The sequence below is a fragment of the Astatotilapia calliptera genome, chromosome 20 (genome assembly GCF_964374335.1).
Source record: "Astatotilapia calliptera chromosome 20, fAstCal68.1, whole genome shotgun sequence".
NCBI classification, from domain to species: Eukaryota; Metazoa; Chordata; class Actinopteri; order Cichliformes; family Cichlidae; genus Astatotilapia; species Astatotilapia calliptera.
In genome coordinates, this window is record NC_137441.1 from 7,141,624 (window position 1) to 7,202,571 (window position 60,948).

Consider the following 60,948-nt stretch of genomic DNA (forward strand, 5'->3'; position numbering starts at 1 on the left):
TAGCGATGGTTACGCCCTTGTATAGAGGATGTATGAGGATAGATAAGAGGATAGATGGCTGATCAGTCTGCTTCACTGACTAATCTACACAAGGCATTTTGTAGAGGGTATAGCGGCCGTGGAGGACTAAAAAAGTGGCTGGTGAATGTAAGCAAGTAAACTTTAGAAACTAGTATATTAGTATTTTTCACATTGGTAAGGATAATGCATTTACAGCCGAAGACTCAGTCGTGTTTCCAACTATAAACACTGTGGGAGGGTAAGATTTCCCTGTTTCAATCAATCAATTATCTCCTAAACTAAATAGAAAGGAGCACTGTATTTCTCAGCACATGACTGACACAGTGAGAGTGACAGGTGAATTATTTAGACTGAGATGTAATAACTGATAGCTCCCCTGCCTCCTTCCTCCTTTACATTGCTGTGAGCCTGTGGACAAATGGAAAGGAAAGTTCAATGAAAGCTTGCTGATGAATTGCCGTGTTCATATCAATGCAAAGGTTGAGCCAGTATATTGGAATTGAGACCACAGGGGGGAAGTGAGTGGGATTTAATTTTAAATGTATTTATTTCACGCTTATAACAGTTTTAAGGATGACATCGTTGCAACGGAGCCACACAGTTTGACTCTGTAAATGTAAACCGAAAGAATAAAGGAATTATTTAAATTACTCCCTTAGGTGAGCAGATATTTAATCCTCAAGTCAACATAAGTGTTTGACTTGCACAAACTTTCATGACATTGATATAACATGTAGCCTCATGAGAGCCACTTTAAAGAAAAACAATACTGAACACTCGGTAATTCGATTCTTTCCTCGAGGCTCTTTGTTTACTGCAGCTTCATTCTACCTCTGAAGAACACATTTCTCGGTTAGGCTGTTGGGATGTTTGATGCCACAGCCACAAAGGTTGGGCTTGTACTCATTACTGGTGTGTCACTATCTTAAACCCTGAAGAAAATGTAATATTGTTGGACAGAGAAGGAGAGGGCTGCATGCATCAAATGATGTTCCCCCCGAAGGCTGCTGTAGAGCTGATGAGCTGGGCAGACATCGCATTAATTGCTTTGCATTAGGAAAGGCATTAAATTCAAATCAAAAAAAGAGGAGGAGGCAGTCAACTGTTGTTTATGATGTTTTTATGACTACACAGAGATCTGAGCTGCCATTTAAAGCATAAGTCACTTAAAGGACAGTCGATTCTTACCTCAATAGCCAACAATCTGTTCTCCAGATAATCCATCAGCCCCTGGTAGTAATACTGGGCACCAGTGAAAGTCCAGGCAGTGGAAATGAGGAGGGCAAACAGCAGCTTCATTGTAAGCCGATCAATGGAACAGCTGAGTTTCTTTCTTTCTCCAAGTTTTAGAGGATTCTTTGGGTTGATGTTTGCCTCTGCAGAGTTGTCCTTAGTGTCAAACAACCCATCAACGCTCATATGTGGCGTGCAGTAGAAGAATAAGTTTCAGCTGCACATGCAAAAAGGTGAGAGGCATAGAAAGAGTAAGAGGCCACTCGGAGAGTTTCCGATTATTTGACCGCTCTCACTTTGCTGGAATGTTTTCACAAACTCTCAGGGAGGAGCCTTGTGCCTCTTACCCCTCTCTATCCCAAAAAAAGTGAATGTGCTGCACTCACTTTGTACTTGTTGTACACACTCCCGGAGACATGTAAGGAATACAGAACAAACAGAACTCGATACAAGTGCCGCTCTACTCCGATTACTTTTTTACTCAAAGAAACTTTATCATACTTTGTAAGTTTAGCACTCAGTAAACAGCTTTTAGCTTCTTTTTCAGTTTCTGACACCTTTAAGGTTTCTGTCTCCTGCAACTACTTGACATGCAGCTGAATAATGGAATCAGCCAATCCAATCCCCTGTTGGGTGATATTAACTTTCTGTTGCTGCTAAGATGATCTTCTTAGCATTTTGAAGAAGCAACTGTGAGCTGTGTTGAGAGAGACAAAGATGCCAATGCTACAGCTCAGAAATGGCACAAAGCTAGATTTAAGCTCAAGCTGTGACTCTAACACACATTACTGGAGATGACTGTACCTGGAGAGACTCGGTATCAGGAAACTGTGTGGCAACAAAAGGTAAATAAACTCAGGAAGTAAATAGGACTAATGAAATATAACCAACAAATCATACAGGGTACATGTAGTGAAATGCTCTATGTCCGAGCTGCGGACAGGCTGCAGACGTAGCCATGCCATTCCTGGGCTTGGTTTTAGCACTGGATACCGGGTGGGAATCACTTGCAACTTGCAACTCCCGCTCCAAAGGTGTGTAGTCTTACCACTACACTATCCAGCTGCTCCAGCTGCATATCCAACCAACATGTGCAAGAAGGTAAAAGCAGAGTGTTTGTTTCTTTGCAAACAAACTCTACCACATTATTTTTGTCCACTGGTAAAACTGTAATGCAATGGATTACTTTAGTGGTAGTAATCATCAGTCATCATCACTTATACGACATGATACTCATGCACAGCATTCCTCCCACCAATCATAAACTTGCCCATAAAATGAAAACTTTGACAGACATTCAAACATTCAATTCATACATTTTGTTGAAAAGGGGAAAGTTTAAAAAAAGAATCTTTCACATTACAGTGATTAAAATGTCAATATTCTAAAATAATAACAGTAATTTTGGTAACAATGGCTGCATTTGTCTTGGATGTCTAGATCACCTGTAGCTACACTGACTGCAAGTGAAATTTTGCCTTGAGAATAATAAAGCCTCCTTCAGAGTGAAGAGCACAGAGACTTGGAAACTAAAACAGATTTTAAAAAGAGGAAAAAGACAGAAAAATTAATCATATTTTTTATGCTGATGAAAAAAACAAAAACTAATTCCAGCTACCCACAAGGAGCACAGACATGGCACACTAGTGACCAAGAATAAGGGGAAGACAGGACTATTTATACACAAAGGGTAGATTAGGCAAGACAGCTGGGGAGGAAATGAGAACAATCAAGACAGTCGCAGGGATGGGAACTGATTAACCCAAGTAAAACAGAAAATAAGACCAGCAGACGAAATACAAAGACAAGAAAACTCAAACTGAACACAATACAAATTGACACTGGGGAGACTGGAATGATAAACTCAAGACAGAAATGAAAATGAAATAATATTACCAAACTGAAAGGAAGTACAAGAAGGATTAGTGCCAATATATGAAGTCAGAACTAGAAAACATGAGTATCAGTAATAACTAGTCAGAAATCAGTACTATTAGCAGGCCACAACACACCCAACTGATCTGATAATGGCTGTGTACCATTTAGGCATGTTTTGCACTAAACAGCAGAAATCATAAATTGGTATTTATCCATTTTCTGTTGCTTATCTAAGTCCAGGTATCAGAGGCAGCAGTCACTTCCTCCTCCTGCTGGGATACTGAGGTGTTCCCAAGCCTAGACATGTAATATCTGCAGCACATCCTTCCATCTATAACATATCCAAAACCTGACATTTTGGAGGCGTCAAATGCCCAAAGCGCCTCATTTGGTTTCTATTGTTGTACACTTAGCCCCTCCTGCATGATTAAGCTCTCCAACATTCAGCCTCTTCAAATGTTTGAGAGAAAATTAAAAAAGATATTTTATACCAGTCTGAAAACAAAAGACTTTTCTCACTCAGCCAGATTTAGCCCAGAAACATTGCCCATGGACATCTGTTGATTGTGATGCTGCATATGTGCTGTTACATTATGAAATACGCTGCACGTATATTTCTCCATCATTAATCATAATTACAGCATGTGCGAAAACATGACCACATCACCATATTTTAATTGAAGCCTTTTCAGTACATAGCAGACTTTTGGACTGTCATAGCAGGAACAGATTTGGTAGCGATGGCTCATTTCCAACAAACATCCCAGTAAGCCATGACAGTGAACCAGCATGAACAATACCACGACCCTGTAATTACCTCAACTACACAGCACAGTTGTTTTTCGGTGCAATCGGTTACACCTGTGCTTCCCCTGCTATGAAACATCTGCTGTGAAAAAAGCCAAAAAAATACAGCTTGGCTAACACCTGCACACCTGGATAATCATGTGATTATCCAGTCAGATTAGAATGCGGCGGTACTACAATGGATAAAATCTCGCACACACAGGTCAGGTGCTCCGGTTAATGCTCACATCAAACATCAGAACGGGAAAAAATGTGAGCTCGGTGACTGTGGCGTAATTGGCGGTGCCAGACAGGCTGGTTTAAACACTGCTGATCTGCTGGGATTTTCACAACAGTCTCTAGAGTTAAATGAGTGTTTGGAGCCAACAGAGAGACTATGGTAACTCGGTAACCACTCTGTGCAGCCCTGGTGAGCAGAAAAGCAACTCAGAGTGAAACAACACATTGAGGCAGATGGACTACAACAGCAGAAGGCTGTGTCAGCCAAGAACAGAAATCCAAGCCTGCAGTGGGCACAGGATCAGTAAAACTGGAGATTTGAAGACAGGAAAAAACGTCGGATGAATCTCAATTTATTTCACTGAGGCTGCAGATGATCAGAATTTGGCATGAGCAGCATGAGTCCACTGACCAGCCTGGCTTTGTTTCAACAGTCCAGGCTGAATATTGTTGGGAATGTTGTTTTGGCACATTTTGGTCCTCTTATTACTGACGGTCACAGTGTGAATGCCAGTGTTTTTTTTAGTATTGTTGCTGACTGTGTGGCCGGCTTACCATCTTCAAGCAAGGATAATGCACCAAGCCATAAAGCAAAAGTCAAACTGGTTTCATGAACATGGCTCACAACTCACCAGATCTGAAGTCAGTGGGACATCTTGGGGATGCGGTTGGAGTGGAGAGTCACAGCATGAGTTTGCAGCTGACAAATCTGCAGACATTATGTGATGCAATCATGTCAACATGGAGCAGAGTCTGACTCAGAAATGGAATGCTGTTTCTAAAAGAAGTGCGATATAAGTAGTTTATCTAAGAAACACAAAATGCTGCTCTGGTATGACCTATAGCGACAGGCTTAGTAACAAAATAAGTGGAATATGCAAAAGAACAGAACCACACAAAAGCATAAAAAGAGGAAAAAGCAGAGGACATTAAAACAGACTGTGCCGGCAGATGGAAAGTTAAGTTACAAAGAAAAAAAAGAAAGGGAAAAAGAAAAAAGTTTGTATTGGTGCATTTGCTCCATTAAGCAAGATTTAGACATTTATGGCTTCACTGGTCCCCTGGGATGATCTAACTTATTGGTTTGAGAGTGGAGCTCTGTTCCCAGCCTGACAGCTGTGATTAGTCAATAACGCTGCATTGCACCTTTGAACGAGATTGCATTTCTCTGATGTGGGCAAACAGATTATTTTCACTGCAGGAGCATCCACGCATGACTCTAACATACAACCTTTGACCCCAAAGCTGAGTTTAGAAATGTACGAATGCAGAGGTGGGGTCACATAAGGGGTTATGAGATCCCACAGTATATGAAAAAGACACATTTAAAACATCTTTTTGCAGTCCATCTATGTCTCGTTTTAGCTGTGTTGCATCTCTCTGCTCTTTGTAGTGTTAGGTGTTAGCTATGCTATCTAAATGGTTGCTTTACGATGTTCCCAGGTTGTCAGAGATGTGGGGAATCTGAATTTTCTTACTATGCATGGAATAACTCACAGAAAGACCCAAACATGCCTATATTTATTGTTAAATTTAAAAACTGTCATAGTTAACTGTCTGGAAGAATCTGGCAGATGGTTGGAGCAAGCCAGGGAATACAAAAATCAGAGGACACAGTGGAAATAGTGAGATAACACAGATCTTAGGCAGGCAACACCACAGTATATGAAACTAAGACATCCAGAAATCCAATCCAAAGAGAACCTAAAATGTAGGTCTCAAACAGACTTCTGGAAGATATAATAAAATACACCAAGCAAAATATAAATAAACAAGAAACAAAAACGCTGGGTTCATGACCAGGGAACCACAGTGACCTGTCAGTGTTTCATCTTAGAAGTCATTAATGTTTTATGTTAAGGCTATTTTTATATTATATATTATGATGTAGAGTCTGTATTTTATACTGTTTATGCCTTTATTAGATGCTTTGAGTTATATGGCTTCAAAGAGATTTGGTTTCAATGTTACTTCCTGATTAAATAAAGTTAGCAAATAAATGTTCTGCTTTATCTTAAGCCTGTCTCATTCCCCTCTCCAAGTTTAAATCAATTGTTATAATTGTATAAGCCTTAAAATAGATATATAATCCTGGCTAAAGGTACCTAAGCCTTGCTACTTGTTGACCTTATATAAAATTTGCAAGTCAGCCTACTTAATGGTTTGAATGACATTTTTATTTATTCTTTATATGCCCTCAGTCCAGCAGGGTTACATCTGACCTTAAACACCATATCTTCATCACAATGACACATCCATTTATAATTTAAGTCTAAATTATAAATGAAAATGGAGCTGCAGTCAGATCTTCTTGTGGTTAATGACACACTGTATCCTTTTTGTTTTTCGTACCAGCTTTTCTCTCTGGTTTTAAACTGATTTTATTTACAGAGCGCTGTTCCAGTCTTCCAGGCTACTCTGCCTGTCTCACATCGCTGCATTGGCTGCAGCAAATGTGCTGTTTTAAACCTGTTTTATGTGTTTTAACCTTTTCATATTGTTAGTATTACAGTCTTCTCTTCATTTGAAAGAGATTTTTTTTCTGCTGTCAGCAGACGTGTCCATGTTTGTGACTGGCAACAAACTGCAAAAATCTTATCTTTTTGAGTTTATAACCCCTTTCATGTGAGTGCTTAGCCTGATTACTGATGTTATGGTAAATTAAGCCAGATAAGCAAAAGATATACTGGGTATGCTGAACTTACTTTGTAATGCTGCCCAATGGTGACTAATGAGGACCATAATGTACAAAATAAACATGTCGTATTCAGTAAGACTTGAAAATCACGGCTGAGTCCATAAACCCATCAGGAAGGAGGATACTGAGTGCATGGATCAAGGGAGCACAAGGACATGTTCCCATAGTCTTCTACAACAGCCCTACTTTTGGTAAAAGATGGATGCATCTGAAAGGTAAAGAGGCTTAAAACTGCAGGAGGGCAAGAGACTGGAAATCTAAGAGAAAACAGCCCCCGGCTCCCTCGTTCTGTGACCTCAATAAACCCTATTCTGATTTTTTAATCACTAATCTATCATCCAATCACTAGTTTCAAGTCTCATTGAGTAGAATATGAAGTTCATTATGTAAACATGGTCATTATTAGAGTCAAAGGGAAGGATTATTTAGCATATGATCATCAGCTAACGACTTGTCAATCACAAGTAATTAGCCAATGAGTGTGCAGTGTCCTTGGTTTGTCAGTCAGACCCACTCTTAGACATCACGTCTGCTTTCAAAACATCAAGATGATGATAGCGATAACGCTCACACTAGGGTTTCATAATGGAACTACTCTGAACAGTGGGTACATCCATTGTTTTATAATGACTATGTTTGCAACCACAGCAGTCACCGCTTCCACACTGGCTTCATTTTTGAGATCCATCTTTTATATCCAGTTGAAGATGATCCTTTAGAGTTGGCCAGTACCACCGCTGCCCCCACCCCTCTGACTTTGCCCCTGGTTAACTCCTGCCACAGCAGATCAAGCTATGATTCATGAGTCTTGCGCACACTTCATAAAATAAACCACGAAGTTGCTGCAGCTTGTTGCCGCATCATCATCATCATCATCAAACTTTGATTAATGTGTTGGTGTGTCAAGTGCTGCAGCAGCCTGACGACGGTGGTCTAATCATACTCTGTTTCCCCCTCATTGTCTGTTGTCCGCGATCATCTCGGCAAGTCCTGAACTGAACCACAACCTCTTGTCTATTTTTATGCTGGCAGACAGCAGACCAGACTGGGAGTGTCGTCATGGTAACAAAGTGCCGAATGGCTGCTTTTAGAAACGAAATGGGCAACCTGGAGTTTGATCTAATCTGGAATACACTGCCTGTCTGGAGCTGGCAGGCGAGGGCACAAACAGGCCAGCGGCTGTAAAATTGTGTGTGTGTGTGTGTGTGTGTGTGTGTGTGTGTGTGTGTGTGTGTGTGTGTGTGTGTGTGTGTGTGTGTGTGTGTGTCTTTCTATGCCCCAGAGGTTTTGTTTAATCACACTTTTTGATTGATGTAATTACAGTTTTAGCCCCTTTTTTTCCCATTTTGCTAAATCAATTTGAGCGTGCTTCTTGTGCTGCCTGCCACTCAGTGTGGACTTATAATCTATTATTAATTACTGCCTTAATTGCGCCATTGAGGCCTGCGATGTGATCAAAGGGCAAAACATCATTCAGGATTCATTATGTTCTACTAAGCACTGGCATATTGCACTCTCATAACCTTTTAGCTCAAGGCTGTCCTATGATGAAAGCTTTTAACTGTTGCTCAAATGTTTGTTTAGGATGGCTCTTTCTGATTCAGTTTATTTAAAAAGAAAGTGGAGAGAAATTTCCTGTGGCAAGTGTATTTTTTTCTTTTTCAAAGAAACCCTTCTGTTGTGCACGGATCATTTACAACGTTGCCCACAAGATGGCGCCATGTGGCTTTATGTGAAAAAGCTAGTCATGGAAGAAGAATTCAGATAAGCCTCTGCTAGCTCCCTAAAAAGTTAAAACTTATCATCACTAAAATACACTTGTAAGGAGAGTGTTTGTGCATTTATTAATACCAGCAGGTGGTTGAAGTTGGGAGGTTTCAAGCTACTAATAAAAACTGCAATACTCAGTGCTGGCATCCTCCAAAGGGGGACAACATAAAATGTGAGGGGCTGCAAGATGATTAATGGAAGGGGAAAAAATATGCAAATTTTTTTTAAAGCAACTCTACTTAGGTCTTGCATTGTTTATTTTATTGCAGTTATTTAAAGAAAAACATCTGAGGAGTTCAGAAAGTTCATAGTTAACCTGTGAGAATCTGATGCTTCCTTAGAATGTGTCATGTGTCAATGTGTTTAAAAGCCTTATTTCCTTTTTTTGTGTGTAGTGTAGCTTCTAAACTTAAAGTAGCTTTAAAATACAGCTGTCAAATTGAAAGTACTGCAGTACTTTGGCTCTTAAAATGCAATGGAGTAGAAGTGCGTGTAAAACAGGAAAAAGTGTAATAGTGAAACAATAAAGTCAATAAACTTTAAACTGTGCACAAATTCTCTCACCCCAACCAGTTGCAGGAGATGGCCCCGCCCCTCCCTGAGCCTGGGGCTGCTGGAAGTTTCTTCCTGTTAAAGGGGATTTTTTCCTTCCCACTGTCGCCAAAGTGTTTGCTCATAGTTGTGTTTTCTCTGTATGTATTATTGTAGGATCTACCTTACAATATAAAGTGCCATGAGATGACTGTTGTTGTAATTTGGTCCTGTATAAATAAAACTGAATTGAATTGAAGTTCAGTACTTGAGTAAATGTGCTTATACTTGTACCTCCTGAGATTTAGGCTTGAGCCTCGAATGGTATGAACAGTTAGTGAGTAAGTGCTCTGTAAAACAATTTAATGGGCACAAAGTGTTTTTCACAGCTATGTTGGTACTTCTCATTAGTAGGGATAACAGAACACAATAATGGGGAATGGTACGATATCAGCAATTTGGGTAGGTGTGAAATTCAGTAAGGTGCTGAAAAACCTCAGAGCTTTGTGATATGATGGGTTTTCCTGGCCTAAATGTAGGCTGTGGATACAAACAAACCACCACCACCTGGTTTGTGTCAGCCTGAACCGTTGACACAGCTCAGGATGGATCCATGTTTTCATGTTGTTTGTTCGAAATTCTGACCCTCCCGTCAGAATGTTGCAGGAAAAATAGAATCGTGGCGGGTTGGGGGAGGAAGTAGATGCCACCCAGCTGTCATATCGCTGTGTGATTGGTTGATTAGATATTTGCGAACAAACATTGAGCAGTTGATAATAAAGTGACTGGTGAGTGTATAAAATAATAAGTCTGATATCAAACTCTGATTTAATATAATTTAACTTGTTTCATTAGTTAAAGATCACTAGAAGTAAAAAATGTGTAAAAATCTTCATAAATGAAGAGGAATGGCACTGTTTTTTTGTACAGTACATTTTAATGGACATCAGCATTAAAATTGTAAGATGTAAACATATGACATTTTAGAAAAAAACTGCTAACTTGTGCCCACAGTCACTCAGTAGGTCTAATTAAATAATAACAACAAAATACCAATGATGAATGTGTTTTAGTGATTTTAATGAAAAAGTAGTGCATCACTTTCTGTATGTGGCCTGATTATTTTTTATTATTAAACAACTGGAGACAAGCATTAGTTATTAAAGCGATAAAGTTCAGTGTTCAGTATGGTTTTGATCTAAAGTCCCCAAAACTAAAATGATTGAAAAGCAATTTTAAATGTTTAATCTACTTGTCTGCAACCGGAAGGCACATTTATATCAAAGCAGGGATTTGTTTTTTGGAGTTCATGATTTGTATAAACACCACCTTCACTGCACCATTCACAGAGGTCTTGTGAACTCCAAATAATTGGGTTTAAATAAATGTTACCATAAAATTGAGTAGACTGCAAAACCTAAGAGTGGTAACTTTGCTTATAAACATGAATAAGTGCATACCTGGATGCATGTTTTTGTGCGTCTGCCTCGGTGTTTATGACAGAGTGCCGATGATCTTGTGTAATCTCACGTCTCTCCGTGTGCTCGCCTTCACACCGGGAATCAGGAGCCGGCCATAAAAACCTGTTTCCTCTGCAACAAAACAAAAAAGGCAAACACCCCCCTAAAGGCAGCGTTCTTTATTGCCCCTTCGTATTGATTGAGAGGGTCAGAGAAACACGGCAGTCCGGTGCCAGGTCGTATAACAGCACAGACCAAATGGGTGAGGCAACGTAAAGCCTTTAGTCCCTTGTAAATAGCTTTAATACACCGGAGGCGCCAAATCACTTGACCTGCGTTAGCCCTGCCGTTTGGGGGCTTTCTGGCTGACTGAGCAGTGTGGAGCCAGCCCTTCTCCTCCCATTCTCTGGCTGTCACTCCAGGTAATAGTCAAGGTCTTATTAGTGGCACACTCCCCCTGTCTGGCTTCAAACCTTCATCTGCTGCATTTCAGCTGCTAAGGCCACATTTCTCTGTAGCCTAAGATTTTCTATAACTGAGTTTCTCACTTTATTGGAAGAGGGAGTGATGTTACTTTCTTGGACACTGAAAGGAGATACTGAGAAATCTGTGGAGATTGCCTAGGTTCAGCTGGGGGGGGGGGCAATGTAAATCATTCTAAGACTTTCAGATTCTTAATTGGTAACCACAGTTTTGTAATCCATGCCCACAGGTTTGTAACTAGTGAGCACAAACTTGCAAAAATGTATTTCCTCAAAGAACAAGTTATGGAGCATTTGAAGAGCCAGGTTCAGTGATCCCCAAGAGAAGCAAGTCCAAGTGTGTCGTGGGGTTTTGTGACAACCTAAAGCATTCTCATTACACAATGTAATTTTGTCAGATGCTGCCTGTGTCTCCCTGTAACTCATAAGGTGCCCGTGCCTGGCCCAGAAAACCGTAGCGAGATAACGAGAGGCTATATGCACACGGGCCAACTGAACACAGGTGAAAGTGATTAAACACAGGTTAAAGTAATGATGGAGGGGAAAAGGAGAGTAAACAAAGGAAAAAATACTGGAGACGTACAGTGTACGCTGCTCTTTTCCAAATAAGTGAAATAATAAGTCACTGAAGAAAAGGAACAGAGAAAACCAGGGGAAAAACTTAGAAGGCTTTGTATTTTATGTTTACTGCTTAAAAGATTACATATTTATTGGGCTTTTTACACCAAAACCAAGCTTTCATCCTGAAGCTGCCAGGGAAGTCCTTGATGTTTGCAAACCCGCTGGCACGGATTGCTCAGATTGTGAACCTGAGAGCTCGGTTCAAAGAGAGTACAGATTTGCACATGGCTTTTCTTTTCTCAGCTGAAGCAGTGATCCAGAGATTTCAAAAAGTAAATCAGTGAAGATGATTTTCTGTATAAGTCGAGACATTCTTCCCTAGTGCGCAACATATAAAACAATTTGCTCAATTAACCAGACCAAGATCGGTATCAAATATGCAATTATTTCAAATCATTTTGCAGTGAATTAAATTCAGCTGAGTTTAAGACAACAGTCACCTTGAGGCGCTTCATTTTAATAGGAAAAGACCACAATGTTGGAGGAAAAACAATCAGATAATTCCCTGTGAAGAGCACTTGGCAATGGTGGGAAGGAAGAACTCCAATTGAACTATGATCAGGGAGAGCAACCAAAACTTTGATTGTTAATTAAATTTTAATTAGAAACATGAAACAAGTCAGACTTAAGAATAAGAAGTGCGAGAACCAGAGTGTAAAGTTTAATATAGATTCAATTTAAGGTTCACTGTAAAACAAACAATCAAATAAAAGTTACTCCATAGAGTTTTAAATCACTCCATGATTTTCTTTCTCCAATCAGCTGATTGTAGCGAGTAGCAAATGCACATTTGATGGTTCGATGATACGCCCATCAGATAACCGAAGAATCTTTGTAACTTCAATAAGGAACAACATAACAGTCACTACTGAATTCACTCACTACTCTGATTGTTGAATATGGTGCAGTAATGAGTCACAGAAAAATGTATGTAGGTGTATTTTCAATAACATTACACCCGATAATGGTTAGGTTTAAAAAAAATAACATGGCTTCAGTTAAAATACAGTGGTTGCCAGGGTAACATGCCCTACTTTGTCTGAAACGGGGATGTCAAACTCATTCAGCATCGTGGGCCACTTGAGAAATTACAAAGTTAGTATAAAAGAGTTGCACATTTATTCTCTGATATATCTCAATATGAGGGGGGGGGAGTGTAATTTCAACAGTGCGTCTCAGTTTTTCGACATGACAAAGAAATGCTGCTGTAGTGAATAAAAATTTTCCGTCACCACAAATCTATGCTAATTGACAGAAATGTCCTTTTTGCAAAAAAAACAGACGTTTCTATAGTAGGTGGTGAAAAAGCTGTAACTTTCTGTCATTTAATTACTTATCTTTTAATGAATTACTTTGCTGTAGCATGAACAGATGTGGGGAAGGTCTTTATCAGTAGGAAAGGCTGTAACAGTGTAAAAATACAGTTAAAAGTTCAACATTTTTGACCTCGTTCACATTTTCCAAAGACATTAAGTGGGCCAGATTGGTGTCTTTGCCAGGCCAATACTCGCCCTCGGGCCTTATGTTTGACACTACTGGTGTAAAATATCATTCTTGCTAAAATACATTTTATTAATCCTTTATTTATCCAGGTGAAAAAATCTCATTGAGATTAAAAATCTCATTTCCAAGAGAGACCTGGCATCATAGCAACAAAAGTCACATACCACATAGGTATATAACATTTAAAACAAATACAATATCCCATACAAACATGTGTAAAATATACAATAACAGATCAAATTAAGAGTACATTAAAAACAATCACACTGAGTAAAAGAGCTGTTCTCTCGTTCCATTAAGACAGACTTAAACTCTCCCAAGCCCACATTAACTTGCATTAAGTCTCTGACATTTCTTGTTCATGAACACAAGCACAGAGATTCCTTTTTTATCATCATTTCAAACTTTTCTGAGACTGAGTTGCAACTTCATCGTGTGTATAAATCAATTTTTGTAATTTAAGTATCTTCTGAACTTTTTAGAATTCTGCATTGTTTCCACGAGAAGTTACTAAAAATTGAGTATTAAGGTATTAAAGTCTTTAATACTCTTAAATATATGGACAATATGTGGACTTTGGGACACATTTCTTAAGCTTTGAGTTCAGGTGTTTTCAGATCCTCTGCCTTTACAAATACCTGTGAGAGAATGGGTAATTCTGAGGAGCTCACTGAATTTGAACGTGACACTGTAGGACACCACCACTCTGTCATTTTCATTCCTATTTATATATTCCACAATCAACTGTAAGTCATGTTACTGCAAAGGTGGAAGCGACTCAGCCACAATGTAAAACCACATAAAGTTACAGACACTGAGTCCCCGAGTGCTGAGGGGCACAGTGCATAAAAGTCACCAATGCTCTGCTGACTTAGTAACTGTAGAGCTCCAAAACTCCTCTGGCATTAACATCAGCACAAAAACTGTGCAAGGAGCTTCATGGCATGGTTTCCAAGGCTGACAAGCTCCTGTAGGTGTAATGTTGTAAGTCACCAACTACTTTTGTCCATAAATTGTATTAAAAAGGTTTATAAAGTCAGCTGAAAACACATTAATGACAGTCTTTTCTTTTTTTATTTATACTTTATGGTGGCATTTTCTTGAATTTCTGGAGTCAGGTAAATTCTGAAGTCTATCTTGATATCTATCATTGGTACCCCAGTTTGTTTTCAGTTTAACTCACACCACCACCATCTAAGACTAAATGTGATTTACATGTCAGTTGCAATACATCTAACATAGGTTAACCTCTGTGCCAACGCAGAGTTTTTCTGTACCTGTGTATGCTTGTGCCTACCATCTGCTCTTTGTCTTTTGCTATGAAAACAAATATTTTCCACAAAAATTCTGTCTGTAAAAGGCTGAAGCAGTGCCAGATCTCAGTGTTTGTGTTGTTGGCTTCATAATCTTGGAAAATTTACAACATATAGAGCGATTACAAACTAACTTTGGGAAGGTCCCATGAGCATCGGTGAGTCATGCAACTATCAGGAATTGTGAAACAGTTTGAGGTGTGTGAAGTATGCAAAGCCAGATTTCGGTGAGGTATGCATTATGTACACATGTCAAACACAATCAGTACACAGGTGTGTCTAGTTTTAATTTGTTTTATACAGGGTCTTCTTTACAGTTTTTTCCCCTCAGCATGATCTCTACAGTTGACTGTACGCTATAATGAAAACTGTCTCTCAACTTGAACGTTCATTTCTTGCCACCCTGACAGCCTTCGTGCACTTGCTTGGTTTGCTGCACAGACAAATACTCGAGGGGCTGCAGACAGCTGCTCCGAGGGGGAAAAAACTCTTCACAAAGCTGCATTTATCCATGGTGGGAGCTGCATGGGAGCTTGACCGCTGGAAATAAAGACACAGTATGTGAGCAAGTATCCAAGGAAATGCCGTCACAGGCAGTTGTCCCTGGACAGGAGCACACAGCTGTTAGCCATACTGCTCCTCACTCTGCTCTGCTCTGTGCAGCAGCATTATATTGGCTGAGCAACCGTGAACAGTATGAGCTTACCATCAGTGCCAAGCAAAAAGGCTCCAGCAGTGTGTTCTAAACTATATGTGCGAAAACAAGTTTGTTTTGCTGTAACAAATACCACAAGACTTGAAAGTTTTATCAGATCCTTGGTACAAAATGCTCTAATCCATGTTACTCCAGCAGAAATGTATCAGAGAGTAACCTTGAAGAGTTTGCTCATGCTGATGACGAATGTTTACAGTAATATGAGCTTTCTAGCAAGTTTCAACTCACTGCGTAAGCGTCTAGCCCATTAATTTACTGTAGTGGTATCGTTTTTTAGTAAAAATCTGTAAAGCAGCTGCCAAGCAGCAACCTCCAGGGCTTAAAAAATTAAGCTTGCTTCTTGAATTCCCACTTAAACAGCATAGCAAATTATATCGGTAACCTCTCCTCATGTTCAGCATCTTCAGCCCCTTAACCTGCACGCTTTAGTAGAGGCAGCAAGGCCAAGGTTAGCCTTCACCTGCAGGAGGATTTTACCTGAGAGCTCTCACCAACTTCTCTGTTGCCATGGCTCCACAAAGGCTTTGTTCAGTCATTTGGGCCCCGAGACGCTTTCAACTTCTATAGGAAATAAGGCTGTTTGCCATCCTCTGGCTAGATCTTGATTCTTGGTTTCCTTTAATTTATGTCCTCTCAGAGCACAAGATGTGGTTGTTTCTATCTCTTCTGGGAAGACAAGCTTCTTTCTGAGATCTGCTTGCATCTCCTACTCTCTTGGTGCAAAATAGAAGGTAGTTTTTTGATACTTCTTCTTGCCTTTGAACCCCTGTCTCTTTTCTTGTTGGAACTGAGTGATCGGCTCGATGCATATTAGTGTTGACCCTCTGAAAATCTGTCCATTTGACGATTACTGTGAGGATTTTACTTTGCCTCTCAAAGCCAGTTAAAATGTGGTTAACAATGCACAGGACTGCTCCACAGTGCATCCTCTTTTTTAAGGTTCCAATGTTTCCTCATAGTAAGCTGATCAAAAAGTTTACTTTTGAAAAGACTTCATAAAATTATGCCATAAATAAGTTGATCTTTTAATTGCCAGTTTGGACAGGATGTGTTAAATGTTGATATACTAAGCAGGTAAGTACAGTATTAAGACAGATCTGGAAACCTGTGAAGTTTTCCTTTAACACATGCAAGTAGGGACAAAGAGTTTCCCCGCCGTCAGCACTACTTGAGAGTTTTATTCATTGCAATCAGCCCGTCACAAATCGTGTGCCACGTAGAAAACAGATTATATTGCCTACCAACCCCGTCAACCCAAGCTTGTCTACATGACATGTTTCGGCATTGTTCCTGATGCCGTTTGCGCCTCTGGAGCTGAGTGAGGAAACATAGCAGGAGGTGGGCTCGTGCATACCATTATCTCACAAAGCTCTCATTATGGGAGTATTCCCATATCTTCTATACCAGCAAAACATGTCACCTCATGCTGTGTGCCTCATTCTGAACACCGCAGCGCTCAAACCCAACACCTTTTTGGCACGGGGCTCTGCTCTAACCATGACTCATTTGAGTGAAATGCCTCAAACGTTACTGATGCCAAATTATGAAGTGAACAGAAATGTATGCATGGTGCCAGGCCTCCTCTTCCTGTAAGTCAGGGAGGGGGAGCCACTTGCAACCCACCTGCAAGCCCCCTTGTTATCAAAACATTGTGTCATGTTTTGCTACCATACATCATTAGGACATATATTTAATTTACTGTAAACACCAGAGCAATAAAAATGAGGTAAGAGTCTGCGGACAAAAACATGAAATTACAGCGACTGTAATTGCCCAGGTTAATTACATAGGCTCTGTGCCCAATGCTTCAACACTAATTAGAGCATAAACACCAAATCCAAGCTTTCATCTTGCAGAAAATCTCCACATTATCTGTTTTTTCGTTTTCTTAAAAGCATGTAAACGGGGCATGCTTCTTTTATAAGGTAATTGCATGTTTAGTGGCTCCATGCCATAAAATTTATCTCTGGTTTCTCTACAGTTACCACGTGTTAGCTGTGGCATCCATTAAATCTTGTTAACTTTAAAAGCTACAATCACACTGATAAGCAGCTACAATTAGCTAAAAGTATGCTGCTGCGAGATGGAAACAATTTCCTAGACTACAGTAAAATTAAATCAAATGTAGAAGGAAGCACATTAGCTATTTTGTATATCGAGCCCTCATCTTGAGAGCACCGTATCCGACAAAAGCAGAGTCACAGACGGAGCATCGCGGCAGACTGGAGCGGGACTCAGGAGAGCTGGACTTGTCAGCAGCTGTTTCATTCTGTTGCACAGTGAGGAAAAGCTCTGTCATGGCCTACCTAATGGTAATTGTTTGGAGCGGTGAGAGCACAGCGTCTTGTCTGCATGCTGGTATCTCAGGAGTTTGCTGCAGAGGAGACAGCGCTTATAGCAGGGGAGTAAAAAGGGGGGGGGGGGGGGGGTGGAGGGTTCTGCTGTGGTAGTTGCTTTTATAGCTCTTTAAAAAAAATGTTTGTATCCATGTCAGTTATATGTAAAAGAAAGTAAAGACAGTGTAAAACTTACTAGCCAGAAGAATATAATTTTTCTTTGCTAAAGGAAAGCTTTGTTCCAGATATTAAGGGAACAAAACAGGCTATTCTTAAATAATAACAATGTAGCTTAAAAGTGATTAGGAGAAAATTCTTGCCTCTTTTTATCAAACATGATCAGTTGGTGATATGGAGGGACCACATAATAATAATAATAACAGTAAAAGGACTTCATTTGTATAGACTATGAATAGACACACATTACATATTACATTCGGAGACTGTTTAACATGTGAGTGTTTCTTCCTGGTCTGAAAAATGAAGCAACACAGAGATCTGCATTCTTTCTAATGGTCAGCAGGGGGTGACTCCTCTGTTGCAAAGAGAAGTCTGTGGGGGAAATGGAGTTCTAAACATTTTCCTGGGCTCATTTCCTGTTTTGTGGTCATTTTGAGTAAAACCTGAAATTCCTTTTGCAAAATATCGTCATTAATTTGCAAAAAGAAGGATTTTTAGGATATGCTAACTCGTTAATGACTTCAATCACATGCTAGTACTTGCTTATCACATCCAGTTTCAAAACCTTACGTCATGGTTGTGCTTTGTGTCAGGCTTGGTTAAGACCCAAACGCCGGACTCCGAGACAGAATTATTAACTAAAGGCGGCAGTTTTATTGCTGGAAAATACATGCTAATACTAGGTACATGAACACTGAAAAGGAAACAAACAAAAGATGAACTTGAACTAAGAATCTTGCGCCAAACTACGAATGACTAGACGAGCCATAACATGACGTGGCTATAGAACACGGCGCTTACGCAGCAAATGCGCAGGACACAACAACAACCAAGACAAGACACAGGACTTAAGTACACAGAGGGATAACGAGGGAATGAGACACAGGAGGAGAGCACAGCTCGAAGTAATCAAACACGACGAGATCAAGGGGAAGCAAAACTGAAAACATTAATACAGGACACCGACTGTCAACATAAAGCATGACGTATGCACAGCGACACGGGCTTGACACTGAAACAAGACTGACTGGATATTAGACGTGGAACACAGGAAAGACAGTGACTGCAACTAGAAGCTAGAACAACAAATATAGCATCCAGAGAACTAAAACCATAAATAACAATAATCGAGAAATATAAATTAAAGACAAAATGGCGTGACACCTTAGGAGCCAAAGGTTAATGTCCATTTTTTGTACTGTCTCTGATAACACATTACTTGAACTTTTGTATTTCTATCCATCCATTTGCTTCCGCTTATCTTTTTCAGGGTTGCGGGGGGAGCTGGAGTGTTTCCAATAAACCTAACCCCACTAACTGCATGTCTTTGAACTGTGGGAGGAAGCTGGAGTACTCACACAAACATGGGGAGAACATATAATCTCCACACAGAAAGAGCCCAGCCTGATGGTGGAATTGAACTCAGGACCGTCTTGCTATGAGCCAACAGTACTAACCACCATGCCACCTTTTGCATTCAGATTAGATTAGATTAAATTAGATGAAACTTTATTAATCCCTGGGGTGGGTTTCCAGTAGCACAGCACCGACAGAAGTTGCATGTTACAGGTACAATAAAGGGGAATGAGAGTAAGGATATAAGCATAAATATACCATATATACACATATATGGTATATTTATGGTATATGATATATACATACATTTATCACCCTTAATTTAAAAATATAATTTGCAGAATAATCACATTTTCATTATATTTGGCAAATTTTGTCTAAACATACTGTATGAAAACATTAGTGTGAAGAATGGTTCAAAGGCGCAGTGGAGCTGTGCCTTTACAGTTTAATAATTAAATGATTTTCATTCTGTCTGCGGAGAAAAACAGAGTTCGGATCCCTTTTGTTATTTTTAGTTTTGCTGTGTGTCTTTGGTTGAGACAAGCTGGGATTTAATATTTATAAAGCTACCAAAAACATAGTTTTTCTAAAATACTATTTAGGATTCTAGTCTTACCTTCTCATAATTATTACGCTCTCAATCATTTTAACATCAACTTTCAATTAGTCCCTCAGTTAAATGCCAGGTTACAGTGTAAACAAGCGTCACATTGGTCTTAACTTTTTCAAAGATTGTGTTAAGAATTACAAATCATTAACATGTTGTTCTGTAATTATGTCCTTTATTAATGTAATAGAAATGTGTTTGACATGCAGACTGATATATTTCTTATTTCTGCTCATATGTTCCAGACAACCAAGTGTAATTTCTCACGAACACTTTCCAAACCCAAATTAGTCAGCAGATGATCAGTCATATGTGGATAATTACTGAGCGCTGTTGTGCCACTGTTTTGCAATGAGTGTAGATGGACAGATGACGAGTCTGCAGACTTCTTGCTGAGTCCTAAGAGTACTTTTTCTGTACAAACTTAAAAAAAACGTTCCTGTTCTTCAGGTGCTTCAGGTACATTTGCACCACCAGGGAGCTGTGCTTCATTTGTGGGAGTCTTGAAATGTTGTTTTTACGTGTGGTCTTGTACATGTACATTTTTATTCTTATTTGTTTATTTAATATTTTTTTTTATTAACAGCTACCTCAATTTCCTCAAGAAGCTCTGCCTTAATGCAGGCTGTCTGGAAATAAGAATTTAATCCTAACGATTTACCGAGTTCACTCGATGTACCATCTTCTGATACAAATTGGTATTACACAGAAGTACATTCCTCCCATAATTCAGCTTCAGCTGATAAGCTCCTTTTGTCTACTTAGCAGATCGATCCAGATACTCGATTTGGCAGATTTTTACAGTAGATGCCCTTCCCGATGCCACCCTCCCATAGATTTATATCTTCTCCCAGGCTTTAAGTGAGGATCTCTTGCACGCTAGATGAGCATGTTAACCACTATACTATGAAGCCAGTATGAAAATCAATAGGGATTATTTAAATTGATTTATTATTCCTTTGAATGACTGTTATCAACTGTTCTCCATCCTATGCTGGATTTAAGGTGACAGACGAGCAGTGGGCAGCCTGGAGAGAATAAATGAGCTGAGCAATATCTTTAACAGATCCTGAGTCTCAAACAGGAGAAAATACAAGTGTTATGGAAAACATCTTCCCTAGTTCCCATTCCAGAAAAAGTCTGTAACAACTATCAACCAATTTCTCTTACGTAACATATGATGAAGGTACAGGAGAGACTCATCTCGGCCCACCTGGACCAAATCTGAGTGAATAATGCAATCATCTAAAATGCTGCAGGGAGCAAACTGCAATCTAGATAGGGATGCCTGCATATTGAGTATCACTTTGTTTAATTACTCAAATGCACTTAACACCACCCAGCCACTGCTACTAAAAAAGAAGCTATTGGAAATACCACCAAACTCTTCGACCATCCCGTGGATTATTGCTGACCTGGCATGCACAGTCTCGCAGACTGAGCAGAGATCTGTCTGATTAGGTGATGTGCAGAATAGGAACTCGATGAGGGATCATGCTATCTCCACTCCTGTTTACCTCGTCCCCCCCCAGACTTTCAGCACAACTCTGGGTCATTCCACAAATACTCTGAAGATTCGTCAATTGTCAGACGTGTCAGTGATGGGCAAGAGGAAGACAACAGTGCAGTGAATGGTTTTGTGGGGGAAGAGTACAACTATAAGGGCGTCGACATCATCAATGTGTGCGCTTAAGAAAAAGAAGCTACTCTATTATTCAGGTGCATAGGCCTACCCTGTTAGGTAAGCTTCTTTAGTGGCTACATGGAGCTGCCTTCAAAAGTGAGTTGATCCCCAAAGACTCTGGTGTCAAAATGACAAGTTAGCAGAATTGAAAATAATTTTCAAGCATTTGATTGACTTAGATTTCATCACCTCTGTGATTCATCGGATTACCCACACAGGTAGCTGCAACCAACAGTTCCCTGCTGTGACTCACCTTTACTAAATTCAAGTACATAGAGAGCATAAAAAGAGAACATTCTTTGTAGTGGCCAACAGCGGGCGACTCTTCTGGTTGCAAAAACGCATACTTTAGCACAGAGGTTCCCAAAGTGTGGGGCCATTGCAGGGGGGGGGGATGGAAAGAGAAAAAGAAGAAAGTTTGGACACTGCTAGCATAATGGACAGGTTTTTGTCAGGGCTCCCACACAAACGCAAAGCAGGAGATGAAGCATCGCCAAATATGTTTCCAAACCAATTTCCTTCCAAGCCAAAGACTAGAAAATATGGTAAAGCATATCTTCCCTTTGGCTTCACCTGCACAAGTGCCGAGGTAGGTCTCCTCTGCAGAATTGGTTTTCCCTGTTGGGAGCACATGCTGGGCTCTCCAAATCACGGACAAACAGTATCCCACACTCTTGATTTTTAGTTCACAAACACTTCTTATAATGACTAACTACTCCTGACATTGGAGATGTTACCTTATTATACAGTAAAGTTACAGTGGGATACAAATAATATCAGGCTGATCCTGCCACAATTTGTTCCCCCGGTTCAAATCATGGACAAACAGTATCCCTCAGTTGTTTATGTTTTTGAACACATTTTGCACAGAGAGGCATTTTTGGAAAAATGTATTAGCAATGTTGAATATTATTACACAGGAAAAAACAGCTACACATAAAATAAACACACCGTGACGCCTCTGCCTTTCTAAATAGAGGGACAGTAACTGCGTGTGTATATGTAAGCGTGTAAAACCTGAAGATAGTCAGATTAACAGTATTTTGTCTCTATCTGCCATTCTGCAATTCATCTCATGTAAACAATAACGTGGCGCACAGCGTGACGTGAAAAAAGGCACATACCTTTGACATTGCGTGAAGAACTCTGTATTTCTCGTCCACACGTAAACGCAAAAATGGATTTTTTTAAAAAATCCCCGTTTTCAGTGATTTACGCCGTTTACATGTGGACGAAAGGCCCAAACACATAGAAACAGCTGCATTTTCAAAAATAGACTTTTATAAAAGACTTTTACTACTAACTATAATGTATTTTATTTGTTTTATATTTATTGTTTACTTTTATTTGTTTAATAAATAAGCCCTCGGGTCCCTCACTAAAACTGTTCTGGGAACTTAATCAATGAGCACTTCTATGTCATATTAAATAAAACAAAGTCAGAGTTATAAAGTTATTATTAGAGTTAGAAAGAAGGATTATACAGAAAAATCATATCTGGTGTTAAAAACCCAAGAAAGGCTCAGCTTGAGACTTCACAGAGACACTGATACATCCATACTTTCCAGACTTTTCACTCGTGTTTTTATCTGACAGCAATGTGACCTGCCAAATATGGTCACTTCTGACTCCAAGAAGCCAAAATGGTGATGGCCAGAATGAGGTTTTGAGGTCTCAAATGCAGAGTTCAGCAACCAGTGAGGTTGTCTGTCAAGGTGGCTTATTTATTTGAACCAATCCAATATCGTTGTGGTTTTTTGCCATGGTGATGGTGTTGCAGTTTTCTCTTTTTTAAGTGCAACTTAAGGTTCAGTTTAACAAAATTCATATATTACCTAAGACAAAAAGAGTCATAAGGAAAAAAGTGGGAGCAAGGGAGAGGAAGTGTCAGGAACAGAGAGGGATGGCGTCTCAGACAGACTGTCTGGCTGCAGTGGGATCTCCAGCACTCAGCGTCATATGATTCTCAGGTCAGAGGTTATCCCCACTGATGAATATCGGGCCGAGCCTCGTCTTCCTCACAAAAGAAAGGGAGTTGTTTTCGCTCTCTGGGTCTGGAAAGTTTATTTCAGGAATCTATCCTGCCAACACGAGACTGTAAACCTGTCTCGAGGCAAAAGAGTTATGTCCACAAATATTACTACTACTTTCTTTCTAGGAAAGGGGGGGGGGGGATTTTATTAGCCTGCCAAAACATCTCAAAATGCTCTTTTTTCATTCAAATACATATTTGGGTTTAATCACATAGCAGTGAGAGGAGGAAAGTAATGTAAAAGTGTGCGTATTTACTTGTGAAACATATATCCCTGTGATTTTGACAGGATTTGGAAGATTATAGTTTTCAGTCTGTGAACTGTGTGAAAATACGCTGGTGTTTTGTGTTTATCCTTTCATACCGAGCGTCTCATCCCACAAGCCATCTCATTATATCCCACTGCCTTAAGATGGTAATACACCAGATTCTTGCGCGACGTAGGCGCACAACAGTCGCAGCAAGTGAGAGAATATATCAGATTTTTCCCTTGAAAGGAGTTATTTTTGTCCTCAGTGTTATTCTGGGTATCTTCCTCTTTAAAGAGCTTCCCACACATGTGTAAACTCTATAATGAATAATCACAGGGCATTTCAAATAACACTATCAGCAGGATTTCTACTAAAAGCCTGTGGGAGATTATAACTGCCCAGGAGGGACAAGTGTGATATATGAGATCACACATGTGAACAAATGGACGGCAGACGCCTGGGTATTTATAAGGATCAGCCTCCGTTGAGATATTCACAGTCGTTTGACAGTCTTTATTTGAGTAATGAAAAATCACACTGGCTCTCCTGCAGAGGCAGAAATGCTGATCTGACACCGATTCAAGTGTTTTGGAGGGTCAAGCTGGCAGAGGGAATGAGGAGGAGGCAGAGGAGGAGGAGGGTTGTAGTGAAAAAGAAGAAGCCTCTTCCTTCAAGCATAAAGTGGAGGAAAATCACTGTGGTGGATGTTAACAAGCCAGGGTGGGGCCAGGTTTTAAGTTTACACTTCATTAATATGCTGTCAGCAAGAGTAATGAACGCTAAAGGGAGGAAGATGTGGAAGGGTTGTAAAGGGATTACATGTTCACATGCTGTATCCTGTCAATAGCGGGAATTAAATCAGTGGAAAAAATTAAAAGTGTTTCAGGGTTTCCCACGATCAGTGACCCAGACAGTCACTCCACCTTTTTTAATCCCGACTCAAATATCTTGACAACCACTGGATGGATTTACATGAAACTCGTCCATATTTTAAAGTTTATGTAACTTTAAAATAAATGTGTTCTGAGATTGTTTCACGGCAGAAAAATGTGTTCACCATCCAGCTAAATTTGAGTGATGAAAAAATTCCTCTGTATATAAAATGAGTTGAAAAGGGCACTGATTGAATGGCCCCTTACATCAGCTCAAGTGAACTGCACTGAGAAAGAACGGGGACTGTTCTACCGAGCAACAGAGATTTAGTAGTGTTGGACAAAGGTTTAAGCAACAAATATACTGAAAAAACCTAAATTGTTCATGCAAAATCACTGTAATACTGCATCGTTGTCATACGTTCATTAATGTGTGTATCACTTTAATGTAACAGGTGGAGATGATTGTAAGTACTTATATAAAGCTGGGTAGTTTTATCTAAATTAGTTTTAATACATCTTCACAATAAATGGTAAATAATTTAAAATAAATAGAGTACATACAGTTCTGCATCTGGAATATTGTAGACTAGAAGGAGTAAGCATTAGAGCATGGAAGTAGTATGTTTTTCAGTAGTTCACTCAAGTAAATGTCAGTTAGATTGCACCACTGGACTCGAGTCTATTCTGAACCTTTTCAAATGATAAAGCAGATGCAAGGCTTGGTAAGTATATGTTATGGAGCTGTGACTGCTAATCACATTAAACCACATGTGAATCTGAGCTTATTTTTAAAAAAGTTACTAAAACTTAGCTTGCCATTGCAGAGGTTGTAGTTTATGCTAATCTTCATCAATGTTGCTCAATCAGTCAACTCATCATTCTTTAAACACGGAGACTGAGCTGCTCATCCTATTCTGGAATCTTGGGAAAATCAGTAGGATGAAGCTAAATCGGGGAGGCCCATGACCCCTGTACATGATGTGGATGTTAATATTCCCAGGGTCCCAACTGGACTTTGATTTTGTTTTAGATCATCATTTCTAAGTCGGCGATAATTATTTTCTTTTGTTTTCCAGACAAATTCTTCAGTTTGGCCAAACAATCAGCACTGCAAATATGACACACCCGTCCTATAAAGAAGGGGGACTAAAAAGAGGATAGACTGTTGTTTCTGCCTCCGCTGCTCAGCCACCCCTCACGAGCTAGATAACTGTAGACTGTAAAAACAATGGTGTAACTCGAGATCCAGCAGCAGAACCGCTGAAGCCAATGCACTCTAGTATTTATATGGTTGTTTTGTTAGGGGAGGGGGAGGGAAACAACCACTCTTTATCACGGATTCAAAAATCCTGACCATGAAACTGATGGACACATGTTTTTTTGCACAATCTTGTAACATGTACAGTATAATTTATTTTTTTGTCCTTATAAAACAAAACCAAACACAGGCATAACCCCCCACCTGCAGACCATCTGCTTCATCATTCAGCTTCAGAGCTGTCCTGTCCTGTGTCCTCTCTTATCACTGCAAAACCAAATCTTTTCCACACCGTCAACCTCAGACTCACCACACCCTAAAACACGAGTCTCTGGTCCATAATCAGATCAACAAGTCTCCTGTTTTTTGTTTTTCTTCCCAGAGCCCCAAGCTGGAGTTGCTCCACCTGCCCCCCAACTCCATCCTCTGCTGTCACAGGGAAAAGATAATGAGGGATATTTGACCTTATTAGTGTCAGTAGAGCTATTTAAGGTTTAATCATCTGCTATATGAAGAAGCCTGACATGTTTTTCATAACAACTGAGCTTAGTATTGTTGTTGCATAACGAAGCCTGAGACCACTGTGCACACTTTGCTGCAGCTCGAGCAGCCACACATACATTTAAATATGATTTTCATGTAGACTTTTAGTCATAACCAAAAACCATTATCCATGATGTCTGGCTTCATAAATATTTAATGATAATTTAATATCTATAACTCATCTTAGTGATCGTGATCTATGAATTGATGGATCCAGTAACTGCAAATGAAGCATTTGGTGTACTTTTTATACTGTCAAAACATGTTTTGATCAGGAGGCCATCTGGAGGTGATACCTGTGGCTGCAGGAAGACCTTCCTATAGAAGTCTGTGGTACAGTTGTTCTTGGGTTTGACCCCTCTGAACACTAAGCTAATACGCTCCTACACATCCAGGTGACAAAAATCATACAGGACATAGCGTTTTATCTGCTTTAGCCATGCACTTGCTGCAAATCTGCAACCGCTTTAGCATTTCTTGTCATGCTGTATCTGCCTGACTGATACCTACTCTAATCTGCTGTCTTCTAAGATCTCAAAAGAGAGTTATGTTCAATAATCGTCTTTTATCATAGTGGTCCAGATTATCAAATTTAAAAGAGGGAACATTGCAGACATTTTTCTTAAGTCTTGTGGTCTCTGCATCTAACATATTGCTGCAGCCGCAGCGTCTAGGCACCAACTTAAAGGGACAACTTGTGCTTATCTCTGTGACGCCAGAGACAAAAGCACAACCATGAGAGCTGTATCAAAACTCTCATTTACCCATTGTCAGCAAAATACAAATAAACACATTTTGCAAGAGTCATTTTAACTCTCACACACAGACACAAGCAGAGTACTAAAGCATGAGAAAAGTCAGACCAGACAGCTTCCAAATGAGCACAATAGCTCCTGGGTCTGCGTGTGCAATTGTCCCTAATTATGACAATGATTCAAAGGAGCTCCACATTCCAGTGCCTCTTATGGTTTTGCTGTTATGTATCTTGGAGCCTACTGAGCCATTAATACGATACCAATCTCACCAATGGCTCCAGTTTGGGCCTCCCGTGGGCTCCTGAATACAACCTGTCCAGCTCAGGGGAATCCAAAAATCCACACCCTCCCTACGCTCGCGCACTTTTCTCCCGAAGAAGGTGGGCATCAGGACAAACAATCAGTACTAATGACAGATCCATGTCAGACAGAGGATAATTATGGGAACGGCGTTCTGAAAGATACGGTGTCATTAAAACCCATCGTCTCCACTCCAACGACAACAGACTCCTTTCCTGCTGCCTGTTCATGCTGTGAGGTGTGTGTGTGTGTGTGCCGTGTGAATATCAAGCAGGACCAGTGTTTCTAAACGTGTCCTGTGTCCTTGTATAACTCCCTGTAATTGCGCCAGAGGTTGCTGAGTGAACCTGAAAAGATGCCGGGATCGAGACAGGATAGAGACATGGGACAGAATTTGAGGGGCCACGCATGACTGAGGGAAGCCTCAAAATGCTCTTGACAGCTGCAATTTGAGATCTAAATTGCTGAAAATACTTACATAGCTGCTGTCACATTTCAAAACCATCCTCGCCCAGATGCCATTACTGCAAGATTACTCAGAGGAGGCGATGTGACATATTCAGTTTGCATGGGTTTGCAGAGAAGTGGTCGTGGCACTTGTTTGTGCAGGCAAATTATGATATTGTTCTGCAGGCGCTGTATGAAGACATGATCCATGTTTGTGCTTCTCTTCTTCTTCAAGGCAATAATTAAGTTACAGAGACAAGCAATAAATCACATAGTGGAAAAACAACATGCAGGAACAAATACACAAGAATTAAAATCAGCCTCTTTCTGTATCTGAGTGATGAGCTCTAGTCGTGAACTTTGCCTTCTGCAGTGTAGTTAAAGTGAAATTCAACACAAGTTATAAGGTTTTGCTTAACCTAACAAAGTAGCTTTGGCACTGAAACCTAAACAAACATCCCCTGGAAAAGAAAGATAGTTAAAAATAAAATAGTTCAGGTATATTGGTCAAAATTTCCACCACTACACAACCCACCTGTGGATATGAATGAAACTTATCCCATTTAGGGGTCACGGTGGGGCTGGAGGCAATCCCAGCTGTCATGGGGAGATCCAGTGTTCATCCTAGACTAGTTGTCAGTCTGTCGCCACAACTAGACCATTTGCATGACGAGAACACACCTCATTTATACGCTCTGGTGCTTTATTCCACAGTAGCACTAGAGAAAACAGTGGTTTGAGACCACAGCATGACCAAAATGTGACCGTGTGCAATGAACTTGTGGTCTTGTTACCTTTGAAATGGTAGCTTCAAAGATGAGGACCAGGTCTGTAACCACTTGTAGTAAGTTGCTGTCCTCAAAGCTACTATGCTACTCAAAGCTATGATCAGTTTGGTATAGAAGCTCATCTTGTAACTGGAAGTTTGCCGGTTCGATCCCCAGCTCTGTCTGTCTTGGTCGTTGTGTCCTTGGGCAAGACACTTCACCTACCGCCTACTGGCGTTGGCCAGAGGTGCCAATGGTGCGATATGGTAGCTTCGCTTCTATCAGTCTGCCCCAGGGCAGCTGTGGCTACAGCTGTAGCTTGCCTCCACCAGTGTGTGAATGAATAGTGGAATTGTAAAGCGCTTTGAGGGTCTTGAAAAGCGCTATATAAATGCAATCCATTATTATTATTACATTTTTTCAAAGGGATATTTCCCTTTGTATCTCCTTATTTCGGTTACTTCACCCGTTGCCTACTGGTGGTGCCTACTGTCCGGCAGCCTCGCCTCTGTCAGTGCGCCCCAGGGTGGCTGTGGCTACAATGTAGCTGCCATCACCAGTGTGTGAATGGGTGGATGACTGGTTGTGTAAAGTGCTTTGTGGTCCTTAAGGACTAGTAAAGCGCTATATAAATACAGGAAATTTTAGGCGCTCTTATACTGAATATTTTTTCCTGAATTTTTCTAATAGAAAAGAAAATATTAGTAATAATAGTAATAATATACTATCAAGAAAATACATTTTCTTAATAGATACTTTTCAGAACCTGATATTTGCTAGAATTTTAAAATTTCCTCTACCACTGCCAGGCAGAAAACCAAACTACTAGATGGAAAAGAAAGAAGTCATGCAGCCTACTATCAAATATTACTTACAGCTGGCATGAAGAAAGAACGTGTTATGCTAGAGGATTTTCTGCACCCTGGCATTCTCAGAGTTTAAATTCTTTGATTAAGAAATGTCACATATCGATCCCCAGGAATAAAAAAGTGTTTGTCTAACAAAATTGTCACATTAGAGTTCCAACTGAATGCTCCAGGTGCTGCTAAGCAAAGCTCAGGTTAATTATGTAAGCATTTATATATCAGTTTAAAATGAACTAATTTAATAAAATCATTAAAAATAGCATTAAACTAATCTTGCTGGCTTCCTCTCAAAAATGTATTACCGTTACAGTATCCTATCCATCCATCCATCCATCCATCCATCTTCTTCCAGTTATCCAATTCTGGGTTGCAGGGGTGTTGGAGCCTATCCCAGCCATGTAACAGCTGTAATTGTGGTAGATACCAATGTGAACAAGAGGTTACAAGAGGCAATAATTTTAATTTGCAGAAATTCGTAGTGTGCATGAAATCATTTCCAGCATGAAATGACAGTCTGCACAAACATGAGTGAAATGTAGCCCAAGGCCAGAAGTGAACCACAGACCATTTCTGTCCAACCTGAAAAATCCCAAAAGTATAACCTCAAGAACTCTCAGAGCAAAATAACAGCTGGTCATATTTAAATTTTTACATATTTGTTTGAATTTTTTTCATTAGTAATAGTAGTATTAGTAGTATACTATTATATATTATATATTGTACATATATTTATTAGTTTCAGATGTAGCCATTCTTGTATTTTGCTTGTTTACATTATTGTATTTGCACAACTCTGTTGCTTGTGAAGCTCGCACACAAGAATTTCACTCACATGTGCTGTACCAATGTACCTGCACATGTGATGTGACAATAAAAGTGATTTGATTTGATTTGATTTAGTTTGTTGTGTTATCTTTAACTGTGTTTCTACTCAGTTATCGTTTGTTTGGTTCTCTGCTTTTACTTTATATAAATCAGTATTGCCTTTTGGAAAAGAAATGCTGACAACCCCAACCTCACTGGACTGTGTGTAAGCTAGGTTTTTCAACCTTAGTCACTTTTTAATAATTCTCAAAACAGCATGAACCTGATAAAAAGCTGACCTGTTTTACATGGGAATTTTTTTCAGAGACTGATCTTTAGAATTCACAAAATTTAAAGGGGAATCTAATGTGATTCTCAAACTTCTGAACACTTGGTTTTAGAAAAAAAAAACTTGTCTTTTTCTACTCTTACCTCTATGTGTCTGAAACACAAAAGGCGGAGGAGATGAAAGGCCTTGGCATTAAAGTGCTATGCAGTAATGTGTCAGTTTGTGTCTACACATTCAGACTCGAGATATGTACTTCGGCCAGACTCAAACCTGTGTGGTACTGTAAATACAGGTTTCTGCTGAGCTCATCTGTGCTGTCAGAAAAAAGTGTTGGCTGGTGATTTATGTCAGAGAAACACATAGGTTCATGTCTAGCTAGAGGGCTCTTGATATTCTGTTTATTTAAAATTTATCAAAGATTTTTAATTGGGGTTATCTTAAGTTAATATCAGCACCTATGCATTTGCATGGACTACAAAGCAACCTAAGAAACTTGATTCTGTTTATCTAGACGTAGGGTTTTTCTAAAAATGCTAAATCCAGATAAATAGAATCAACATTCTGGTATTTTCTTTACCTGGATGATTAAGCATGATCAAGGAGATAACAACCTTTTTTTTCTACGAGGTAGATAATCCGGTCATATCATATGATATACTTGCAGAAATTGACAAATCTGCAGCATCTGGAACAGACTGAGTGAAATATCTAAACAAATGTAACCAGTTATTGTCAAAACCATCTAATGAGGAATACTGGCTAAACAACAACAGCTAGTTAGCTAAAATTATGCCAGCTAATGTCAGGCTAAAAATCACACTTTCCCTCTGATAAACCGTTTGATTACATTCTCACATTGTATAAGAATTTATTCAGAATGTCTCAGAGTCCAACAAAGTTAAATAGACTTCAAAGACTGTTTCACTAACAGTAGCTAAGAGCTGCTAACAGTGGCTAACAAAGGCTAACAGCGGCAAAAAAAAAAAACAGCAGTCTTACTGACAGTCCAGCATATCCAGCAATAAAGTATTCTGATTCTGATTCTGATTCTGATCTAAATCCACTTACCTCAGTATCACTGTTATCAGTAAGAAGTGAGCTTCTCTGACTCACTGACCCATATCAGATTCTTTTCACAAGGTTTTACAGCCTCTTCCTGAGTAAATAGTCATGGAAACCTCTCACCCAGCTTAGCTAAACAGTGGACTCACAGCAAAACATGTTTGGCTTCAAAACTAGAGCTCAGTTGACTGCAATCTGCAATCTACTCTCATCTAGCAGTGAAAATTACTTTTAATTGATTTTAGACACTGTGACTTTAAATAGTGATCAAATTTAACTAAATTCAATTTTATTTATATAGTTCCAAATCACAATAAGGTGCTTTATATTATAAGGTAAAGACCCTACAATAATATAGAGCAAACCTCAGCAAAACCTCACCCCTTGCGACCAACCACTTGGTGAAAGTGGGAAGGAAAAACTCTCCATTAACAGGAAGAAACCTCCAGTAGAACCAGGCTCAGGGAGGGGTAGCCATTTTCTGTGACCAGTTAGAGGTCACAAGTGGAAGAGCTCCAGAGTTTAATAGTACGGATTAAATATAAAGTAATATTTTAACATATAGAGAGAAAACAGGTTAGCGAAGAAGAAACACTCCCAAGCATCATGGGAACCCCCAAGCAGTCTAGGCCTATTGCAGTGTAACCACAGGAGGGTTCAGGTTCAGCCAAACGAGGATCAAGGATCACGTCCTAACTGTAAGCTTCATCAAAAAGGAAAGTTTAAAGTCTATTGAAAACTACTTGTTTCAGCAAGTGGATGAAGGACTACAGCAAGGTTCAGTATAGCAAAAACAAGGATTATTTTTAACGCTTAATTATGCAAAGCCACTCTGGTAAAGTTTTAAAAGTCACAAAAAAATACCTTAATAGAAAGCAAGCTGCTGTTAATGTGGAAAACCAGCACATAATAAGCATCATTGCACTGCATTTATCTTTCATCACTGCCTCTACTCAGAGGACGGTATCACGGCAACAGGTTTGTTTGGAGCAACTCCGGTATCAGCAGGACTTGGACTGCTCGGCTCTGTTTGGAGTTACTTAGGCTGCTGTGAAAAAATCTGAGGCATGCTAAAAACATAATATACAGGAGCCTGGCATCCCTAAGAGAGTCTCACTGTCTGTTTCTCTCCGCAGGTAGCCATGTTTGGAAGTGCTGACAAATAGAGAAGAAAGACAGAAAGCATGGGGTTCAGGACGGTGGCTGGCCCCTCGCCAAAAATGTCACATCCTCTTCATATTTGGACTCCAACTATGGTCACCTTTCATAACTCGGCTTGATTGCATGCTTCATTGTAACTAGAAGTGATGAAAGAATTATTTCCCTGCTTTATAAGAAATGTTGGCATTTGTAGACAAAACATGAGATAATAAAAACGTGTGTTGCCAATATAGGGTCAAACTAAAGTGAGAGACAAAACGAGCTCCAAATCATTACATTACTAAATACTTTTACTACAGTTTACTTTAGTTGGCTGAGAGTGGATCCTTAATGACTTCAGAGCAGAGTTTTTTGGGAGATTTTGCCTGAAGAAGCAGTGTTATGAAAAGAAAGAATCATTTTATCTCTCTTCGGGCATTTATCAAGAATATCAAGATTAAAATTGGCATTGAAAGTCAGGAACTAAATTCTTTTCACACCTCGTCTCACAGCAGAATATTTTTCTCTTTTGTTGACACTCAGCCAATGCAGTCACAAAGTATTTAGACATTCCCTTTTGCACACTTCACTGTGTTGCAGATATGTTTTCAAACTGATAAGAACCAATAACTTGCCTGTCAATCTACACTCAATAAAACATAAATTTAAATATAAAAAAGGAAAAACTGAAAACTTTGGAAGATGTGTGGTCAGGTTTATCCAGTTTGCTTAAGTTATTATTTGTATATGTCTTGAGCTTCCACCCATGGCAAACAGAACTGACAGCACATAGCTTAGAAAGGATACAGCCTACGTAACAACCCAGAATTCATGCTGCATGCCAGGACAACAACCATCTCTTTAGCCCTTCATGATAAAATTACTGGAACAAATCAGACCAACAATATAAAAGCATTTCTGAAGCTCTGAATGTCCCCGACATCAATCATTGTGAAGTGGAAGTTTGAAACTAACACAACTATTCAAAGTTGTTGGCCACTGGTACAAATTGCATAAGAGGCAACAGAGACTTTTGTCAAAGCTTCCAATATCTGTCTCTGTCCTTTTTTTATTACTATTATTATTATTATAATTTCCTACTGTCACACCACCAGATCTTTTGGTTGGTAGCAGCTTCATAACCTGCTATCTTGCTATTCTTGATCTGCCACTTTTCAAACAATTCCTGTTTCCAAGTCACAAAAACGTAAAAGCTGGCATTGTTTTCGTTTCAATACTGTGTGTGTTGAAGAAAACTTTATTATAAAGCACTGTGTGAATGAATATGTACATACATGAATGTGACTTGTAGTAAAAAGTTGCCTTGAAGAGCTCAGCTAGAGTTGAAAAGCACTGCATATAGTTAATCTGCCACTGAAATTAAGACCCAGTTATGTGGTCTGAGTAAAGAGCCCATCATTTGATGGGATCAAACCAGCTGGAACGCACCATGACCCCACCCATAGGCTGCTTTATATAAACGAAGGGCATGTCCACGATGGTATATTGTGAAGAACTGAGCTGAATTTTTTTTGGTATGTTGCTGTTTTAAAAACTGGATGAGGTGGGTGAATGTGACTGGGAATCTGGTAGACCTACCCTGGTTTAGTCACTTTTTTTACCTTGATGGGGGTGATTGTTTAAAAAACAGATTTCATGTTGTACTTAATAACACCTGAAACTAACAACTGAGACCATAAACTTATCAGGAAAGTGTTTGCAGAAGTTGCAGATCAGGGGAGGTGAATTCCATTTTCCCACTGACTCACATACAAATGAACTTATTGCAACCAGAGGCATTGTCCCCCTGGTGGCCATTAGAATGCATTTTAAGACATTTTCACTTTTCAGACCTACAGCAATGATCACCATTCACATAGTCAAATTAACTTTGCTTTTTAATAATCTACCCAGATCTTGTGAAGGGAACTTGAAGAAAAAGGCATCTAAGAAGGACATCAGTTTCACCAGAGCAAATCAAACAAACTTTATGTTAGATGAAAATCACAAGTAAGAACCAAACAGCGTTTTGCAGCCCGTTTTTCTGTTTTTTGATTTGTGTGTGTGTGTGTGTGTGTGTGTGTGTCTCCTCGGTGCCAGCCCATTTCTCCTGTGGAGCCAGTGCAGCTGACTTCACTCAGCAATCAGCACAGTGTTTGAAAGCTGTAGAGAAGAGCTAGCCAGCCCCAGTGGGCCTGTTTCAGTAGTGCAGTGAATGTCTCCAGCTAGACAAGCAATATGCCTTTCACTGAGTGATCCTTTTTTCCAGCATTTAGCATTTGGTGTTGCCTTTCTTTTGTTCATATTTTATATGACACACATACACTATATGCAAAGAAGTATTATGCCTCTTGATCTTTGAATTCAACTGTTTTTTGGTCCCATAACTGCTGTTGCATAAAATCAGTCACCTACTCATGTAATCTGCCTTTACAAACATTTGTGAGCGAATGGGTCGTTCTAAAGAGCTTACTGACACTTTTATTGTTATTCTCTTCATCTGGTAGCCCTTTCCAGGAACATAACACTTGGGTAGAACTCCAAGTACCACGTCTGGACACTGGTCATCTAATATTATCCTGACTGTCAAGGTGGTGGTGGAAGCATCATTTTATGAGGGTACTGCTCAGCAACAGGGAGAGGGAGACTTGCCAGATCTCAGCAGCCAAATACAGAGGTTACTACATAAAACCTGCTTAAAATCTACTTTAAAGTATTGCTGTAAGCAGCAGTGAAGGTTAGGTGTGGTCTCCCTGAACTAGAAATAACAGACTAACTACTGATAATCCAATGGATTTAGTTGAGGGTTGAATCTGATTGAGAAATTAAGGGATGGTGCACACTCCCAGGAAAGCAACTGGACACTTCATAAAATATACCTTAGATTGTCAACCATAATTTTAACAATAAACATCATGCTGAGTCCAATAAAACATTAAACTTGGGAATAAGAACATAAACTCATCAGTAAAGCGTTTACTGAGGGTACAGACTGAGCGAGCCGAACCCTGCTTACCCATTCACCTACATGTAACTGGACTTCCTTTGTGATCAAAGGTGTCGCTTCCCTGGTGGTCATTAGATAAAAAGTGCATGTTAAGAAGAGAGTGCTTTGGAACAATTAGAGCAGCCACATACTGAATCCACTGAATATAATCTCCCTCAAAGCATCTTTTACACATTTCTTTAAACTGCAGCAAAGACCAGGCCTATATCATAGGCCACAAACACCTTAAATAATGAGATTTGTTCATACTTGGTTAAAAAGGCTTAAAAAGTGGGGAACAAACTGCGGGATGGGCCTGACTTCACTTTAACTCATAGTGCATTGCATTGTTCACATGAAAATTTCCACAAATAGCCAAGTAACGAATGGAAAAAGAGAGCTTAGACATTTAGTGCCTCCTCTCTCACCTCCTCATAGCTGACCAATCACTGAAAGAGGCTGGTTATAAAGAAATATTCAATCAGTGGCTTTAGAAACACATAGACATTTTTTTAACAGTGTAGAGGTTTCAGAAGTAATCCAATGTGCAGTTTGAACACTACATAAATCCAGCTAATGTCATTTTATAAAGTTCTTACACTCCAGAAAGACTTCAGAGCTTTCAGTTGTCTGGATTAAAATCTGATAAACATATCCTTTAGTTGTTTTAAAGAAGCTGTACTAAGAGGGATTTGCGTAAAGCCATCACCCAATGAGTCATTGACTAAGGTAGAGGAATCTCATAATTAAGGCCTCATTAAAGCTACACAGCCCAACTATGTTGGTTTACAGGGCAGACAGGAACCTCAGAGATTCACAATGGGGCCTTTCATAATACCTCACTTAGGGGAAAAGAGAAAAAGCAGTTGCTCTTAGCATTTGGGCAGATGTAATTGCAATCACTCAGCTTGTCTGATGCTGATAATGGGGCGATGGGAAATTCCTGTCAGAGTCGTGGCGCAGGCTGGTTTCGCAACCACTTTGGCAGGCTCCGTGTTCCACTGCGGGGCAGCGAATGCGTTACGGCATGCTCGCATAGCTGTCATTAAACACATTTTGGAAAAAAAAAAAACATAAGACAATCAAAACTCACAAGTGTGTGCCACTCTCCTGCTTCTTGAGCAATGAAAAGGCAAATATTATATCGTCTGTCATCCCTGCACAGTTAAACCTGTTGACAGACTACAGCTTATGAAAAAATGGAAAGTGAGTATGCTGCAGCAATCCCACTCACCTAATACACTCAATAAATCCTGGCTGTGTTATTTTCAGCGTCTTTATTCCTCTTGACTGGTAGAAAATTTAATTGTGGGGGAATAAGAACAAATATTACGTGGTACCTAAAAATGTTGGTCAGCTCATTTCTAAATAAAAATGTAATGTTTGTTTTCCAAATTTTGGGTGTGCTTCTTCAGCAAGCAGCTTATTCCTGTCTGAAATGTGTGCTACAGTAGGTGGCTGGAATAGCACATGGGTGCGACGTTCTTGTGGTCGGTCCTTGGGTACAGTATGTGACAGTTGGCATGTCAGCAATGCTTCTTTGAGAAGCCTCTGTTGTAAGATGTTCATGCAGTGATGCTAACAACCTCATTTCACTGGCTGGACGTGCATTTGTGGCTCGTGAGACCACCCAAGAAACAATATGCTCGTATCAAAGCTTTTTAATAAGCACGGCAAGAGTAGCAATAAAGACCTGATTTATCAGGATGTTGTGAGGGACAGCAGCTATCTAGTTTCAATTAAACTGGACACTCGAGGAAAACAAAACACGTGAAAAGTAGCCTGGACAAAACAGCCATTATATTTAGCTCTCAGGGGGGCATTAACCTGAATGTTGTGTAGTGTCTTTGGCAGTTTTAGCAGGTAGGTAAATGCAGCCGTTTACTTGGCAGGCTGCCATATTGCTTGCAGAGGTATTTGAAATATTTCGAGTATTTTACAATTCAAATAAAGGCACAGAGGCATGAAAAGCTTTGTTGTATTGCAGAGAAATAAAATACAAATTCTGATAATGAATTTCTGAAATGAAGATATTGATAATTTTCCTCACATCTTAAGCAATCAATGACCATAATCTTGTAAGGAGATGTTTAAATTATGTGCAGACACCACGTGGCAACATTTTAAAGAGTTTTATTTCAATTTACAGAATATTTTAATTAAAAAATAGTAAAGTTATCTTTTAATTCTGTGGTATAGATTATGGCATTAACTGTGGATCTCAAACATAAATATCAAATTTCAATGCTTCCCAAACTTACTAATATATCAGTTATGATAAATTACAAACATGTATTTGTCAAGAAAAACATAAAATACAATAAAAATATTTAAGGTTTGTAAAAGATAAAACATAGGGGACTGTATAAAAAAATCTTAGTTCATCCAAACATTGTTCTACGTAATCTTTAAAAAGCTGTAAAAACACAATATTTTACAGGGAAACTGGAGTATATTAATTTCCTTATACACTAACTGACCTATAAATGTATTGCATTGACCATTCCAGGTGTAAACATGAAGCAGAAGAATGGCTGCTTGAGAGTGAGATAAAAAATGGCAAAAAGAGTGAGCCTTTGACTGACAATGGTGGTACTAAGGTGCTCGTGACATGACATTAAAAACTAATAATTTATTGGCATTTGTCGCAAACAATATGGACACATATCCAGGTGGTGGAAAAGGAGTATCCACACAAGGTGGATGAGATCACAAACTTTTAACTTCTTCCCTCTCAGATAAGTTGAAGATAAAAATGCTCAGCAGTATTTGCAAAACTCTTCTTTCTATAGTCTAAAAGGCTAGGTGTCAACCACAGACTGTATATGAAATATGGATGTAGTCAGGCACTGGTTTCGAAAGACTCATTTTGACAGTCAAGTTTTTACCATCACCAATAGAAACTGACTATGCTGCACATGAATCTGTTGTTCTTAAGCAACTGGCATTGTTGTGTACTGGTCACCACACAGAGCGTTGCAGACCATTGTCTACATGTTTTAGCTATTTGCTGTCACCAGAGGGCAGCTTGTGTTGTTGTTGTTGGACCTTCCGCCAACCACAGAGAAGACCAAAGTTACAACATACAAAGTGTTGAAGTGAAACTGTTACAAATGTTACAAACAATAAAAAGTGTCCACTGCAGCCAATGTTTGATCTTTAGTGGGGGGGGTTGCTATTCCTACTCTTTCTTCACTCCCTTTCCTTTTTTCAGCCAATCAGCATTCTGCTTATCTGTTACATGCTGATGGCTTTTCTCAAGGACTCCAGTCAAGCATACACAAAATCCTTCACTCAGTGTAGCAATATACCTGCACAAATGGACATGAACTAGGAATTGGTAGTATGAATTCCCGTTTCAGCAAATAAGAATACGCTGCATAATCCTCCTTACTTTTTCAACAAACAAAAAAAAGTTGCCCCCCTGCTGGCCATCGATAGAATGCAGTTTAAGGTACGTTGTAGTACTTTCATTTCTTAAACATCCATTTTTTATATACAGTCCATGGTATTAAATTGGTGACGTTTAGCCACGGGGATGTTAGCATTTGATAACTGGCACTAAAATGATGCCATAAACAAAACTGTGGGACAAGTCAAATTACCATCTGAAAAGATCAGGAATCACAGATGAAATTAGCTTACATTTTATTCTGGAGCAAACAGTTAATTTCATTGCATTATTGTTCAAATATTTAACTCAAAAATGATAAATGTAAGCATCACGTATTGGCTGTAGAGGAAAAGTCAGAGGATCAGCAAAATTTGTGGGATTGTGGGATTGTGGGTCTGTGGGACTCTATACAACTAATCCATCCTCTCACCGTTGAATATTTCAGTCTTAACTGATGCTAAAATGGCTAAAAATGCAGCAACAGTTATGATACAATACCACATGAGGCCTGTCTACTGAGCATATTTTAACTGTCCAGTGTACTCAAGGAGTCTATGTACCATATAATATAATAAAACTGGATTTTAATCCAACAAAATTATAGTTCATGAGTGTTTAGACAATAGATAGAAAAGACAAAAACATGAATGTCAATATACATTAAATGCACAAATTTACTATTTTGTGTTCCCTAGCTCTTTCAACCACTACAGAGAACATTAAAAAAATCTTGGTTTACTGCAAAGGTCTTCAACAACCATGAAAAATATACTGTAACAAACATATTCTCCATTTTATTTTCAGGTTATTCTATCTGTGAAGCAACATGCGTCCAAGTTCCTGGGGGGGAGGTGGAAGTGCACTGTGAGAAACAAACTCAGTCCATGAGTGCTTCACACTGTCCTTTCACTGACTTTCATCTGACAAGCAGTCAAGTCAATGTCAGCCTTACATCCTTCCTTCAAGCCTCCCCTGTGGTTTGGTCCTGTGTGGCGGTGCTCATAAGCAGTCCATTGAAAGAAAATAAAAAAATAAAAGGCAGCAGTGGACAGCTTGGAGGATGCCCTGCTCGTGTTTGAGGCTATACACCAAGCAGCATGCCCATGAAATCTGAACCGTTCTGTATTGTAATGGAAGCACCGGCTGCGTTATCCACAAATATGGAGGTGTACTGCCCAGCCTGCAGAGCAGAAACAAATAAAAATAAATGTAGAAAGAGTGTAGAAGAGTACTTTATGTCTTACTCTTGTGTGTCCCTGAGATCACCTGCAGCTCCAGCAGTCCCTGCACGCTGACAGTGAATATCTTGCTGTTACTTTCCAAGCCAACGATCATCTCCAGTGAACTGCAATCAGATTAAAAAATAACATTTCTGAGTAATTTTCAAACATGTCAAAGCTGCATTCTTTAAAACCCCATGAACTTCATCCAAGTGTAAAAGGCCTTATATTAAAAAGATAGTTAGTCATTGGCCAAATATGCATGCTCACTTTACTGCCAAGTTTTAGATGAGAGGAATTATTCCTTTGACATAGTTTAACGGTAAACAGGGAAACTATGTGTTGATTGTTTATGCCTATTACACATTGGCTTGCGGGGTCTATTGGTAAAATGTCAGGAAAATCAACTGCTCCAAACTAAAAAAAAACCAAAAAAAAAAAACCTTGGAAAACAATCAAAATGTATTCTCCATACAAATCCTGGATCTGTATTTTTGAGCCATTTGATTCCACTGATCACATAATACTCTTTAATAGTATTCAAAATGCTGCCATGTGCCACACGTTCCATGGCAAACCAGTAGCTGATGCAAACTGAGAACTTCACCATCAAAGTAAAAGTTGTGTCAATATTGCAAAGAGTGAAACTTTTACTTTGAAGGGGAACAGTCCTTGTTTCTGGACTGCAGGCACTCTTCATAGTTTCACGACCTCTTGGCGAGTAAATGGCAATTATTTGCAGATAAGTCGGCATCTTCATGCAAAACACTGGTGACCATAGCAACCTGCTAGGAAACAAAGCAACCGCAAACAGGTTTTTGGTGCCACACCATGTACCTCTTTGTGACCATTTTTCCCCAGGGGTTGCCACCAACCTCCAGCATCTTCTCGCCAACTGGTTGGGAAATATGTATTTTTCATTCGTGAATTGCGCATGCCATATGGCTGCTGTCCAGCCTTTAGGCCTGTATTATTCAAGTCTTAGCTAGCTTCTTGTGGCAGCTTCAGAATCCATGATACAGTTGTTTGAATAATCTCAATCTTCTTGTTTGACTCTCAGAAAGAAAAGAGCATAAAGACGAGTTTGACCCAAAGGTCAAACTTTTCCTTGAGCAACTGAGCACTCTCAGAGGCTGCACAGATGGCTGTAACATAGCTGCAGCCTTTAACCACACAGTGAGAGCACTGGCTCCTGTTTAGTGGAAAATGATAAATTTTTATGGCAAATCAATCATATTGGCCTTCCCTCCAACTGCCATCACAATGAGCCTCATTTCACATTCTCTGCATTTTCATGAGTGGGAGGGCGAGACTGGCTGGGGCTTTGGCTCAAAAAAGCAAAAGCCAAGCACTCTTTTGGGTTAAGTAACCCATCATAATAATATTATTTATGCATTCCCCTCATTGTACCACACTGAAAGGGAGGCTGTGGAGCTCTGCACAGTCCAGGGGAGACTTCAGGGAACAATTCATTTCAACAGCTTTCACTGACTTTATGTAAATAGAAATTTTGAAATACTGGAAAGAATTTGGATTTGGTATGGTTTTGTAAAAACATAAAATAAAATAAATGCCCTTCAGGCCCACCCTATCTGATGCTTCGTTATTTGCCTCGCACATCCCAAACTAGAGCAGTTCTCTGCTGTGCTGTTGTATGTAACAGGCTGCCTGCAGTGTCAAAGGTGAGTCTATAAAGATTAGTTAGGCGACAAGGACAAGGCCTCTAAATGAGAGGACATTTCCTTTTAGAGACCTGCTCTGTTTTTATACAGGAAATGCCAAACTGGTTCCACACAAAGTGTAACAGACAACCCCTTTTACAGCTCGTAACTTCTGGTGAAAGTTAAGGAAGCATTAAACACCACTAAAATATGACTGTGAGAGGAGAAAAGCCAAACGTAAATTGACAAAACAAGAATCTCAAGAATGCAAAGGATGACTGTAGTAATATTGAAACCTACTCAAGATTGATTTTATTTGTGATTGGTGGCGATATTATTCACTAACGTGCCAAAACTACATTGTTTCAAAGATTAGGTGCATAATTGAGGGGATTTGGGGGTGAGTCTGTAGGAGACTGAGCTTCAGGATATTTAACAACCTTACAGGATACATACGTGTATCTGTGGCAGAGGGATTCGATGCAGATCAACACCCGAATATTGTCCCTGGCCTTAAGCTGGCTCTTGCTCCTCTTCACCTCATTGTGATCTGTAAAATGGTCAGTGATCAATTAAGATAGGACAGCAAGAGTTACAAAAGTAGCTAAAACATCAAAAAGAGTCTATAAGGTTAGAACAGGCTAAAATACAAGACAAAGACGAAACAGCATAGGTCAATAAGGCTAAAACTACACTAGAAACAAGAAAAAACTCTTAACATTTCAAGATTGAAGTGCAAAGGTTATGAAAAAAAGGAAACTTTACAAGAAAAAAATTGTAAATTTGTGGGGATGTGATTTTTGCTTCTGAACGTGTTACTTTAATCTTTTCCTTTGACATTTTACCCCCATTTCTTTTTCTTTTAACAGATGCAATATGTCATTTCAATAAAAAAAAAGGATCATTGCATAAAGGATTACCAAGATTTAAGTTATCCTTTATATGTAGGAGTCTTAAAGGTATAAATCTTAAACTGAATTTCGATAGCCTTCAGTGTTAGTGATAGACTGACATGCACCCCGCCTTTCAACCTATGACAGCTGGGAAAGGCTCCCGTGCTCTGCAACCCTAAGTTGGATAAATGGTTAAGAAAATGGGCCTCACAGTATGTATATCTATATACTATAATCACCTTCTTAATTATAAACAGGCAATTAAATGACTGGATTTCCACACGTAAGGGTTCAAATCAACTTTTATAAATGAACTTTTTAGGGATTTATAGTTGCAATGATACATCAGTTTAGTCTAGTGTTACGGTTTCAGCCACACTATTTACTGTAGCTCAAACATTTCCCACTACTCCTAATTTAGACATTAAACAAACGGTGGATTAATGGTGAAGTGGTGACGCATTTATTACAAGCTAACACCAATTCTTAAAAACCCATCTATAATACAAAGCCAAGGATCGTTTTTTTCATGTCCGACAATGGGCCAGATTTCAAACATTCAAGGATCAGAAGATGATAAGATGACAATGAAGTGGTCAGACGAATGAGACGCTACTTTTTATTTGCACTGGACGAAAAATCATATCGCAGCTTCTTATGGCACGAGAAGTGGTTCGTCAAACAAACAGAGCTTGTTTGGGTGTTCTGTAAACAGTTGCTTCTCTGCTAAGCTGCTCAGAGAGTCTCTGCTTCAGCGAGGTTGTCACGGTCCTGGGTCTTATGACCCAGTGTTTTGAGTTTCAGTTCTTTTGATGTTCATAGTGTATGTTTAAGCTTATCAGGTTTCCTAAGTTTATTTGTTATCAAGTTTGTATTATTATGCCTAAGTGTTTCTAGTTATTATTTTCCCCTCGTGTTTCCAACCATGTTAAATCTCCCCTGCTCTTCATGCGTTTCATGTCTGTGTCTTACGTTGTCAAGTTCGGGTTGTCATGTCTATGTCTCATTATGTTTCCCGTTTTATTGTGAAGAGGTCTGGTGTTCTGTGTTCATCATGTTCAGTTTTACTCTCCCACTGTGACGTCATTATGTTCATGTGTGCCAGCTGTTTCCTCATGTGTCTCCACTTCCCCTAATCACCTCCTGTGTATTTAAGTCCTCTGTTTTCAGTGTGTGATTGTCAGGTCATCTGTTGTCCACGCCATGTTTCCCATGCCATGCTTCCAAGTTTCTTGCCTAGGTTTTTCTTATTGCTTGTTTAGATTCCCCAGTTTAGGTTTGTGTTAATTTTGCTTCAGTTTGCCTTGCCCTTTGTTTGTACCTCTTCTACTAGCCTTATTAAACGGCTCGCCTTTTGTTAACATTTCAAGTTCTGTTCCCTGTTCCTTGGCGTCTGCGTTTTGGGTCCTTTTTCAATTCATACAGTCTGCCCTCGCCAGACTGTGACAGAGGTTTCAATAATGTGTGTATGTATGAACTTGATTAGAATCAAGGCTTCTTTTCTTATCACAAAACTGTGATAAGTTTAACTGTTTTAACAAAGCCAACAAAAGCATGAAGAGGAGAATGGAAGCATGCCCTCACTCCTTAGTGGAGGTCTAATCATCTGGGTGGTCTATTAGTGAGCAGGGGCTTTAAGGCTTTGCTATATTACAGTAATAAGCTTTATAGGAAAGTTACTGTGATTTACCAATATGGACATTAGCAGAGAACTGGTAGATCCCTGTGATGGGAGCTGTGAACCTCCCAGTCGACTGGTCCATTCCCGACCCTCTGAGGAAAGCTCCTTTAGCAGGCGGCTGGAAGCACAGGAAAAAAAAGATTGATAGTGGATATGTTTTATGGCAACAGTATACAGGACCACAAAATAAAGGCCCAGCTACAGAGCACTAAGTACGGTATGTCTTCTGTGTGTGCTTCCAGGGCACTTTAGCAGAAACAATCCTACAGCCACTGCCCTTTCTCATCACTGTGGCACAGTTATGACAGAACTGCTTCCATGGCTCATTTATGCACAAGGTGTTGCATGGATTATGGCATTAATGAGACAAGGCTGTTCCATTTTTCACATGGAGGTTTACTGATGTGAAGGAGCATAAGCTATTTTCGCCTGTTCCCTTATCCATATTGGGTCGCCACGATGGGTAGCAACACATGTTAGATTTGGCAGATTTTTTTCTTTACTCTTCCTGATGCAACCCCAAAGGAATTTGTGCGTCCTCCCCAGGTCAAACCAGGGATTTTTCACTCGTTACACAAACATGCAGCTACTAAACCTAAATGCTGATGTAGCATGGGAACGCTGAGGACCAGGCAGGAGGAGAATAGCAAATCAAAGTGATAAATAGGAGATTGCTGGTAGGAGTGGGGACTGCTCCCGGCCATCTTGATAGACTGTGAACTGTGTTCCCCATATGGGCTGGATTGATCCATCCACTTTTTTGGCAGGAATTTAAAACATGCCTAACTGGCAGTGACTATTGGTTATTTTACCCGCCCTTTATATACCACTGTTTAGTAATTATTAATATTTACATTCTAATGCAACAGTTCCATATTTTATTTTTGGATTACTGCATAATTCCCAGTTCAAAATAATTTATCTTACACTGGACCTTAGTGCAGCAGCCCCCCAGTTCATTGTTTGAAACAAGCTTTTGTAGCACTTTCAATTCAATTCAATTTTACTTATATAGCGCCAAATCACGACAACAGTCACCTCAAAGTTCTTTATATTTTACGGTAGACCCTACAATAATACATAGAGAGAAAAACCCAACCATCATATGAACTTCTATGAGCAAGCACTTTGGTGACAGTGGGAAGGAAAAACTCCCTTTTAACAGGAAGAAACATCCAACAGCACCAGGCTCAGGGAGGGGCGGCCATGTGCCACAATCGGTTGGAGAGAGAAAAGGAAGACAGGACACTTCTACTTTAAGACCACCGTCCCTTTAAACCAAAGTTCTTCTGATTGACTGCTGCTCATAAACAGGTTTGATCGGCGGCTGTTTGTGGCTTCTATAGATTTTTTGTTTTGTTTTATGTGTGTACAAATATTTGCATTAAAAAATGTTAGAAATTTTTAAAAGAGCACACATTGTGTCAAAATTCACAAAATGTGTTATCCCTGAGCACATGCAGCACATGAGTTAAAGTATATCACATTTAACACATGGAGTCTAAACCATGAATCTCTAATAAATAGGGCCCCTGGACTCAGACCTTATTTTTATCCTTTGTCTCATTGTGTGCCTCTATAGTTCTGACTCTGCAAAAATATTAAAACTTTCCAAAGCCATAGTAACACGTCTTCACTAACATAGCTCTGTGTTTGCATGTTTAATAGTGTGCAGAGCCCAATGCACCCTCCTCCAGCCTTGTCAGCTAGTCCTAACTGGGCATAGTTCTTCCACTACAGCATGCTGTTTCAAACAGTGTCTATTTCTGTCCTCTCCCCACTTTATTCCAAGTCTGAGACAGAGTGCCTTTTGTAAGCTGCCCAGAGAGTGATGTGTAGAATAGAAAAAGCTGATATTTTTGACCAAAGAGGCAGTCTGAGTCTTGGAGTGGCACTGCATGCTTTGCCAGTGCCAGTTACCAGTGAGGGGATGATCCCCTCATAATTCTCCCACATGCAAAGTAAGCAGTGATTAGCAAACACTTACTCTTTCAGGGTTACGACAGAGAAACAAAATGTGAAACCCTGCAGAGGATGGTTAGCCAAAACTTTAGTTTTTCAGCCGCAAGCAGGGAACAAAGCTGGACCGATTCATAAACATTTACTCGGCTTCAAACAAACTTACTGTCTGAAAGTTCTGGAGCTCCACCAGAGTCTTCTTGTCGACCACTACAGGTCCCTTGAGCTTGCAGTGGAAAGCTTCTTCTATTCTGCGGTACGAGGTCATCCCCTCCAGGGTGAGGATGGTTGTAGGTAGCTGGCTGGGGCTGATTTGTCTGTCCAAGGCTGCTGTTCGCCTCTCTGTAGCCTCTGATAGAACATGCCCAGCACACAGTGACTCAATTGGATTTTTTTTAACTATTCTCTCAGGATTATATTGTAATTTTAAAAAAGGTGTATAACTGTAAGATGAAGAAAAGAACAACCTTGTATCCAATAAAGGAGAATAAATGAATTGGGACAAAAAATCAACAGGCTTCTACCTTTAATCATCTCTTTGAACTCCTGCAGGAGAACTTCCTGAGTTACTTGAGCCCCAGGAGAGCCAGGAGGACCCTGGGGACCTGGAGGACCTGGAGGACCGGGTGGGCCTGGCTAATGGAAGACAGAGACACAAAAAATAATCATGTATCCAACTTAGCATAAAAAGTTTGTACATAAAATGGCTTAAAGTGAACATTTTTGAATAACTGTGGGACAAATAGCCTATCTTCTGGGTTTACCAGTGGTCGTTTGCGTTTGCGACATTTTCCAGGAAAGTTTCCAACGGGTCGTTTCACAAAGTCCATCCATGATCCCAGTGGATCCACCCTCTGGTGATCAGAACCCTGCACCAGAACAGAAGTCTGTATAAATTATTAGCGCAACATGAGTGTCGACTCATAACGTCATGATTGCAATCCACGCACGCCCTCCGTCAAGATTTCAAGTCAGACAAACCTTTAAAAAGTTTATTCAATTTATATAATAATCATATATTTTATAGTAATTTTGGTCAAACAGGGAAATGTCTTTCTTTCTGTCTCTCTTGCTCAGTCAACTGCAACGCTTCTCAACTGCCCATCAGTCACCATCGTCCTCCGAAAGCTTTACCTTGTGCTTATTTTTTCATTCCAGATAATTCACTCGTGTGCCACGTCACTTCTTATTTTGCCCAACAGGCTGGAATGAATGTAAACAAACTTTGTTAAGAGTAGTTGGTTTTTTTTTCTTTTCAGCACATGAAAATTTCCATGAGCACCCTGGTGAAAAATGAGTCTGCCTGTCTATGTGTAATGTCGATTCTGTGGACCGCAAGCCTCAATTACTGTAGTTTATAACAACATGTCAAAGTGGCCAACACTTTCCCCCTCACTAAAAGACAAACCAGTATTTTTTTATTAATACTGCTCATTAGATCTAATGATGGAAAATTTAATAAGTAAGATGGCATGAATATAGTATATAAACAAAGGGTTGTGTGTTTTCCAATCAGGGTGTATGTTCTCAGATAACTAATTAGTAAGAAACTGCTGTTTAGGTGAGTGAGATCTCACGGGGGGAAGTCCTCTGGATGAAACGTTTTTATACGTAGTGCTACAACTTGCTTGTTTTCATTTTGCTATAAAATGTGAGGCTGAATGACTTCCAATCACAGCAAGCTCACAAACTTACCCTAACCCTTCCCCAAATGTCAAGAGTCTTCAGCTGAGATGGAAGAGGAGATAAAGACAAGCCATGAAGGTGAGCTGTCTGAAATGGAATTTGTTTAGGTTTGGCAGCGGGACACGGATCACTTATCTGCTAAACCAACATGCCCCTTTCTTCACCGTTAAAGACTTGCATCTTGTTCCACCGCAACAGAGTAAATCCTTGTGTGTCTTTTTGTTAGGCTGGAATAAAAAACTGTTTCATGTTTGGGGATTTGCAGCACACACACACACCGCTTTTCACTCTCTGATTTTCTCTTTTCTCTGACATCAGGCAAAATAAACCACTTAACAGGCGTTGCATGTCAAACTGATCTTTGTTTTTGTTGCGATTTTGAGGCTTGGAAGACAGATAAAAGGGATTGATTTGGGCAAGAATACCTTTACACTACTCACTCAGTACGGTTTCCAAAAAACTGGAGGCCAAGTTATTTTATGATATTCGTTAACATAACAATACTATAAGCTTTTAAGCAAATGTTTAACAAAGTGTGCTTTTTTTGCTAAAATATAGATAACGAGATTGATACTACTTTTATTTCCATCTCCTAAATATGAAGCAAACACCACTGGCTTGTTAGTTTCTTTTAGCACGAAGACTGAAAACAGAGGGAAACAGTTAATCCAACACTTCAAAAGTAAGAAAATCCAGCAGCTCTCAAGCTCACTGATTCAATGCCAGCTCATAAATAAATAAATAAATAAATAAATACATTTTTATTTATATAGCACCTTTCAAGACAGAATCACAAAGTGCTGCACATAAGATTACAAGTCATGAAAAGATTTAAAAAGAGAAAATAAAACAGGCAAAAAATTAACCAAAAGCAGTTTTAAAAAGGTGAGTTTTGAGTTGTTTTTTAAAAACAGCTACTGAGTCCACAGTTCTTAATGTTTGGGGGAGAGAGTTCCACAGTCTCGGGGCCACAGTGGCAAAAGCTCTGTCACCCTTAGTCCTCCTCTTAGTATTTTTTAAAGCAAGTAAGCCCTGATCAGATGACCTCAAAGACCTGCTAGGGACATAGGGCTGTAGCAGATCAAAGATGTAGGCTGGTGCCAATCTGTGCACAGCTCTGTAGGTCAAGACCAGGATCTTAAAATTGACTCTAAATTTAACAGGAAGCCAGTGTAACTGAGATAACAATGGTGTCACATGTGAGTACTTGGAGGATTTTGTCAAAAGCCTAGCTGCAGCGTTTTGCACAACCTGCAGACGATCCACAGAACCTTTGCTTAGACACATAAACAGCGAATTGCAATAATCCAAGCGTGACGAAATAAATGCATGTATAGCAATCTCCAGTTCAGAGCAAGATAAAATCGGGCTTAGCTTAGCCACATTTCTTAAATGATAAAAACAAGCCCGAACCAGAGATTTCACATGCCCATCCAATGTGAGACTCGAGTCAAAGGTGACACCTAAATTCCTGATAGAGGATTTAACATAGAGTGAGAGAGGACCGAGAGCTTTCACTATCTGCGATAGAAACCTATCAGGGGCGCATACGAGGACTTCAGTTTTCCCCTCGTTGAGTTGGAGGAAATTTGCAGCCATCCAACGTTTGATTAAATCTAAGCAATCATTCAGACGCTGAAGCTTAGATAAATCCTCGGGCATAAAAGAACAACTGAATATCATCAGCATAACAGTGATAAGAAATGTCCTCAAAAGAGCCTATTATATGCTGGAGGGGGAGAAGATATATTAAAAACAATAAAGGCCCCAAAACTGACCCTTGAGGGACACCATAAGTGAGGGAGGTAGAGGATGACCTAAAATCGGAGACTGCCACAGAAAAGGATTGGTGATGGAGATAAGAGGAGAACCACTCTAATGCAGTTCCAGATACACCAACCCAATTTTTCAGCCTTTCAATGAGGATGTGATGGTCCAACATGAGTAGAACAGAGCATTTTCCTGCATCATTATTCATCAAGACCTATGAACCTATGAACGTGTCACATTATTTTCAATGTGCATGGTTCAGGCAGTTTTAGTATCTGAGCCCAGTATTGGAACCAATCAGCTAGTCTCAAATATTTTGGGGCTCTGAATGAATAGAGATGTAAAAACAAATGAAAACCTAAATTGTTTACAGACAATAGGCAACGGCCTTCCGTGCTCTGTATCCAGATTTTACCTTTACTCAACTACAGGCTGCTCAAATGTGACTGGTGGCTATTACTCGAACCTAATACAGACTAACAAACATGCTCATATTTGGATGTCTGTTTATAGAGATTATTCTGCACCTAAACAAATGGTTTTATTCCTAGACTGAAAAGTGAAAACAAACCTTACGTTGACCTTAGAGGGATAAAAAAGAATCCAAAAATAGGACGCAAGTCTCGGTTCAATTCTGCTTCATCTATATAAAATATGAAGCAAATCACAAACAATCCTCCCAAGGAACTTTATATTGTCAGGTGAAGATCCTACTATAATGGAGAGACGCGCAAGAGAGAAAGACAGCATGCCCCTGGCAACAGTGGGAAGGAAAAACTCCCTTTTAACAGGAAGCAACCTCTAGCAAGAACACACTCAGGTTGGAGGGGGCAGCCGTCAGTCGCACTGACAGTGACAGATTTATGCCATCATCTCCTAACATCCATCCAGTCCCCACAGTATTTTCTTTTAATTTAACAAAAAGCAAACAAACAAAAAACATGATTTCTATAAATTATTTCATCGCTGCCCTCCAGTAGACTGGTAACCAGTCTAGGGTGTACCCCACTTGTCACCTTATGACAGCTGGAGAGGCTCCGGTGCTTAAAAAAACAAATATAACTGAGCTTAACAGGTCCTGGACTTTCTGATAGAGCCAGATTAAATCTTTCCAGTCTATATACTATGCTATGTTAGCCACCTGCTGGCTGTAAGTTTGATTTATAAATCTGTCAAACTCTCAACAACAAAACAATATTAATGTAACATACCAGCTCTGTGAGCTTGAATAAATACTATAAATCAACATGCTGATGCTGGAACTGTAGACAACTCAGTACAATCTGAAACAGACCCACAATGAGATGATGAGGCGGACCGGCAGGCTCTCAACTGAGAAAAAGTAAACACTTAACATTTGTTCTTGGTCAGTGTCAAAGATATAAAACTGTTAATTTGGCCCACACATGTGCCCGGTAATTACACCTCTTATCATTGCCAGGAAATCAGCCATGCTCTGAGCTTGGCATCCTCTTTAATACACACCATTGCAATTAAACCATTAAACCCTTGCCCTGAAGGATTTTCTGTGCTCAAAGAAGAAAGGCTTTGACCACGGTAATTATAACCTTCATTTCTAAGCTAAAATATAACTGCAAATCACTGTATAAATAATTTAATCATCAACTTTAGAAACTTTTTTCTATAAAATATACTGTGCTCTCTTTGTGTCTGTTTCTACTGTCAGTAAAGTGCATCACTTGCCAAAAATTGTCTGATTCATTGCATGCAGCTGGGTGTATGTCTCAACCGAGAACTTCAAAGACTCCACACATGCAGACATGAAAACCATATTGCTGTATGACAAAGAAGAACCTGTCGAAAGGCCTTGAATCCCTCACTCGCTGCTATGCTGTAAAGTAAACTATAGATTCCTTTGCATAGCTCAGTATCAGCACGTATAGGTGACGAACAAACAGGGAGGGGATCCAGGTATACGTCGTAGAGTTGATGAAGAACACCGGGGCTCTGGCTTTGATCACCGCTGATGTGTGAGTGCCTCAAAGTGGCCTCGTCTCTCAGCGGGTATGCGCACACGCCTTTCCAACGCAGACCATGAGAATGTGTCAGGTATTCTGTCTGAAGGTGGGAAACGTTAAATCTTTTAGACAGTGTTTACCCTGGTCGATGATGGGGCTCTAAATCACGTCTCATTACTCAGACTCTCATCTTAAGAATGTAAAGTCTAATATCTATGGATGGATGTTAATTTAATCCATTAAATTATGATTTTAATTGTTTCTGGCAGAGAAAATATCAAATCCATCTCAGCGATTTTAAAGTTCACAAACGACTTATGACTATATCTTATTTGTTATGCAAAAAAACAATACAATTCACTCTTCTGAGTTTTCTGCACAGATTAAACAAGTTACCTTGTTTCCCCCTGCTACTATCTCTGGAGCTTAATTTCAACTTGTAGTTGTACAAGCATGAATGCATGGTCATTTGGGGATTTTAATTTGAGCAGTTCTTGGCCAGCACGGTGATGCAGTCGTTAGCAGTGTTCGCTCTGTTGCCTCACAGCAAGAAGGTCCTGACTTCAACTCCAGTATCTGTCCAGGGCCTCAACCTGATGTTCTCCCTGCAGGTTTGGGTTCGGTTAATCTGTGATTCTAAAGGTGTAAATGTGAGTGCAAATCGTTGTATGTCTCTCTGGCCAGCGTAAGATTGTACCCTCCCTTTCGCTCGATGGCAGCTGGGATAGGCTACAGCCCCTCTGCGACTCTGATAAGTATAAGTGGAAGAGGCTGGATGGGGCTCCTCTTCTTCTAGAGTGGAATGATTATAGAGCATTCATCTTTAATGACTTTTAAATAGAGGAATTGTTGCACAATTTTGACTTTGTGGTGTTCCCTAATCTAATATTCATACACTCACTTAGTGGTAATGAAGGTTCTATAAAGTCTTTTAATACGACAAGGCAAGGCCTATAACCTTTTTCATTATTGACCATGATTGACTACAACTGGTACTTTTTCTTCACCGGCATAAAAAAGATGTGTTTGACAGCACTCGTTGGACTGACCAATAGTTTATTTTTTCGCAGTGTAGGAACAAAAACCACTTGACTATGTTTAGTCTAATTTCTCTAAACAGACATCTGAATGTGCAGAAAAACAAACTGGTACTAAAAGCTGTTCTGTTTTGTTTGTTCTTAGAATAATAGGAAAGTCTAAGCAACTTCAAATCCTAGGTGAGTACAAGTTATTCTAATGTGCCACCACTTTGCCAAGGACTGGAAGAAAACCCAAACTGTCACCCTCAGATAAGAGGAAATTGGTCAGGATATTCAGGAACAATCCAGGAACCACCAAGGCCTCAAGCCTGCCATGAATTGGAACACACCGGAACACCAGCGTCATGATCAACAGTGAAGCCAGTTTTTTATCATCGTGGAATGAGAAGATGCCGACTAAATAAGCAGGCCCTGCTCCAAAATGAACACCTTCAGGTTTGACCTGAAATTTGGTCACCCACACAGAAACTGACCGATTTGGCCACAATCACAAGAGGTTTGATGGGAGGAGTTAAGGGGAAGTTTTTAAACCTAAGAATACTACAGCAGCAGGCACTTAGGGTGGAGGTAGTGTCATGCTATGGTTCTGTTTTGCTGCCTGTGGTACTGGTACATTGCACAAAAGTAACAATACAAAAGTTTACATCTTATAAGTAAAATGCTTGCATTCAATATTTTGCCTAAAAAGAGAACTTTTAGTTCATTTGTTTATAGGTTATTTATTTATCGAAATTTGGTAGCTATAGTTTGGCTTAGCATAAAACTGGGAAACAGAGAAACAGCTAACATTGCTGTGTCTTAAGATACAAAAGTTTATCTGCAAGCAACTCTAAAGCTCATTCATTAATGCATAATTTGATCTTGTATTATAAAACAAGACAAAATCAAAAGCCTGGCTAGCTGTGCTTCCTGTCTGTGGTCATCAGCTTGAGCTAAGCGACCCAGCTCTAAATGGCAGAGAGAAAGAAATCCTGTAATTTATTTTATTTATTTCATAATATTGTTAAGTAAAGCTTGTCAGTGTTTTAGGATTAAGAATAAAAATACATGTTTTCAGTGTGTGTGTTACCATTATGTAAGTGTTAAAGCTGATGCATTAGTTATTTATAGAGAAATGAGAAAGAGGCAACTTTTCTGATTTCATCAAAAAGTAAGTGTTCATTTTGCATGAGAGCAATTTTTAAAATATCTTTATTCTTTTCTATTCCTTTTTCAAATTGGTAGTTTTTACTGCTTCATGTTCAAAATCTTTAACAGAGTGAAGTAAAAAGCACAATAGTTGCTTCTTAAACCGAATAAAGTTGAGTACGAAGCAAACAAACTTCAAATACTGAAGTGAAAGTGCTTAAATATTGTGCAGTACTTATTATTTGAGCAAATACACCAAATCATTTTCCACTGCTTGTGCCTGGCATCCATGTCTTACCATAAGAGTGAAGATAGATGGTTTTATTAACCCGCAGCATGGTGAGTTTAGAGCTTTTGGATCAATTAGTGGATCAGTTGTGATGATTGTTGATCATTCGCAGAAGCCTATAAGATTTTATTATCCACAGAAGACCGACCTGGGCCTGCACAAATAAATCTTTTCGTACGACGCTTTAAATGTGTTTGTCATGTAGTTTGGGGAAAATTAAGTAGAATTTATTTGAAGCAATAAAATGGGAAATATTTCCCTGGGGCAGCGTGCCACCAAAAACACAAACACAACTGTTAAAACATGTCTCTGGGGCTGCAACCAGATACTGAAACTCTACTCTTCTGCAGGCAGCTCCTGAATTCTTCCGTGTGCGTACAAAAAAACTTATCTTATTTTCACTTCTGCCTTATCTGTTTTTCTACCTGCTCGTACACACTCGACAACATGAAACATTTTGCTGATGATAAAAGTGTTCCGCATGCAGGTTTAAGGTTGGACAGGATGATTAAGAGTCATCTCTAATCCCTTGTTTTTACATCCCTGCACTGCTCCCTGTGCAGTCATCCATGCATGGGTGGAAGTGCCTTACGCTGGGCCAACACCGCCCCAGAAGGCAGGGATCCCCAGGCTGTGTGGGACGAGGGGATCCTGCTAACCTGCGTGCATCTCAGTTGTCATGCATCCGCCCACGTGTTCCCCACCGCTGCGCTTCACAGACACAGATTGATTCGAAGATTTATCACTGAAGAGGTAAATACAGTTAAGCATGCAAGGTTGACTCGGCTCTCTGCACACTGTGTTATTACTCAATTGGCAAACACAGTGTGCAAAACATAATTACTCTATCACACAGGGGCATATTTGGAAGTGTAAATTAAATGTAGTTATTATTTAATGATAAGGTCAAACATTCTTCTCATAATATGTCCTGAGCTTTTTTCTAACTGCCTCTTTGTTGTCCCAACAAAGTTGCACTTCTAGCATACGAGAGAAAGTGAATAAATTTGTGTTTATGCTCAAGACAATCTCAGCTTCCTCTTCATATAAAAAGCAATCTAAGCTGAAAGACACTTTGATCGTTGTGTCACATCTGTTTTGTGTACAAATTATAGCTTTGAAATTGGAAGTGAGTGCTCATTTTCCCTGTGGTAGGTAAAATGAGCTGTTGAAAAGCATTACCTATGCTGTGCCATCACAGATCACAGTTTGCCACTTCACAGTAAAAACTCATGAGATCTTCCTCTTTTTACATGATTCCAATACTGTTCTGGACTATGTTATATAACCACATACTAGGAACGCTCCTGGTGACTAATTTACAAGTCACTTGAATGCAAGAAAAGAGTCCAAATTTAGCAAAACTGAATCTGTCCAAGGAGCAATCCGGCAATGTTCTGCCCTTTATCCAGTTTTCGGTCGTTGGGGCAGCAGTCTAGGTAGACAAGCCCAGACCTCCCTCTCCCCAGCCACTTCTCCCAGCTCATCCGAGGGAACATCAAGACATTCCCAAGCCCGCTGAGAGATATAATCCCTCCAGTGTGTCCTCGGTTTCTAGCTAGCATTAACACAAGCTAACATTGACCCGGGTAGTCATTATATTCAAGGTACAATAAAAAATAAGTAGAGTGGTTGCTCCTCCACATCGAAAAGAGCCAATTGAGGGTGTTTGGACATCTGACTAGGATGCCCCCTGGAAATTTGAGGCAGACTCAGGACCCGCTTGGGAATGTCTCGGTGTCCCCCTGAATGAGCTGGAGAAGGTGGCTGGGGTGAGGGAAGTTTGAGCTTCTCTGCTGAGAGTGCTGTCCCCACAAATCAAACCCAGATAAGCAGCAGAGAATGAATGGATGCATGGATGGATGCATGGATGGATAATAAATCAGCTAATCAAACCTGAAGAAATACATAGCACTATATACGTATACACTATATACAATACTTTGCCTCTTCCTCACTCATATCGGAGTGCGCTGTATATGCATCTACATTATCGGTTCTCAGTAAAATCCTGCCATGATTAATGACCTCTGCAGTTGGTTTTTGTTTAAGCCACAGTTGATGAATTTACTGCTGAAGTTCTGGATATAGCAGTTACAGAAACATGACCAACTCATGATAAGAATCAGGCAAGATTAAGGGATTTTTATATAAATCCAGCATCAACCTGAAGCTGCAGACAAAATCCAAATAAAACAGCCGCTCTGTGTCTGGGAGGTGAAAACACAACAGTGTGGTTTATTTTACTGCCGAAGTTCAGATGTAACGCAAAACAGTGTTTGTTATTTGTTTCTTTTTCCCTCTGTTTTATGACTCCATTAGGTTAAATAAGCATAACCTTTTTGACTGTCTGACAGGCTGAAACTAGAGTTTACTGTGGACTCTTCACACCAACGGTGGGAGGTGTGTGCTCTCACAGTGGCCTTGTTTCCTGAGGGACTCAGTTTTGTCTCAATGTGTGGGTTGATCCAAAAGGTCCCACACGCCGCTGTATTAATCATCACTACAGATGAGAGAGAGGAAACAAAAACCCTCACCTCAGGCTAAACCCAGCCATTACTCAACACGCCAGGCGTGATGTTTGACTTGACTCCCTCCATTACAGTCATCACAGATCCTTCACTGCGCTCGGCAATGACAGATTCCTCTCATCTTTAGAGCAGGGTGCACAATAAGCCTTGTACTTTTAACGCACTGTACTAAACCTCTGAGACGTGACGGCTCGCAGAGATCACGGTTGTTTGAAATGTTCATCATCTCATTAAAAAAATTCCTCTCACAGCGTAGCTCCACACCTCACTGTTGTGATCACTTTCAAATGGAAAATCTCCAGAGGAATGCAGGGTTTGACTGCCCACTGCCAGCAGCCCACACACAGGATTGGTCAGATAGAAAACGAATGCCATCATAAGAACTGTTTCCACTGGGCACAAGGGGGAAAAAATGTAAATTTGGAGTGTAAATGTTTGGCTTGTTTGAGAATACAAATTGCTTGCCAAGACAGCTCCAATGGACGTGCTGTTTTCTCTGAGCCCTAACAGATGTGTAATAGGATAAACTAACAAACTACCCAAGACAAGCAAGTTTACCACTTTTCATGATGTGTGGCATGCTTTTTTTTTTTTCTCTATACCCGCCAAAAGAAACCCAGAAAGAGTGGCACTGACAAATGCAACCTTCAATGCAACCTCTTCCACAGATGTCACGCTTAAATCTCAGGTTCTATCAGAGGTGACAGTGTTTGGCAAAGACACTGTCGGGCATAACACTGCGTCTTAAGAATGATTATGCCATTACCCTGTGATTGTGGGAGATGAGATGAAAAGAATGTTAGAGAGGGAGGCAAAGGGGGATAATCCTCACAGAGGTGTTCCCTTTCAGGGCCCTTTCTATGGGGCTTTGTGAGGGGCTTACACGGCATGCTGCCCCAGTTTTCAGGGCCACACCGCCCCTATCGGATGTCCCAGACACAGCGGAGTCGGGGTAGGCCTGTGAATGACAGCGTCAATGGGCTGGGAAAAACATCACCACAGGTACTATAATACCTCTCCAGCTAACTTTCCCAGGAGTCACATCACTGCCTACAAGGCAATCCAAGAGCAGCAGTGTTTGTGAGGACACCCTGCTCCCTGTGGGACGAGGCAGACCAGCGAGATCCCGATGGGGTGCAATCTTCAGCAAGATTCAGGGCTGACACAAGGTCATCCTTCATAGCTGTTGTTTTTACTGGGCGAACCAAGTCAAATAAACAGCGCCAGGCCACAACCACCTACAAAGTGTTCTTAGAGACACAAAGAAGACCTCACTGTGTGGTTTCTAGAAGAGGGGGGAAAGGAGTGGAGGTTACCGCGAGACTGGCTGGTATATAGGGCAGTGAGAGTTACATGAGAATGCCAACATAATGGGTGGGCTGAAAGCAAAACAAATAGCCTGTTGGAAAGTTTCACAAATATGCAACACCAGCAATAAACCAATAAATAACAGAGTCAAGGGCCGACTGTTGCTCCTGAAAATGGAAGTGTACCGCAGCAATGTTGTTATGTAAGCGGGATTCATTTCTAATAAAAACACTGTTCTTGTGTTGAGAGGTTTGTAAATACCTCATCTCGCTTTACTGCACCCTGAATTGTTCACATAAGCTGAAACACTGGAGGCAGGCACCCGCAGCGCACACTAATTGACGCATTGATCACCCTTTAGATGTCCACATTCCTGGCATGCCTTGGGAAGTCATCTATTTAGAGCTTCACACATTTTGGTCCGTCAAACTGTATGAGGCCTGACCTGGCAGGGCACACCTGCCCCGACCTTTGCCACACTTTATTTATCTATTTCTATACAGCCTGTGCTGACAGGTATATGTCACATATCTGCAAGGCAACCTTAAACTAATCTGAAGTCCTAAATATATATTAAAAAGAAATTGCATTGGAATTTAATACCTTGATGGTCCCACCAACTTCTTCACTGTTGGATAGAGTTGTGTTGTACGTCTCTGTGTGCTGTGGAGTGGGCTCCTTTGGCCTCTTCCTCTCCTTCTTGGCATCCACTCCATCTAGAAGGACACACTGGGTCCAGAACACCACAGCCACTACGGCCAGAGGCATAGCCCCACACCACATCTTCACAGTCTTTCAATCAGCACCTGAATCCCTGCAGAAACAACCCGAATCTTCTGGAAAAGGACCAGTCGTGTGGTTGGACGCAAGCTGAAGATGCCCACGAGGCTTACAAACACAAGAGACTGGAGGAATGCAGCTTCAGGGACTCCCTGTCCAAGAGACTGTCAGACTGACTGCTGCTCCCCTCTTGATGAGCTCTGAGCCAGCCCAGCGTTTGCAGGGGCACTGCTAAGTCTAGCCAGACTTCCAGGAGGCTTACTCAACTATGAAATGTGTCAAGCAGAATGGTCCAAGGGAATGACAGATCTGTGGAGATCTGACAGCAAATAAACCCATTAGTGAGATTTTTCACGCTTTCTGCTCTGTTGGGGGGGGTGGAGGTGCTGAAGGGGGTTGGGTTGGGGTGTTGTGGAGGGCACAGGGGGTCAAAAGAAGAGGCTGAGAGGAGGGGCGTCCAAAGCTGAGGGTGGGCTGTAGGGACTTAGAGATGGATGGCAATATTCTCTTTTCCCTCGCTCTCCCCCGCTGCTTCTTAAACTCAACAATAGAGTCCAGGCTCCAGCAGACTGGTGTGGTAGCTGGAAAAAGCTGCAATATCCACAGAAGTTGGGCTCAGATCAAAAGATGCAGATCAGCATTCAGATCAATCTGCGTGCATCCATGGGGATGCCAAAGAGAAGACAGTTGAAGTCCTGTATTGATCTTAGCCGGCCTTATTTTCTCCTTAAAGTGGTCACTCAGGTGCTGCCTACTGACTGTCCCAACAAGTCCATGTGCAGAGATTTGGTGCCCGGTGGGTCTCTTTTTTTCTTGCTCCACTGCACTCCCTACCTCTCTGGTCCCAGCTGCTCCTTTGCTTTCTGACTGAGCTTACAGGAGGGCTCACAGTGGAGTTTTATCATCACCCATTCTCCCTCCCCCTGTCCTTCTCTCTCTCTGTCTCTCTCTCTCTATCTCTCTCTCTCTCTCTCTCTCTCTCCCTCTCTCCACGTCTCTTTTGACTCTCTCAATTGGCAGCCTCAGCTGATTCAGCTCTGTTTTATCTCACTTCTGAAGAGCTTCTTGGCAGACAAGTTATGGGATGTGTACAAAGTTGTCTATGCCTCAATACAGGCCTGATTTACCAAAGCTCCAAGCTAGAAGTAAAAACTAATTCATGCACCTTTTTGTGACCTTAAGACATTATCTTGTGTAATCTGTTGTTTGAAAGTATGCCAGGGACAGAAATCTAGACTGCAGTACATACCTGTTTGTTTTACTCAGTGTTGGTGTTCAATTCTTTGAATACTCCCAGAGGAAAGGAGTAGAAATTGCATGTTTCACTAAATAATCATGGCTGATGTGAATAAATTACTGGTCTGGGTATTTCTACAATCATTCATCAAAAAGGAATTCAACCCTGCCAGATTGTTTCTAATAAATAACATGTTAGCTCATGAGTGCATACCACATACTTTATTTTTTTTTTAACTTAAAATTTTAGACTGCCGTTTCATTTGTTTGCCAATTTTACATTTTAAAGCAGTGCCATCTAGAGGTAGCGGCGTGAAATACAAACATTTACCAGTGACATCTCACTTCCTGCCTTTTGTGCGAAGACGTAGCAGGAAGTTGCAGCCAAGAAGCACCAAGCTCAACAGCAGACGACAAAATCAGTCCAGGAAATACGTGATCCTTAATTCAAAATAAAAGGAAAAAGTCTTACGCTCAACATAAAATAAAAATAAATAAATAAATAAATAAATAAATAACGTTTGGCAGTTTGGAGCAAATAGTAAAACATGTGTAAGGTTTTATGGTTTATGGTTTTTATGGTTCTTGTGTGTTTTGTGCT

General features: G+C 40.1%; 2 protein-coding genes across 2 annotated transcripts in view; both read right to left on the reverse strand.

Annotated features, from left to right (window-relative positions):
- The window catches only part of olfml3a (olfactomedin-like 3a), a 7,952-nt gene extending 6,397 nt beyond the window's left edge, over positions 1–1,555 (reverse strand). The window contains exon 1 of the mRNA XM_026155155.2: positions 1,210–1,555. Coding sequence (XP_026010940.2) covers positions 1,210–1,440 — 231 coding nt within the window. The 5' untranslated portion in view covers positions 1,441–1,555. The remainder of the gene's footprint in view (positions 1–1,209) is intronic.
- A 37,868-nt stretch (positions 1,556–39,423) lies between these two features.
- c1qtnf12 (C1q and TNF related 12) lies at positions 39,424–59,980 on the reverse strand. Its single transcript, XM_026154574.2, has 8 exons — positions 58,935–59,980; positions 47,365–47,469; positions 47,125–47,236; positions 46,767–46,951; positions 44,651–44,759; positions 42,524–42,617; positions 40,453–40,531; positions 39,424–40,366 (listed from the first exon to the last, which is right to left on the reverse strand). The coding sequence occupies exons 1-8, from the start codon at positions 59,112–59,114 to the stop codon at positions 40,268–40,270; spliced, it is 963 nt and encodes a 320-aa protein (XP_026010359.1). The 5' UTR covers positions 59,115–59,980; the 3' UTR covers positions 39,424–40,267.
- Positions 59,981–60,948: the final 968 nt, after the last annotated feature.

What these genes read in the sequence shown, in the direction of transcription:
- c1qtnf12 (XM_026154574.2), bottom strand. Translation starts at nt 59,114, where the DNA reads ATGTGGTGTGGGGCTATGCCTCTGGCCGTAGTGGCTGTGGTGTTCTGG. An exon ending in TCCCTCTGCCACAGATACAC is followed by an intron (nt 40,532 to 42,523) that starts GTATGTATCCTG and finishes ATCTGATTGCAG; the next exon opens with TTCACTGGAGATGATCGTTG. An exon ending in AGGGACTGCTGGAGCTGCAG is followed by an intron (nt 40,367 to 40,452) that starts GTGATCTCAGGG and finishes TCTGCTCTGCAG; the next exon opens with GCTGGGCAGTACACCTCCAT.